This window comes from Cetorhinus maximus, chromosome 13 (genome assembly GCF_964194155.1).
Source record: "Cetorhinus maximus chromosome 13, sCetMax3.hap1.1, whole genome shotgun sequence".
NCBI classification, from domain to species: Eukaryota; Metazoa; Chordata; class Chondrichthyes; order Lamniformes; family Cetorhinidae; genus Cetorhinus; species Cetorhinus maximus.
This window is the reverse complement of record NC_135891.1, coordinates 38,757,724-38,829,812: the sequence shown is the minus strand read 5'-3', so window position 1 is coordinate 38,829,812 and position 72,089 is coordinate 38,757,724. Positions and strand designations below refer to the sequence as shown.

The 72,089-nt window shown below is 41.3% G+C and overlaps 1 protein-coding gene across 1 annotated transcript; it reads right to left on the bottom strand.

The window, feature by feature from the left end:
* Positions 1-34,733: 34,733 nt before the first annotated feature.
* On the bottom strand, positions 34,734-49,893 carry stk35 (serine/threonine kinase 35). The gene is made up of 2 exons (XM_078555302.1): positions 48,362-49,893; positions 34,734-38,773 (listed from the first exon to the last, which is right to left on the bottom strand). The coding sequence occupies exon 1, from the start codon at positions 49,503-49,505 to the stop codon at positions 48,396-48,398; it is 1,110 nt and encodes a 369-aa protein (XP_078411428.1). The 5' UTR covers positions 49,506-49,893; the 3' UTR covers positions 34,734-38,773; positions 48,362-48,395.
* Positions 49,894-72,089: the final 22,196 nt, after the last annotated feature.

Below are 72,089 nucleotides of genomic sequence, written 5' to 3'. Positions count from 1 at the left end.
ACCATTTTTCAAACAGCATGGCAGCATAAATAGCAAATGTGATGCATGATTAGTTAATGATGCTGAGCTCCAAGCGATGGGGCAAGAAGTATGAGTTCAGGTTGGCACCGCCCATTCCGTGCTATCTGGCCACTTCTGGTTGCAGTTAAAGTGAACGCTTAATTTAACTGCAAAAGTCAGATATACAGATTAGCCACTATGGATGTCAAAAATAGTTTTACAGCTCTGGTTTGATGGAAAAGGCATTACATTGAAAAAAGTAAGCAGAGAATAATAGTACACTTAAATGATTAAGTCTCTGCCACAAAACAAGCTTTTAATTATGATTATAAGCAGCGACTGGAATGCGCAGTGTACTACCTTGCCAAACATTTAAAGTTACAATTTTGAGTTTGCAAAATGAATGTCAACATTTTATGAGGTGCACCCACTTCATTCTTGTGTCATGATGATTTCAACATGTGCGGTTTTAGTTCACTGGCAATCATTTTAATCTGGCATCTCTTTTGATCCAAGAACACTAGCAATCCATGAGTTTGTGAGGTCAATAAAGTGTGACATTATTCAGAAACTTTGTCTGATTGCAAAGCAAAATTCAGCAGCAATTTAAAGCTAATATTGACCATTTAATTATGAAAGATAAACAAGTCATATTAGATTTTCCTATCAGATTTACAGAAAGTCCCTATTGGTCATTTTAGCAATTGCATTGGCAAGATACTGACAGAACTATGAGCATATGTCAACACCCAAATATTTCTGTCCTGAGAAAATGACTATTTGAAACACCACACCCATAATTTCAAATGTAATTTCCTCACTTAAATCATTTTGACTTTGCAATTATAGCCTCAACTGGCAAATATATCCTCAGGCTTTTAATCTTCAAGTTTGATGGCTGAGATGAGAAATGTATGATGTTAATTTTGAATCTCATGTCCAAATCATATAAATGAAATGTTTATGAACATTAAAAATAATGCTAGATTAGTTAGGTGTGAATAAGAGCATGGTCAGCTGAAATTATTGACACTTCATTATATTTCAATGTAGGTCTGTATTGTACCAAATGTATTTTAGTGGTAAGGATGGCTGCAACAGAGATTTTATGAACTTGTTTTGATTTTTTTTTTGTTTATTTTATACCCTCCATCTCCTAGCCACTTTCTTTTGATAGAATTCTTCTGTTGGTGAAAACATTACAAAGTTGTGTGGAATGTGGTTAGATGTGATGATTATTCATTAAGACTTGTGCCAAAACCCATTGCGACTGTAAAGAAGTGTAAAGATGTCAGCCAGCTAAGGTCAATGCTATTGCTAGACAGTTTGCTAAAGTTTAGGGAATCTAAACAGATCAGTGATGTGTTAATTGTCTTAGGTAGAGCTACCATCGAATTAATCCATGAGGTCGGCATTGTGACAGGAATGCTCTTGGTCAGTTTGACCTGTACATCAGGGTTTCCTTCAATTTATCCCTTAAAGCCACTGGTACTTGGTGTACCGATTACAACTTTGCCATAATAGCCAGTTATCCTTCGGCATGTATGAGGGGATCAAAAAGGCACCAGGTCCATCAACAAAGAATATGCCTCAGTTAAAAACAAAGGTGGGGGAAGCCATCACTGACTGCATTAAACAGTTGGAGGGATGGGTGTAACGCTATCTTGAATTGTATTCGAGGAAGAACATGGTCACTGAGGAAGCTCTAGACAATTTAGAAAGCCTGCCTATCATGGAAGAGCTGGATATTGAACTCACAAGGGAGGAGATTAGCAAAGCTATTGACTCACTTGCCATGGGCAAGGCTGCAGGTGCTGATTCTATACAGCTTGAACTCATCAAGCATGGGAAATCAGCACGCCTGCAGCATCTGCACAAACTTCTCTCTCTGCTGGAGGGAAAGGGCAGTGTCTCAGGGGGCAGGATTTTCCCCCGTTGAGGGGGAAGTTGAAGGGCGGGCGCGCACAGGCGCTCTTCCAATCGGCGCCCCCAGTCGGGGGCGCGGTGCCATTTTACGTGAGCGGGCCAATTAAGGCCCGCCCAGCGTGATGTCCGCACAAAAGTGCTATGCACTTCCTGTGCGAGCGGGGGGAATCCCAAAATCGAGAATGCGCTCTTTTGCGCCTGCGCACGAAAGAGCGCACTCATCTCCCTGAGGCTAAGTGCAGCCTCAGGGAGATTGGCTCAAAATGTAAAAAACCTAAAAATAGAAAAGTCAAATTTCCCTAACATGTCCCCTCATGTGACAATGAGTTGGGACATGCCCATAATTTTCACGAAAGCTTTATTAAAATTTTTTAAAACCTACATGAAACCTCATCCCACCCGTGGATGAGGTTTCATGCTTTTTCTAATTCGCACCGGGGCTCCTGGCCTGCCCGCCAACCTTACGGTTAGGCAGGCAGGTCCTTTAATTACTTAATTGACTCTGTCAATGGCCTCAATTGGCCGTTGGCAGGTCAGCGGGTGCGCAGCTGATTTCGCTGCGCCCCCGCCTACCTGAAAATTTAAATGGGGTGCGGTGACGTCTGGAGTTCCCCTGATGTTACTGCACGTCATTTTACGTGTCAGCGAGCGGGCCCCACCCCCGCTCGCCGACGCATAAAATCCTGCCCAGGATGTGCGTAATGCAAGGATTGTGACCCTATTCAGGAACAGGGTGACCGCAGTGATTGCAACAACTATTGAGGCATCTGCCTGCTGAGCATCATGGGAAAAGTACTTGACCATGTTGCTCTTGTCAGACTACAGTTCCTGGCTGAACGCATCAAGCCTGCATCCCAGTGTAGTTTCAGAACTGGAAGATGTGCAATTGATATGATCTTCTCAGTCAGGGAGCTACAAGATAAATGCCATGAACAAAGGAGGCCACTATACATTACCTTCACAATCTCACAAATGCATTCGACCATGTGAGCAGAGGCGATCTATTTAAACTGCTGGAGAAGATTGGCTGCTTGCCAAAGCTGCTCAATGTGATCACCTCTTTCCATGACAAAATGATGGGTAACATTAGCTATGACAGGGCAACATTGGAACCCTTTGAAATCCTCAGTGGAGTCAAACAGGCTTGTGTTCTGGCACTGGCACTCTTTGGCAAATTCTTCTCTTTGCTGCTTTGACATGCCTTCAGTTCATCAGAGGATGTCTACTTACTTACCAGAGCTGACAGAAAGCTGTTCAGCCTTACTCACATGAGTTTCAAGGTAAAAGTGTGCCAAGTCCTCATCAGAGAGTTGCTCTATGCTGACTATGCCCATTAGCATTCCATACCAAGGGACACTGTCAGTGGCAAATAGACAGACTCTCTTACGCCTGTAAAGAGCTTGGTTTGACCACCAGCATCAGAAAGACAAATGTCATGGTCCAGGATGTTGCCTTACAGCCAGCTATCGCCATTGACAATGTGATGCTGGAGGTTGTTTATGGCTCCACATATCTAGGTTCCACAATCACCAGCAATCTGTCACTTGATGCTGAAATCAACACGCATTGCAAAAACTGCATCTATTATGTTCAAGCTAAGTAAGAGTGTGAAAAAACAACAGCCGGACTGAGAACACCAAGCTGCATGTCAACAAATCCTGCATCCTCAGCACACTCCTCTACAGTAGTGAGACCTAGATAACATATTCTAGGCAGGAGAAAAGACTGAACAGTTTCCACCTCCTCACATGTCTGTCGCTATCTCTTGGCAGGACAAGGTCACCAACTCAGAAAATCACAGGATTTTTACGGTGTAGAAGGAGGCTATTTGGCCCACCATGTCTGCACCAGCTCTCTGAGCATTTTAACTTTAATCTCTTGCCTTTTCCCTGTAACCCTGCACGTTGTTTCTATTTGAATAATCATCCAATGCCCTCTTGAGTGCCTCAAATTGAACCTGCGTCCACCACACTTTCAGGCAGTGCATTCCAAACCCTAACTACTCGCTGTGTGAAAAAGTTTTTTCTCACCTTACATTTGCTTCTTTTGAAAAACACTTTAAAACTGTGCCCTCTGGTTCTCGATCCGTTTACGAGCAGGAACAGTTTCTCTCTATCTACTCTGTCTAGATCCCTCATGATTTTGAAAACTTCTGTCAAGTTTCCTCTTAGCCTTCTCCTCTCCCAGGAAAACAGTCCCAACTTCTCGAATCTTTGCTCATAATTGAAGTGTCTCATCCTTGGAATCATTCTCATAAACTTCTTCTGCACTCTCTCCAATGCGTTCGCATCCTTCCTATAGTGTGACATCCAGAACTGTACACAATACTCCAACTGAGGTCTAATCAGCATCTTATATAAGTTCATCATAAGCTCCCTGCTCTTGTATTCCATGCCCCTATTAATGAAGCCTAGAATATTGTATGCTTTAGAAACAGCTCTCTGCCTGTCCTACCACCTTTAATGTCTTATGTACATATACAGGTCTCTCTGCTCCTGCACACCCTTTAGAATAGTATCCTTTATTTTATACTGTCTCTCCATGTTCTTTGTACTAAAGTGTATCACCTCACACTTCTCTGCATTGAACTTCATCTGCCATCTATCTGCCCACTCCACACTGTGTCAATGTTCTTTTGAAGCTCTACACTGTCCTTGTCACAGTTTACAATTCTCCCAAGTTTTGTGTCATCTGCAAACTTTGAAATTGTGCCTTGCACACCAAGATCTAGATCATTTATATATATATATCAAGAAAAGCAAGGGTTCCAATACCGACCCCTGTGGAACTCCACTACAAACCTTCTTCCAGCCTGAAAAATACCCATTAGCCATTACTCTCTGTTTCCTATCCCTCAGCTAATTTTGTATCCATGTTGCTATTGTCCCTTTTATCCCATCACTTATAACTTTCTTCTGTTGTGTGGCACTGTATCGAATGCCATTTGGAAGTCCATCAATGGCCTTGCCCTCATCAACCATCTCTGTTACCTCTTCAAAAAACTCCAGCAAGTTAGTTACACACAATTTTCCTTTAACAAATCTATGCTGACTCTTCCGAATCAATCCATATTTTTCCATGTGACTATTAATTCTATCCCGAATAATTGGTTCTAAAAGTTTCCCCACCACCAAAGTTAACTGGCCTATAATTGCAGGACAGATCTTTACAACCTTTTTTGAACAAGGGCATAATGTTTACAATTCTCCAGTCCTCCAGCGCCTCCCCCAAATCCAGGGAATATTGAAAGATTATTGCCAGTGCCTCTGCAATTTCCACTCTCACTTCCTTCAATATTCTTGGATGCATCTCATCCGGTCCTGATGCCTTATCAACTTAAAATACCAACACTTATCCAATACATCCTCCTTATCAATTTTAAAACCTTCTAGTGACTGAGTTTCCTCCTCTGTCATCATGGCCTGGGCAACATCTGCCTCGTAAGTAAAGACAGGTGCAAAGTATTCATTTAACACCTCAGCCATGCCTCTTGCCTCTATGTGCAAATCCCTTTTTTGGTCCCTAATCAGCCCTCTTCCTCCTTTTACCACCCTTTTACTATTGATGTGCTAATAGAATACTTTGGGATTTCCTTTTATGTCAGTCATATTTCATAATCCCTCTTTGCTTCTCATATTTGCTTTTACATATCCCTTCTGAACTTTCTGTATTCAGCTTGGGTCTCAATTGTATTTGCTACCTGACACCTGTCGTAAGCACATTTTTCCTTCTTTAACTTAATTTCTATCTCGAGAGTTCCTGGGACACGCTAATTCCATCACCATATACTCATTGCCAAGCCAATGACGTCTGCGCTGGTTCGGGCATGTTCATCAGAAGGATAATGGCTATACACCCAAAGACCTTCTGAATGGTGAACTGGGCACTGGGTCACAACCTCCTAAATGTCCAGACATCCGCTACAAGGGCACCTGCAAGCAAGATGTGAAGATGGCGGAAATTGATGCTAACAACTGGGAGGCAGCCGCTGACAGCCGTGACCTCTGGAGGCTGGCTGTTTGGAATGGCGTTGGAAAAGGGGAGCAGAAATGAAAAGCCGAGAACAGGACCCAGAGAAAACAGAGGCCAGCGAATCCTGCAACTTCTCAGCCCACTGACTGTCTCTGCAGCAAATGCGGCAGTCACTGCCATGCTAGAGTGGGACTCCTGAGCCAAACCAGGTGATGCTTAATACAGAGTCAATCACCAAGGAGCAAACCATCATCTTACGAGATGGAAGGCTACCACAGAGGACTTGGTGTGGGACAAGTTAAACTGGATCTACTCCCTTTTTGAACCTCCCTTAAATTGTCCTACACCATAATTGAAGATTTGAGGATGTTTCACTTATAAGCATTCCTTGATCATTAGTTTGTTGTTGTTGAGCATGTTTACTGGTGTACCAGTAGAGGGCATTCTTTAATTTCATCATTATCCGTATACTTAATGATGTTCATGCCCATGCAGACCTTCCTACCCAGCAGATGGCGTAATGTCCTGCTATCAATTAGCTCAGTGTCCAGCTGACAGCTAAATCACTATCTTAATCCAGATTTGTACTTGTTCTATAATGGGTAGACTTGAACCACACCATAAGCTACAATTCCAGTCTTAGGTGAAGCGAGCACCTACTTGGAATTTGGAGCAGTTGGCTGATTCCTGTTTAAGTTTAACATACTGTCACTCATCCAAACCAATAGCACTGAGTTCATTGATGACAAAATACCTCTGTTCTTGGTTCACAATGTATTGGTCTTGTTGCATCCCTATGTATAGGCAATTCTTTTCCAGGGGATTTCACTGTGAAATGGCTGGTTTTGGAGTAATTACCACAGTTTTCCCAAAGGCAGGGTGCAGTTCTCTTCCATGAAACTGCATCTTCTCCCACGTTATGTCTTCGGGCTCTCAGAACACACTTTTAGACTCAAAATGTTGGGGCTTCATGGAGAGTAGCAAGAAAGACACTCAATGTGGCTGGTGGACTGATACATTGCTGTTCAGCACCTGACTACAGTGCAGCAGTAAATGTATCACACTGGATGTAAATTCTCGTAACAATTAGTTCCCATAGCTCTTTATGAAATACAACAGTGTATAAAATCCCTCTTTCTTAGAAAAAATAAACCACTAAATTGTTTAATTCATTAACTTTTTTTATATTATCTAAACTAAAGAAGATTAACTATCGATTTTATAATTAAATTGAACACCTTTAGAGTCTGCTATAGTTTGTTTTCTTTTCTCAGTGTTATTCAAGGTATCACTTACGTGGCAGGATGTTGTACCTCCATCTTGTAGATTTGGCATTCATCGTTTTCAGTTGTGAGTTGGCACACTGCACAGGCGATGTCATTGTGATGAACACTTTAGTCAGAGAAAATGGCTCATGTTCAAGGACTAAAAACATTCTGGAAGATTTGTGTTTTAAAAGACATTACTCCCTAAAGAATTAATTCAAGAACTCTGATTGCTTTTCTTGGAAGAGATATCCATTTACAAGAAAAGGTAATTAAGCAGTTGTAAAGAAGCTGGAAACCTCTTGACCCTGGTGGACTGTGTACAAAAGGGGTCACATGGTAGTTTATGACTCTGGGAAAAGACCCCATGCCTGGATTTGTGTTTAAAAGTTGGTTTTCATTTTGTTTGAGAAGAAGAAGGACCAACTGCGTGTGAAGGTGTTATAGATCTTCCAGGCAACTTTTCTTGTAACTTCCCCTAGAGGTTCCCAGCGCTGCTAACTCAATAGTTTATACAGATCATGTGATCTTACAATACAGGATTATTCTTAAAGCTACAGTCCTACATTTAGCAAAACTATAATTACTACATTACTCCCCCTTTAACTTTTCTGTACTTTTTGTATTTACAAGGACATTTATCTTATGACATTACAATATTTACACAGGTCATGAAATTACAAGTTCAGTCTTTCAGGTGGATTCCTGATCCGTGTGAAACATCATAGCTCCACGACTTCTGAATCTTTGGCAGGAACCACATTCTCAAGAATCACATTAACGTCAGGTACCTCATTAGGCACAGGCACTCCAACAGAGACATTGGGCATGTCTATCCTTGGTTGAGCAACTTCAACAGGAACCACAGGTTCAGCAATGGTTACAGATGGAACATCATTTTTGGGGTATCTCCCTTCTTCTTAAATGATCCACATGCTGACTGGTGATCCAGCCCTCCACTTCCACATGGTACGACAATGGTCCAGTCACAGAGCTTACTTTACCAGGTAACTGCTTTGGTCCTCTACCGAAATTCCTTACATATACTGCTTGACCAACAGAAAATTGGTGCTCATGACTATGCAAATCATGAGTCGCTTTTTGGTTCCCTTGACTTTTCTCCACCTTCACCTCCAAATTGGGAAGTATCAGGCTTAGTCTTGTTCGAAGGTGGCACCTCATCAGTAATTCTGCATCCTCATCCTACATGTCTTCTTCTTTCTACCACAGAATTTAGTCTCAGCCTTACTTCCCGTTGGCCAGACTTCTGTCAGGTGAAATCTCAACTTGCCTTAGTTCAGTAGTTGAGCTACCCATGATTTCATTATCTACTCGCATCTTGGAAAGTTCTACGACTTTTGCTTTCAAAGCTCCTTTAGCTTCATTCAGCTGATTCTACAGCTCTCTGTCTCCTTCTTGTATCTGTTGGCTTCCTCCTGGAACCTTGAACATTGCTGCGTCTTCTCTGCCAACTGGTTCTTCAGTTTGTTTAGAGTGACGTTAAATTCTTCCTGTTTCTCTTTGTAATTTTCCAGATGCACAAACTTTGACCTAAGTGACCCAGGTAGTGTGTAAAGGTCTTTCATCAGGTTTTCTTTTTTCTTTGCGGGACTCACTCATTTAATCTTGAATTCAGTCATTCAGCAGAGTCTCCTTGAGCTTTTTCTGCTGTTCTTCCATGTCGTTGTTTAAGACAGTCTTCATTTCTTCAGGTTGCTGAATGGCTACGCATTCCTTTTTCATCCTGTTGCCGTCCTTGGACTCTCCAGGCTCTTTCTGAAGTACCTTGCCTTGTTCCTTTTTCGACTCAGGAACTCTTCCTGCTTCCCTTTGAAATCCCACTGGCCAATCAAGGTTAATTTCCCTCAACCAATTTCGACCTAGACGGCTTGGTCCTCTGCCTTCTAATACTGTCACTGGTAGTTGTGCTGTTTGGTGTCTATAATAAACAGTTACTCTGGTGATACCTTTTACCTGGATTTCTTCACCTGTGTACGTTTTCAACTTGTCAGAGGTGTGTTCCAAATTTAATTGTTGATTTCCTTTACATAAATATCTGAAAATGTGTTCTCCTATTACAGTGGTAGAAGCACCAATGACAACTTCCATTTTTAAGGATTTATTATTCACTTGCAATGTGACAGTAATTGGCTCTGTCTTCCCAACTTTCACGTTGAATAAGGAATAAATGTCAGAATTGGTTGTTTCTGGCTCTTCCACACTATGTACTTCATTGGACTTAGTTTGTTGCCTGGAAGCCTGTTTTAATCTCGCTTTGCAATGTTTCAATATGAGCCCACTTTTGTGGCAAAAATAACCCTCCACCTTTTTAAATTGCCAATTGTTAGGAGTATGATTGTTTCCTCGTTGATAAAAATTAGCTTTCAACTTTGCTGCTAAGCTGTTTCTTCTAAACTTTTGGTTAGTGGGGGCTGTTTCCCACTTTGCAGCAGGGTCTCAGCTTTTCACACCACTTTCGGTTGACCGTTCCCGCCCAACTGGGAAAATGGCACCATTTTGCGTACTTTGAATCGCTTGTAAATCCCTTACAGCATTTTTCATCGCAAGCGCTATTTCTACCGCTTTCTTAAAATCAAGATCCGCTTCAGCCAGCAATCTTCACTGAATAGCATCCTCTTGCATGCCACAGACCAAACTATCCCTGAGCATCCCTTTCAGGTTTTCACTGATATCACAATACCCTATTAGTTGTTTTACTTTCACCACGTGGGTAGCAATGGCCTCCCTCAGGGCTCTATTTCATGAATTAAACCTGAACCTCTGCATTGTGACTGAGGTCTTGAGTTGGAAATGTCCCTGAATGAGGTCTACTAATTCACTGAAGGTCTTCAAATCAGGGGTACTGGGGGCTGTCAAGCTTTGAATTAAATTGTAGGTTTTGCTCCCACAAATACTCAGCAGAAGGAAGACAGCAGTCTTTTTGCAGTCCGGAGCCAGTTCACAGCTGGAAGTGAATATAAGCTCCTTGTAAGTTGCTCTACGTGCTGGAATTGAGTACCTATAGATGTTCCTCTTGTCAGCCTGGAAAGCAGTGCAAGAGTCGTTAATTGTTTTGCAGATCAGCACTGAGAGACCAACTGCATAACCCAGATGGCATTTCAAGGACTCTATAATCTTTCCTTTTCCCTGCAACCATTGACTTTTAACCTTTGACAGAATTCCTCTATTTCTCTATGTTTTTTTTGCTACATGTTTGTGTGTGTGCGTGAATGTATGTGTGTGTGTGTGACTTAGGGTATCTTGAAAGGGTAATTGGTATACTTTGATATCTCATACTGAATGTTAATAAGCTTTGTCTATTTGACAAGACCGGTTTTATAATAAACTAATGAGTTTGTTGTTTATTGAAAGAAGCCTGGTTAAAGTCTCTTTTATTCTGGATAACAGTAGCAAAGGTAAGCAACTGGCCATTTTGGTGAGTAAATCAAACTTTTGAACTAATGGTACGACTTGTGGAGTAGTGGGGCTAGTAGTGGTGCACTCCTCCCATCCCAGCCATAACACTGTGTGTGTTGCTCCTGGTGTTGTAGGAGTCGTGCTTGATGTCACTAATGTTGTGTCCCATGCTGGTAATGTTGTTGATATTACACCACTTGTTGGTCATGCTGGTGATGTTGTCTTGCTAGTTAGTGATGTTGCTGGTGTTGTTAGGGATATTTTCTGCTTTTCCAACTCAGGTTTAGGTCAAATATGAACACTGTCCCTTTCGTATCTGCTTATTGGTTTCAATCTCAATAATGTATGACCTTGGAGTCTCAGCTTCATCATCATTTTGCTGGGTTCCAGACTTTCATGATTGATTCTGTACATGTACAGTTTGTCCTTTCAACAGTTCAAGCAGGGATTTAGCATGCTTGTTGAAATGTTGACCTTCTATCTGTGCACCAGCAAGTTGTTGTCTTACTTACTCCTGGTCACTTGGAGGGAGTATCTTGCTTGGCAGAGCTATCTTATTCTTTCTTCCATTCAACAGCTCCGCAGGCAATTTCATGACGGACTTGAGAGGTGTAAGTTAGAGTGACAATAAAGCAAGGTTTGGGTTTTCTTTTGACTCCCATGTGCAAATTGGCATAGGGCAAATAAGATTAGAGGGAAGAATGCATGGCTCAAAGGATGGTGTGGGAGAAGCAGGTTCCGGTTTGTAGGGCACTGGCACCAGTACTGGGGAAAGTGGGGGCTGTACTGTTGGGATAATCTACACCTGAACTGTGGTGGGATGAGTGTTCTTGCAAATTGCATAACTAGGGAGGTGGAAAGGACTTTAAACTAAACAAAGGGTAGTTTAAGCTTGGGCAGATGTGGCAAATCAAGGAATAGATTCAAGGCAGGAGACCATAATATGGAAATAACGGTTAGAGAATAGCAGGAAGGGGCAGAGAGATAAAACCTAAAAATACACCAATAGTCAAGACTAGAAGTTACAAAGATATGTCAAGAAACTATCATATTTCCCTCATATTATTGTGGGACATTTTAAAGTGGGCATATGTGTGGTCTGTGTATGTGGCTAATTTAATTAAACTAGAGACGATTAGACTGCAAGGTTTAAATTCTCAAAGAAGTGAGGTATAAAACAGGCATTTGAAATGGAGATGAGTAAAGCTAGGGCGAGGTCAAAATATATGGTGTGAATGAAGTTTGCGTTTTTAGATGAGTTGGAAAGGTGTTTGATTTTCAAAGGGACATGATAAGATTTTCACAACTGGCAAGATAAATAAGGTAAGGTTATTACATTGATTTTTCCCAAAAGTGCTGGCCATAATGAGAACATGAAAGATTTTTATATTCTGGGAAAAGTAACTTCTAAAGACAAGTGGAAACAATAGGATGTACAAAACAAAAGGGGATAAAATATATTTAAAGAAGATTAGAAGGCTGTGTGAGGTGCGGCCATGTGAAATCTTGAAAAGTGACTTTCTGAAACAGACTTGGGAAAAAGCCTCTAGCCACCCTACAGATGTTTGCTGTTCCAGTAACCAAAGTTGTGTTAAAAGCCTTTTGAAGCCCATTGTCCTAGTGGATGCTAGACTAGTATTTTAAACTTAAATAAGGGCAACTATGTGGGCATGAAAGCTGAGCTAGCTGAAGTGAACTGGAATACTAGGCCAGGAGATAGATCAATATCTATGTCTGTACTTCTGCCATACATTGTATGTAGACACCATTCTTTTGACATCTTTGTAGCTGCCTAACTAGTACACAGGTGATCTGGCTCACATGTCTTCATTCCCATGTGGCCTGCATATATCTTCTGGAGAAGTTCTTTCTGCATAGTTTTGGCTATGATTTTTCTGGGTCTGGCTAGCAGAACACCATTTTCTATTGAGATGTCATCGCTGGTAGACCAGCACTGCCATATTGCTGGCTGTGTTTGCTGTATCTTAATTCAGGCCATCCTTGGATCACCTGCTGAGAGAGCGTCTGTAATTCTTTATCTTTGCTGGTCTAATCTTTAATTTCCCTCAGTTTTGAATCATGTTACGTTCACTCAGTGATGGATCTTTATACCTAGATCTTTTTTCTCACCTTTCTCCTGTGGCAACAACTAAGATAGGGATCTGCCAGTACAAATTCTCTTCCTGGCTTGTATTTCAGGGTGAAATTGTAACTCTTAAGCCTCAAGAGTAACCTCTGCAGTCTTGCTGGTGCTCTACACAGAGTTTCCTTGTGGATCTGCTCTAGTGGACAATGATCACTTTCCAAGATGAACTTTCTCCCATAGAGATATGGATGGAATTTCTCAGATCCATATACAACTTCCAAAAACTCTCTTTCTATGTTGGTAAATCTGGCCTCACCTGATGTTACAGGTTTGGATATCAATGCTATTGCTTTTCCATCTTGCACCAGGGCTACTTCCAGTCCAGAAGCATCTACTTGTAGAGTGACAGGCTTCTCTCTTTTCATATAACAGACTTCACACTATATCTTAGAGTTTGTTGAAACTCCTCCCATGTGACTCTGACTACTTGTACTTAACATCTCTCATCAGCTCTCGTAGGTTTGCTGTATGTTCTGACATGTGAGGTATGAAAGAATTCATGTACTGGACCAAGCCAAGGAAACTTCTCAACTTGTTTTGTCTCTTGGAACTTCCATCTCAGAAATACCATTAACACTCCCTTTGCCTTTAGTTCGTGACATCTTTGTTAATCCCTCCTTTGTCCCCACCTATCGCTGGCCTTCTATCCAGATCCACCTGCCCCACCCCCTTTAACAGTATAAATTTCAACACATTTCCACTTCTCTTCATCTTTGAAGAAAGGTCAAACAGACTCAAAACATTGGGCTGAATCTTCCGGTCAGTGTGCGAGGGTGGGTCTGACACACTGACGCGTAAAGTAACACGCGATCATTGCTCGCCATCGTGATATTTCATTCGGCGGGCACGTGCCGGAGTCAGCTGCGCACCCGCCAGAATGTCAACAGCCTATTAAGGCCATTAAGAAATCAATTAAAACAGTTAAGAACACTGCCCGTCCAATCTTAAGGTTGGCGGGCAGCCGAAAAGCCCAAGCGGCCTTTGCGTTTTTAAAGAAACCTCATCCATGGGCGGGATGCGGTTTCCTGAAGCTATTATAAAGTCATTAAATTAATTTTTCCACCTTTACACTGTCACATGAGGGGACATGTTTGAATAAATTTTTACTTCATTTATTGAATTGTTTTACTATCTATTTAATCTCCCTGAGGCAGCTCCGTGCCTCAGGGAGATTGCTGCGTTCATTTGCACACATTGCGAAAGAGCACAGGCCCCGACTCTCCCTCCTCCCTGCCCGCACGGGTAGCACTGAGCGCTACCAGCCGCGTGTCACGCTGGGTGGGCCTTAATTGGTGATCAGCTCCTCGCCCACCCCTTCCCACTCACGCTCAACCTGCCTGCCATAGGAAAAATCCAGACCATTAACTCTGTTTCTCTCTCCACAGATGCAGCTGGACATGTTGAGTTTTTCCAGCATTTTCTGTTTTTGTTTGTGACCTATAAGGCAGTGTTGCCTGGAAGGCCTTTACTTGTGGGTCTGACCAAGTGAGAGTCTTTCTGGGGGAATGTTTTGTAAGATTAAGTTTAACTGCGTATGTGTAATCTTGTGTGCTTAAGTTTTTTTTTATTCTTGTTAATAAAATGTTTGCTTTTAATTTTTAAAATCCCAGAAGTGTTACTGGACTTCCTATTGCTGAGAGCAATATGTCCCCTTCTCATTTTCAGAATGCAAAAAAAAATGTATGGCCCGTAAGCCAAGTTTCCCTCTGGGACTTGGTTTGTGCAGCAATTAACACCGGCTGTCGTCATAACAGAAGTAATTCAGATTTGTGTAACTATAACATATATAATCTATATGCAAAACATTCTTGCATCTCACATGCCTGTCACACTTCAAGAATCACACTTGGAAGAGTCATGTCTTGATTCTGATGCAAAACAATCTTAAAAAATAAATTTTAAAAAGTGAATCAAAGCCAGTCGTTTCCTGGTGTTTTATTCTGATTTTGGGATGATGTCAGGGATTTACAACCAGATTTAAATCTACAGAGAACTCATTAATCTTTAATTGATTATGGAGTTTTCTTGACAGAAATGCGCCTCTAATAGGCCTCATGATTTACCTATTTACAGTAAGTAAACGTTGCTGTAGAAATTGTTGCATGCTTCAGCAAAAAAATGAAGTAAACATCATTTGTCTAAGGTTCTTATGGATGTTCTGCCAAAGTTACGGTGATTAGGTGGGAGAAACCCTGTAGAAATTCATTCTCTAGGACTTGGACTCTAGGAATGGACCAAGTTACGCAATCATATAGGCTAGCAGCAGCATTACACATTGTGTTTTACGTGGTGTAATATTACTGTCCTTAAAAAGGTCATGAAAGTCAGCTACAGAAAAGCTGCTGCTACATTCTCTAGACACCCAGCACCTAAGGCAAATTATTTTAATTTTGAAATAGATCAATGAATTCACTATCTGGTGGTAATTTTAATATTGGTTGACAGTGTAAAGTGGATGATGTTGAAGCAGTCACCCACTATATATCCCCTCTCCCCTCCCCTATTTTCATTTCTATCGCAGATACTGAAACTATATCATCATTTCACGCTTTCAGCCAAAGTCAAAATTATCCCAAAAATCTCAAATGATAACTTTCCTCATTTGCCCATGTCCTAGATGGTTGTGCAAATCTGAAGAGAATAAACATACCCACATCATTGCAGTGTTGTACAGCAGCCATGCCAAACTCCCAAAAGACTTCATGTGCTTCTGGGAGCTCTGCATTGTTCACTGTTCATAAATTAGTCAGTCTTCCAAAGATTTGGTTACATCATGTCTGTAATTCTCTGTCCAATAACTAGTTTCCAAGATGAGAATTGCTATTGCTTAGCAACCAAATATTTTAAAAGATCCTGGTAATGAGACATAACTTAGTCCTGAACACCATACTGGAAAAAACCTTCAAAGCATTGATGTAACAGACAGAGTATACACTGCCATTGTAGAAACATAAACTGAAAGTACTGAACACGCTCAGCAGGCCAGGTAGTATATGTGGAGAGAACTGACAGATTAACATTTTGCCAGAACTGCAAGATATAATATATGAACCCTATTTAAAAAGGAGAGAACTGACATATTATATCTTGCAGTTCTGGCAAAATGTTAATCTATGAACCCTATTTAAAAAGGAACAAAACAAGTGGGATGGAGAAACATACACACATAAAAAAAAGTAATATGATCTATAAAATGTTTAAGTAGAAAATAGGGGATGAGATAATGGTAAAAAAGAGATAGGCATGGGAAATCATAAGCATGAAAAATTAATTCATTAGGGTACTGTTATAGTTTAATGAATTAAATTTTAATGTTACTGCACAGAGCAGTCAAACCAATTATTTTATGTTCATATAAACCTGGAAGTGTTTCTCCTGGACTCCAAAAAAGCTCCTGCTTCTGTTGATTCCCCCGAGATCACCTTCCAGACGTCATCTGCCAGCCAACTCTGCATGGGAGCGAGCTCATTGTCTGCCCTCTCACAATCAATGAAATGTTTAGAGCAACTTGTGGCATGTTAGTGAGTGAAATGGGCCTCATGAGCCTTATTGAACAGGCACCACAATCACTGCAACAAATTCACAGCCTTTTTGAGTACTATTTAAGAATTGCCTCCATTGACTCATCCCAGCCCTCTTGAAGCTGGAAGCTAAAGGAGTGCAAGGCTATTTCTTGGGTTTGACCAGTGAGGGTTCTTTAATCTCAAGATCTCTGTAAGTCTAAATCAGAAACTCAGTTAACCTATTTCTCTTGAAGGGATTTGTTTTTTATATATATTCATTCATGGGGTGTGCATCACTGGCTAGGCCAGCATTTATTGCCCATCCCTAATTGCACTTGACAAGGAGGTCTTGAGCTGCCTTCTTGAATCGCTGCAGTCCATGTGATGTAGGTACACCCACAGTGCTGTTAGGGAGGGAGTTCCAGGATTTTGACCTAGTGATAGTGAAGGAACAGCAATATATTTCCAAGTCAGAATGGGTGTGTGTCTTGGAGGGGAACTTCTAGGTGGTGGTGTTCCCATGTGTTTGCTGCCCTTGACCTTCTAGATGGTAGCGGTTGTCGGTTTGGAAGGTGTTGTCTAAGGAGCCATCTTGATGAGTTTATTCACTATACACACAAAAATGACATGCAGGAAAAGGCCTACTGGTTGATTCAGCCTGTCTCACACACTTGTGATGCCTTACACATCATAATGCATATACTCTCCACTCACCCAGGGCCATGTAATCTATAAGATAAAAAAAAGAAAAAAACCCAGGCGACTAGAGAAATAAAAAGGGAAACTCCTCTCTGACCCCAAAAGGAGATCAAAGCCAGTCCAGGAGATCACATTAGCTCTGAGTTACATTAGAGGGCACATATATATCCCTTATATAAGGAGATCTCCACCCCAGCTAAAAACAGGTCCAGCTCGCACTTGAAATCATGCCCTGCACACCACAGTATAGGTTATTAATATATATCAGGAAGAGCAAGGGTCCCAACACTGACCCCTGGGGACCTCCACTACAAACCATCCTCCAATCTGAAAAACAACCAATTATCACTACTCTCTGTTTCCTGTCACTCAGCCAATTTCTTATCCAATTGCCTACTTCCCCTTTTATCCCATGACCTAGAATTTTGCTCACAAGTCTGTTGTGTGGCACTGTATCAAACGCCTTTTGAAAAGCCATATAGACCACATCAACAGCATTGGTCTTATCAACCTTCTCTATTACCTCCTCAAAAAACTCCAGAAAGTTAGTTAAACATGATTTTCCCTTAATGAATCCATGCTGGCTTTCCTTAATTATCCTGCACTTGTTTAAGTGACTATAGATTTTATCCCAAACTACTGTTTCCATAAGTTTCCCTGCCACTGAGGTCAAACTGACCGGTCTGTAGTCGTCGGCTTTATCCTTGCACCCCCTTTTGAACAAAAGTGTAACATTCATAATTCTCCTGTCCTCCCCCGTGTCTAAGGAAGACTGGAAGATTATGACGAGTGCCTCTGAAATTTCCACTCTCACTTCCCTCAGTACCCTTGGATGCATCTCATCCGGTCCTGGTGCCTTATCTATTTTAAGTAAAGATAGCCCTCTAACACCTCCTCCTTCTCAATTGTAAATTTTTCTAGTGTACCAGTTACCTCCTCTCTCACCTCGGCCTGGGTAGCATCTTCTTCCTTTGTAAAGGCAGATGCAAAGTCCTCATACATCACCTCCGCTATTTCTCCAGCCTCCACATGCAAGTCCCCTTTTTTGTCCCTAATAGGCCTTAATCTTTATCTTACCAGCCTTTAATTATTTACATATAAGCAAAATACTGCGGATGCTGGAAATCTGAAACAAAAACAGAAAATGCTGGAAAAACTCAGCAGATCTGACAGAGCTCTGAAGAAGGGTCATACGGACTTGAAACGTTAACTTTGTTTTTCTCTCTGCACAGATGCTGTCAGACCTGCTGAGTTTTTCCAACATTTTCTGTTTTTGTTTTATTATTTACATGTTTATAGAAGACCTTGGAATTCCCTAATCTATCCAGTTGAAATAATTGGTCTACATAAATGCATTATTTTCATTATCAAAGGGATGTGCTGTTTGATACAATCCACCAGTCACTGGGGCGTACGGCCTATGTACCTGGCATCACAGCAGCACTGAAATTCATGTACCACATTACTCATTTGTATAGTAGGCAGAATGTCATTTTGACTTGAGGGCAGCATCCTGGTCATAGAATACACCACTCATGTTGCCACTGCATAGTAGCAGCATGAAATGGCTAGCTTCATCAGTTGATCAAATTTTTAAACTACTTTACCCTTCCAGGGTAATTTGGGCTAGAGTGGGCAGTTTTCAGGTCAGAAAGTGGTGGTCTTAGGCTCATTCATGATTATGTGCAAAACACAGTGAGCAATGACCTGATCAGGGTAGCCATTATCCTGCAGGATAGCTTGATGCGCCCTCTTGTGGCACCAGGGAGCTATTGTCCCCCCATGCTTACCAGGAACTACATACATTCATATGCAGGGACCTGTCCTCTGCAAGCAGAAAGAACTTGTCCAGGCATTGAGCCCTTTTTTGAATAAACAGAAGAATAGAGGACATTAGCTCCCTGGTTCATTTGCCATGACAATGCATCAACCTAAAAACAGGATGTTTGCAGCTCCAATTAAAGGCTCAGGTTAAGTGTCACCTCAATTAATGCTGTGAAGGGCAGACCACCTGCAACAAATAGATTGGTGAGTTCTTCAGGACGTGACCACCTTGATTTGTGGTGGTAAGGCTAAGCCACTCTTGGTGATGGACATTGACATCCTCTGCCTAGACAATTGTCACTACCCTCAGTGCTTCATCCAGTTGGACTCAACGTGGAGGAGTATTGATTCATCTGCTAAGAGGTGTAGGTGGTAATCAGCAGGAGATTTCCTTGCCAACGTTTGACCTAAAATCATGGGGTCCAGAGTCGACTTTGAAGATTCCCAGAGCAATAATTCCTCTCCCCGGCACCCCAAATGTTTACTAGTTACTGGTGGGACAGGACATACTGAAAATGACTGTGGTCTATAATTCAGCACCAGCAATTGGTTTTAGGTGACAATAGTGTTTGTGTGCCTTTGACTCAGTGTAAAATGTTGAATAGCTATTAAAGACAAGCAATTCATCACAGCGATTATATGAAAAACAGGTCAGCCACTAGCTGAGAGATATTGCGTTTTCACATTGAAGAGACAATATTAATAGGCGTTTAATGCTTGGTTGCTTTTTCTAAGTCAATTCAGATTTGAAGCAGAGATATACAGATTTAACCATATAAACCATAATTGTTTAGGTTGGTAATGAAATATTACTAACCCAGGCATACGTACTAATGAAATACAAACATATTAGAACACTTTGCATTTATTCCACTAAATTGCTATATCTCTGAATACTATAAACTGATCTTGAAATAGAAAGACGTTCTGCTGAGACTTTTTTTAGAACACTCCCAGAAACGAGAGCTGTAGCTGAGATTTCTGGTAGTTGAGCATGAAAGCCAATTGTTGTACTGTATCGAGAATCAGATGTACAGATTACATTTGAAATTACAGCACAGAAACACACTGTAGGGCCCAACCAGTCTGCATTAGTATTTATCCTCCACACGAGGGGTAGTCCTAATGCTATATGCCTGCTCTATTCCAACACCCCTTTATCCTCCTTCATTTGTCAACCTTTCTAACATATTCTTAAATGTTGACATGGTCTCTGTTTCACAATCACAAATCTCCTGCTGTCTATCCTACACTCATGCATTTAATCTTATATCTATGTTAACCCCGTCCTAGATTCCCTGAATCACTAGAAATTCAGCTGCACCCAATTTTGGACAGAGCTGCAGAATTTCGATCTGGTGGCTGTGTGATTGAACTGCTCAGTCTGTAGCATGCTGCTTCTGCTGTTTAGCATGCATGCAGTCCTCTGTCAGAGCTTTACCAGATGGTAACTTTATTCTAAAGTGTACCTGTGCTGTTCCTGCCATTCCCTTAGGTACATCATCTGGATTGATGGTGAGGAGGAAGTGAGAGTTATGCTAGGCTTTGAGCTATTATACAAATCTGTTGTTGCTGATAGCCCTCAGTGCCTCATTCATACCTAGTTTTGAGCTGCTCGCTCTGTTCTGACTGCATCACATTTAGCACAATGGTAGTGTCACACTACACAATTGTGGATGCCTTCAGTGTGTATACAGACTTGGTCTCCACAAGGGCTGGTGGCAGTCACTACATGAAGACAGCCAACCAGGACCTTCTCAGGACAACTTTGCCAGACCAACCTTGCCAGTGCCACCTATATCCTGAGAATGAATAAAATAAAAGGTCTGACTACTGATGATGATAATAGATCTGCCATATCCACTGCTGTTAGATCATCCATTCCAGCGTTTGCTAGCTGTGGCTCAGTTGATAGCACTTGTGCCCCTAGGGCCCAAGTTTATGGTTTAAAGTCCCACTCCGGGACTTTACCACAGAATTCAAAACTGACGCTCCAATGCACTACTGGGGGAGTGCTGCCTAGGAGGTGATGCCTTTTGGATGAGACATTAAACTGAGGCCTTGTTTGCCTTCTCAGCTGGATGTAAAAGAACCCATGACATTATTTCGAAGAAAAGCTGTGGAGTTATCCCTGGTGTCCTGGTCAATGTTTATTGCTCAATCAACATCACAAAAGCAGATTATCCAGTCATTATCGCGTTGCTGTTTGTGGGATTTTGCTGTGTGCAAATTGGCTGCTGCGCTTCCTACATTACAACAGTGTCTTTCCTTCATTGGCTGTAGTGTTTTGAGATATCCGGTGGATGTGAAAAGCATTATATAAATGCAAGTCTTTCTTTCTTAAAGGGTCCTTCCTCTCTCTAAACTGGCATTCTTTGTTATGATATGCAGAATGTTCAATGGGATTACCTATTACGCTGAGTCTTTATTCTTCAATGGACGTATATAACTTCACACACCAAAATTTCACCTTACATTGGTCAGATCCTGTTAGTTTTGAGTTTATTTTGTTTTAGGGGTATGCTAAAATAAGTAATTTTTATCAACTGTAGGCAAAATGAATGTATAGAGCTGGAGTTAAAGTTTTATGGAATGTAGGACCAAGGGATTACTCTAGTTTTTGTTAACAACCAATTCACATTTTAAATAGTAATTGAGAATTTATGAAAGCAAGAATGGTAAGAAAGAATGAATTTTCATTTATGAAGGATTATCACAAAAAGTAAACTGATATATTTAATAGATAAACCACAAAACACATTTGTGCACAGTATAAATGGCTGGGATCACTGGCTAATCTCCAACCTCGAAGCGTATTTGAGATGAGTTTTGAGAGATTATGTTTGGTGTCTGCATAAAGCCCAAGCTCCACAAACTCTTTGGCTAACAGGCTATGTCCCATTGTTAGGGTAATAATGCAATCTTTAATGAGTGATTTGCTATGAGTGATCATCCCTTAATTAATTTCATAATTTTAATGGAACCCTACAAAAGGGTTAGTTTAACATAGTTATATATTTACATTTGACAACAAATCCAAATGCTGCAGCGACAATTATAACGCAAATCAAATGTTATTTTGCATAACGTATGAGATTACATAACCTGTTGACATTTGGATCGCTGACTCCATTTATTAGGAATGTACAGTGTAAAGCCTCCTTTTGTGAAATCTGAATAAGGCCGTCAGTTCTCACACAATCCATTTGAGTGAAAAAATTATATTAAATAGTTGTCAGATCATATTTACTGATCCACTTGATATTTCACATACATCTGTCAGAAATAAATTATATCAATTTACTGTTTCAGTGGTTGGAATCACAATGTGTGTTAGCTATGAATCCTGCCTCTGAATCAGAAAGTTGTCAATCAAGTCCTGCTCAAGAGACCTGAGCACAAAATCTGGATTATTCTGTTGTAGTAATGAGGGATTGTTGCACTGTTGGAGATGTCATCTTTAAGATGGAATGTTAAACCTAGGCCTCTGTTTGCCCTCTCAGGTGGATGTAAAAGATCTCGTGGTACTATTTCAAAGAACAGCATGGGTGTTCTCCCTGGTCAATATTTATCTCACAACTAAAACAGATGCAAAAAAATGCTGGGATTAGTCAGATCAGATCAGACAGCATCTGTAGAGAAAAACAGAGTTAAAGGGTGGAATTTCATCCAGGTGATGGGGTTCTTGTCTGCCATCTAGAGAACTGGCAAGAGCCCTTCGTCACCCACTCGGGGAAGACCTGCTATATTAAGCAAATTGGTATCAAGAAATCTGGGGCAAAAATCTTGCCCTTCCCCAATAGTTGCTGGTCAATCAGAGACCAACCACTCCCCATGCCAGGAGGCAGGTGTAGCAGCTAGCAATGCACCCACCTATTATTCATTGCTGGCTAGGCCAGCATTTATTGCCCACATCCCATGTTATAAGGCAATTTAAGAGTCAACCACATTGCTGTGGGTCTGGGGTCACATGTAGGCCAGACCAGTTAAGGACAGATTTCCTTCCCTAAAGGACATTAATGAGCCAGGTGGATTTTTAACGACAATTGGCAATGGTTTCACGGTCACCAGACTTTTTTTTTATTGAATCCAAATTTCACCATCTGCAGTGGTGGGATTTGAATCCAGGCCCCCAGAGCATTACTAGTCACTTGTCCAGTGACAATACCACTGTCACCAGGAGAGAGGTGGTGTCACTAGACTAGTATTCCAGAGACCAGGTAAGGACAGCAGATTTCCTTGCCTAGGTTTTCTTGCCTGCCTGGTGCCAGGGTTAAGAACATCTCATGGCTGGAGAGGAACTTGGAGTGGGAGGTGGAGGATCCAATTGTCGTGATCCATGTGGGAACCAATGACATAGGTAGAACAAAGAATGATGTTCTGCTCAGGAAATTTGAGGAGTGAAGGACCAAATTAAAATGCAGAACATCAAAGGTAATCATCTCTGGATTGTTACCTGAGCTACACGCCAGTTAGCATAGGGACAAGCAGGTTAGAGAATTAAAAACGTGGCTCAGAGTGGTGTGAGATGAAGGGGCTTCAATTCATGGAGCACTGGCATCAGTACTCAGAAGAGTGAGCTATTCTGTTGGGATGGGCTCCACTTGAACCAGGCCAGGACCAGTATCCTGGCCAATCGTATAACTAGGACTGTGGACAGGACTTTAAATTAGCAGGGGGCTGCAGGGAAGGGTTTGGATGAAGGGAAATTTAGAAACCTAAAGAGAAGGGTCAAGGATCAGAATAGTATAGCAACGTGGGTAAAAACAAGCAAAGTGGGACAGGGAGAGACAGAATTTAATATAAATTGTACATCGGCGAATAAGGACATTGCAGGGAAAAGTAGTAAAAAAAAATTAAATTAAAGATTCTTTATCTGAATGCATGAAGCATCTGCAATTAGATAAACTAGTGGCACAAATGAGGTAAATGATTTAGATTTAATCATCATTACAGAGACATGCTTATAAGGTGATCAAGGATGGGAAATAAATGTTCCAGGGTGCACAAGAAAGCAAGGAAAGACAGAAAGCATGGCAAAGGAAGAGGGGTAGCCCTGATAGTAAAAGGCAACATAAAGACATTAGTGAGAAAGGATCTGGCCTCAGAAGATCATGAAGTAGAATCAGTATGGGTAGAAATTAATAGCAAGACTCGGAAAACATTGGTTGTAGTAGTTTATAGGCCCCCTAACAGTAGTTATACCATTGGATAGAGCATTAAATGAGAAATTATTTGGAGCTTGTAACAAAGGAAATGTAATAACTGTGGGGCTTTAATCTTCATATAGACTATGAGAATAAAATTGGCAAGAATGGTCTAGAAGATGAGTGCAGAATATTTTCATGCCAGTTTCTCGGGATATGTGTTGCGGAACCAACTAGGGATAAAGCTATCTTACATCTAGTGTTGTGCAATGAAGCAGGGTTGATTAGTAATGTTGTAGTAAAAGATCCACCGGGTAATAGTGATCCTAATACCATTGAATTCCATGTTAAGTCTGAAAGTGACATCACAAACAAGAATCTTAAACTTAAACAAAACCAATTACATAGGTATGAGGGGAGAACTGGCTAAGGTTAATTGGCTAAATAGGCTAATAGGTATGGAGGTAAGTGAGCAGTGGAAAACATTTAAAAGGATCAATTCAAAATTGTCAACAAAAATATATTCCTTTAAAAAACAAAAACACAGTAAGAAAGACCCATCTGTGGCTCACTTTGGAAGTTAATAATAGTGTGAGATTAAAAGAAGAGGCCTACGATGTTGCAAGAAACAGTGGCAATCTGGGGATTGGGAATGTTTTAGAAACCAGCAGAGGGACACCAAAAAGTTGATTAAAAGGGAAAAATAGAATGAGGTTAAACTAGCCAGAAATATAAAAATAGATTGTAAGAACTTTTATAAGTATATGAAGAGGAGAGAGTAGCCAAAGTAAATGTTGGTCCCTTAGAAGCAGAAACAGGAGAAATTACCATGGGGAATGGGGAAATGGCAGAGACATTGAACAAATATATCGTGTCTGTCTTCACAGTGTAAGACACAAGTTTAATACCAGAAGTAGACAGTAACCTAGAGGCTAGAGAGAGTAAAGAAACTAAGAGCATTAATATCAGCAGAGAAAAAGTATTGGAGAAATTTGAGGGACTAAAATTCGACAAATCCCTGGGACCTATGGCCTATAGCCTAGGGTTCTAAAAGAGATACCTGCAGAGATAGTGGATGTGTTAGCTATGATTTTCAAAAAATTCCTTAGTTTGGGGAATGGTCCCATTAAGTTGGAAGTTGGCAAATCTTACACCGCTTTTCACAAAAGGAGAGAGGAAACAGTGAATTACAGGCCAGTTAGCCTAACATCGGTTGTTGGAAAAATGTTGGAATCTATTATTAAGAAAGTCTTAACAATGCACTTAGAAAAGTATAATATATGATTAGAATAAGTCAACATGGTTTTACTAAAAGAAAATCCTGTTTGTCAAATTTATTAGAGTTTTTTGAAGATGTAACTAGTAGTGTAGGTAAAAGGTAGAACCAGTAGAGGTAGTATACCTGCATTTCCATAAGGCACTCGCTAAGGTACCATACAAAAGGTTATTAGGCAAGATAAAGGTTCTTGGATTTGGGGGTGATATTTTAGCATGATTAGCGGATTGGTTAGAAAGCAGATAGAGGGCATAAACGGAGTTTTTTCAAGTTGACAGGTAGTAAATAATGGAGTGCCACAAGGATCAGTGGAGCCTCAGCTATTTACAATCTATATTAATGACTTAGATGAAGGGACAGAGTAATGTATCAAAGTTTGCTGATGATGCCAAGCGAGGTGGGAAGAGAAGCTGTGGGGAGGACACAGAGGCTGCAAAGAAATATAGACAGGTTAAGTGAGTGGGCAAAAAGATGGCAAATGGACTATAATGTGGGGAAGTGTGAAGTTTTACACTTTGGTTGTAAGAATATAAATGCAGAATATTTTTTTAAAAGTGTGAAATGTGTAAATGTTAATGTTCAAAGAGACATGGGTGTGCTAGTACATAGAATGCAGAAAGTTAGCATGCAAGTGCAGCAAGCAATTAGGAAGGCAAATGGCATGTTGGCCTTCATTACAAAGGGATTGGAGTATAAGAATAAAGAAGTCTTGCTGCAATTGCACAGGATTTTGGTGAAACCACTTCTGGGACAGTGCAGTTTTGGGCTCCACATTTAAGAATATACTTGCATCGGAGGCAGTACAGTAAAGGTTCACTAGATTGGTCCCTGGGATGAGGGGATTGTCTGATGCTGAGAGGGTTGTCTGTTGATAAGAGGATAAGTAAATTGGGTTTATATTCTCTGGATTTAAGAATGAGAGGCAATCTCATTGAAACCTACAAAATTCTGAAAGGGCTTGATAGGGTGGACACAGAGATTATTTCCTCTGGTTAGAGAGTCCAAAACACAGGAAAAGGGACCAATCATTTGGGGAGAAATTACTTCACTCAAAGGGTTGTGAATCTTTGGAATTCTCTAGTCCAGAGAATTGTGGATGCTCCATTGTTGAATACATTTAGGGCTGGGATGAACAGATTTTTGGTCTCTCAGGGAATTAAGGGATATGGGGAGCAGGCAGGAAAATGGTGTTCAAGCCAAAGATCAGCCTTGATCATATTGAATGGTGGAGCGGGCTGACGGGCCATTTCTTGTGGGTTTGGCCGATTGGTTAGATAAAGGAAATGCAGTAGACATGGTACATATTTTAAGGCGGCTTTCAATAGGTATTTCACAGGAGGCTCATTATAAAGATTAAGGCTTTTTGTATCACATTAAGTGCAGCAACACAGATAGGCAGGAAAGAAACAGAGTTAATGGATGTTTCTCAAATTGGATCATGACTTCAGCATAGTTTGTAACAATATCATCCCACATTATTGGCTCTTGTAATTTATCAATGACAATGTGGCTGTGAGGAATGCTGCTCCTCGGGAGAATCTGCCCCTGCTGCTGCTGCTGAGATGGAGGACAAGGCTCCTCCTCCTCAGTGGTCCAGCCCACATCCAAATGTGTGGACTCCAGTGCACTGTGCAATCTCACAGGCAATAAACAAACTTGCCCCTCAAGTTTTGTTCAAAGCACCAAGTTGGTGTCCCTACCCAAAACAACTTGTTAGCCTGAAATAACTGCTCCTGCAAGCCTCTATGGCCGATCTCTGGTTTTCTGATTTTATTTTTTACTGATACCTGTGGAGTATGTGAGACGAAGTCCCATTAAGGGTTAACTGTAAGTCTGTGATGTCATGGAAGGAAGTAACATACACTCAGCTGATCTGGGACTTGAGAACAAGCATGGTCAGAAGCTAGTGTAGGCTGTTCTTATAACTGTAAATATGTTACAATAAAGTTAATGTGTTTTGCAGCCAGCAGGCTTTCAGAATTTATTGAAATTACTGAAAACCCATACCACAATAATATATGGTGACAGGAGTAAAAAAAATGGTACTAGAAAAATCTCTGCCGCTACTTGAACGCTTCAAGACAGTCACAGGCCTAAATCATGCTGAAGCATGGCCAAAGTGGTACAGGAGATTCCCTCAATTTCCCACTACATCGGGTCTTGCAGCAAAGCCAGGCTGTGAGCAGGTCAGTACACTTTTGTACACAATGGGCAACTATGTGGATAACATCCTAGTTACCCTGGGGATCAAAGCCTTCAACAGATGTTGAAGTTATTTTTGCAACGGAGACATATTTCAATCTCCGCAAGAACACCATCATGGAATGTGCAAAGTTAATTAAACGTACCCAGAGACACGGGGAAAGCATTGAAGCATTTATTAGTGATTTGTACTGGTTAACAGAAGACTGCAAGTAGGAAAATCTGAAAGAGGAGCTAATATGCAGCAGAATAGTTGCTGGAGTAATGGATGATGATCAGATAATTTGTAGACCCAAGGTGACTTGACACTGGCGAAGGCGATTCAATTATGTAGACAAGCCGAGATCAAGAGGTAAAACTAATTGAGAGAGAGAGAGAGAGAATCCTAAAGAAACAGATACAGTTGAATTTGTCAGACATTGAAAAAAAAGGGAAATTAGAAAGGAGACACATTTGACAAGAAAAGCAATTAATGTCGGCAGCCCAGACTAGTTGTTGCTTGTGCAGCAGAGAAAGACACGGGCAGGGGAATTGTCCCATCAAAGATGCGCAATGCCATTGGTGTAAAAAGATAGGGCATTTCCAGGCAGCAGTAGAAAAAATGGCAGAACACAAAACAGGACATTTTAAACAAACAGGGTCCATGAAGTAGAAGATTCACAAGGCATTGAGATACCCTTCTTAGGAGAACTTAAAAAATTAAGTGGAAATTATTGGAGTAAAGAGATCCTGGTAGAAGGTCACAGACACACTTTAAACTAGATACTGGGGCAGCAGTTTTGATTCTTCCAGCTGCTGAACCTTGGTTAAATCAGCAAGTTCTGCAACCATTCTGCAAAAAGCTACATAGACCAGGAGGAACTGAGCTGAAGGTTCTAGGAGAACTAACAGCTACTTTAAAGCACAGACAGAAAGTAATTACTGAAGTACGGTATGCAATTCAAGATCAGAGTTGTTCACTTTAAAGTAGAAAGGCATGTATTGAACTGAATCTAATTTGCAGAATAGAAGAAATAAAGAATGGTGAAGGTCAATCAGAAGATTTCAAGAGCAGAATTCCCAAAGTTCTTTTTTACTGGAATGGAAAAGCTCAGCACAGCATATCATAAATACCAAGCCCCAGAAGTGAAACCAATATGGTTATATACACTCAAAGATTCCACACCTATTTCTTCCAAAGGTAAAGAAAGAGATCAACTCAATGGTAAGACAAGGAGTCAGTTCACCCATAAAAGAGCCAACGAATTGGTGCTCAGGGATGGTACTGGTTCCGAAGCCAAACAGCTTCATAAGAATATGTGCTGATCTCACACAATTCAATAAATCCTCGGAAAGAGAAGTCTGTCCAATGGTATCAGTAGATGGGATTTTAGCTAAATTAGGGAAGAGCTCAATATTCTCTGAATTAGACATTAACAGTGGATTCTGGCAAATGCTACTAGGAGTCCAAGCTTCTCATGGTGTTCACAGCACCATTTGCAAGATTCTGTTTTAACAGATTACCCTTTGGAATCACAGCAGCACCAGAGGCCTTTCAAAGAACAATGTCAAATCATTTAGAGGGCTTGCACAGAGTTGCTTGCCACATGGGTCCACTCAAGCTGAGCATTACATGAGAGTGAGAGTAGATCTAAGACGACTATAAAAGGCAGGATTGATACGGTATAGCGAGTGAGAGTTTTCATAGCCAATCAAGTTTCTTGGTCACATAGTGAGTGCATCAGAAATAAAGGTTGATCCGCTGACGACCAGAGCCATAAAAGAGTTTCCAGCTCCAGGAAACATTACGGAGTTACAAAGATTCATGGGAATAGTGAATCAAGTCGCAAAATTGCTAAAAAATTTAACAGAGCTCAACAAGCCACTATGCCAGCTCTTACACCAAGACAATAAATGGTGTTTGGAAGAGGCAAATCAGAAATCATTCCAAAAAAAAAAAATCAAGGCAAGGTTGATGTCATCAGACATATTAGCACATTACGTTCTGGAATTACCTACATTATCGCAACGGAAGCATCCTCTACAGGATATGAGGCAGTACTTTTCAGACCAGTCTATCATGCACCACATTATACAGATACAGGGAACAGAAAAGCAGTAATCAAAAAGGAAACATTAGCAGCCTCATGGGCATGCAAGAAATTTGTTGACTATGTCTTAGGTCTTCACAATACAATAGAAACTGGTCACAAATCTTTAGTCACACTACTGACTTCAAAAGAGCTTGCAAGAATGCCAATGTTCAAGAATTCAAGATTTGGGGTTTGTTACTCATTTGGCATACGTTTAAGGAAAACAACAGCACAGCAGATGGGTTATCATGCATTGAAACAAAGAATCCAGAAAGACATGATATTGAATTTGTGGAAGAAGTCAAGGAGTTGGCTTCAATGACAGTCCATCCGTTAACAGCAGCTGCACAAAGATTGCATGAAATCAGAGAGGCTCAGAAATCAGACGGAGTGTAAGCAGATCAGGGAATTTTGTATTAGAGGATCGCCAACATATATACCACATAGTCCTATCTTGAGACCGTATTTCAAGCAGTGAACACATCCGACAGTGATCGATAATAGGTTGGTAATCCCAAGAGTATTGTAACTTCAGATCTTGCAACACCCACATCAAGGTTATTTAGATAAAAACAAAAAGCTAAAAGCTACTGCGGATGCTGGAAATCCAAAACAAAATAAAAACAGAATTACCTGGAAAAACTCAGCAAGTCTGGCAGCATCGGCGGAGAAGAAATCAGTCAACGTTTCGAGCCCTCATGGCCCTTCAGCAGAACTGAAGCATAGTTTCAACAAGGGAGAAATATAAATTGGTTTAAGGTGGGTGGGGGGGAAGAGACACATTGAGGGTGTGGTGTGAGCAGATAATCAAAAGATGTCAGAGACAAAAGGGTCAAAGAGGTGTTGAAGGTGGTGGTCTTTGTCTGAGAAAAGTGCTAATTAAGAATGCAAGACAGGATATTCAAAGTACAGCTCTAGTGGGGGTGGGGTGGAAAGACTAAAGGTTTTAGTTTTAGATTTAAAAATAATGGAAATAGGTGGGGAAAGAAGAATCTATATAAATTATTGAAAAAAAGGCGGGTGGGGGGGGGGAAAAGAAAGGGGGTGGGGATGGGGGGAGGGGGAGTTTAAGATCTAAAGTTGTTGAATTCAATATTCAGCCCAGAAGGCTGTAAAGTGCCTAGTCGGAAGATGAGGTGCTGTTCCTCCAGTTTGCGTTGGGCTTCACTGGAACAATGCAGCAAGCCAAGGACAGACATGTGGGCAAGAGAACAGGGTGGAGTGTTAAAATGGCAAGCGACAGGGAGGTTTGGGTCTTTCTTGCGGTCTGTCCGCAAGAAAGACCCAAACCTCCCTGTCGCTTGCCATTTTAACACTCCACCCTGTTCTCTTGCCCACATGTCTGTCCTTGGCTTGCTGCATTGTTCCAGTGAAGCCCAACGCAAACTGGAGGAACAGCACCTCATCTTCCGACTAGGCACTTTACAGCCTTCTGGCCTGAATATTGAATTCAACAACTTTAGATCTTAAACTCCCCCTCCCCCCATCCCCACCCCCTTTCTTTTCCCCCCCCACCCGCCTTTTTTTCAATAATTTATATAGATTCTTCTTTCCCCACCTATTTCCATTATTTTTAAATCTAAAACTAAAACCTTTAGTCTTTCCACCCCACCCCCACTAGAGCTGTACTTTGAATATCCTGTCTTGCATTCTTAATTAGCACTTTTCTCAGACAAAGACCACCACCTTCAACACCTCTTTGACCCTTTTGTCTCTGACATCTTTTGATTATCTGCTCACACCACACCCTCAATGTGTCTCTTCCCCCCCACCCACCTTAAACCAATTTATATTTCTCCCTTGTTGAAACTATGCTTCAGTTCTGCTGAAGGGCCATGAGGGCTCGAAACGTTGACTGATTTCTTCTCCGCCGATGCTGCCAGACTTGCTGAGTTTTTCAAGGTTATTTAGATACTATCAAGCGCAGAACAAAGCACGACATTCGATTTGTGCCAGGTCTCTCAAACTCATTGGAAAAAATTATATCCCAATGTACCACATGTTCAATCACAAACAAGAATCAAAAGATATCATCTTTTCCCACAAGGCCACGAGAATGCATAGGAATTGATTGATTTTACTATAGAGGGAAAATGTTTATAATAATAGATTACTACTCGAGGTGGATTGAAGTGAAACGGTTACATGATCACACATCAGAAGCAATGATAACGTAATTGAAACAAATTTCCGCAGTCTATGGGATTCCTAATATTGTTATATCAGATAGCAGTCCACAATTTGCAAATATAGAATTAAGAATTTACAGAATAATTTGGAATGGTTCACAAATTCACAGCGGTTTCCACAGGATAATGGAAAACTAGAGAAAGAGGTGTCCAAGCTGTAACGACATTGCTGAAAAAGAACAAGGATTTTTAACTAGTGGTCTTGAGTTACAGATCCTCACCCTTGCAGAATGAATTATCTCCATGCGAGTTACTCATTGCAAGTTGCGGACACAGGTTCCTACCCTCCCACATACATTGGTGCCACAGGTCAAAAAATCGACTTAGAGAAAGTACAAGATGAAGGGGAAACCTACCAAAGTAAACAGGTGAAACACTATGATAGTCGTTACAGAATAAGATATTACTGGAGCTTCAACCAGGCAAACAAATTTGATCAGATGTCAATCAAGATATGGAGAAATAGTGGAGAAACCACCAAGCCCAAGATCTTACATTGCCCAGATGGAACTGGGTGCAGTAAGAAGAAACCAAAGAGCTTTGATTACTTTGCACACTGTTGCTCAATTGTAGAGACCAAAAAATTCAGTCGTCACAAATGAAAGACATGTTATAAAGCAGGTGTTCCCGAACCATCTGTTAGATCGAATTCTGTTCAACAGCGTCCAGCAGACCGACGTCAGAATAAGAATGCCTTAATTCTACAGATGAGAGAACTAGGTATGGTAGACTTGTGAAGGCACCACAAAGCTTATCAATGTAAGAGAACATGGAGGAGAGGGGAGAACATGGAGAAAGAATAACGACATTTACTTAAGACAGCAAAAAGAGACATTTCCCATAAGATCCAGAACATTTCTGTGTTTTGTAATGACTAGCAGTCTGAAGCATTGGGTTTCCTGGAATGTCAGAATGTTGAAGCCCAGACAGAGACTTGGTGGGGGGGGGGGGGGGGGGGGGGCGATGGGGGGATGTAGTATAATGGAGTACGTCAGACTAAGTCCTATTGAGGGTTAACTGTAACAGTCTGTGATGTCATGGAAGGAAGTGACATGCTCTCAAGTCTCAGATCAGATGAGTGTAAGCATGGTCAGAAGCGAATGTAGGATGTTCTTATAACTGTAAATGTGTTACAAAGTTTATGTTTTGCAGCAGCAGGCTGAGAATTTATTAAAACTACTCCGACACAAGTCCATTTCAATCTGCAATAACTTTGCACTGTGCTTGCCTTCTTCAAGCTGCCGAATTGCACAGTGTGTGACCCATGTGCTACTGGGAAAGAGACATTGCATGCTTAAGATGGCTTTCAATTGCCTTAAGTGTCCCAGTTAGCCTGGTGCTACAGCCACAGAGGCTTCCTTCTGTGCTCTCAAACCTAACCCAGCAAAGTCAGAAGGGGGCAGGATTACTTCAGGATCTCGACTAGATGTCACTTTGTGTTTTCCCACATCGGCTGCCCTAATCCCACCTCCAAATGCCTGGGAAAACAGCCTCCACTGGAACAGTATACAAAGGCAAGGACAGCATGAGACTGGGGTGGATAATTAAAATGACAAATGGCCTAAAGCTTAGGGTTCCACTTGCAGACTGATACGTTTGGCAACCAAGTGCACATCATGAGTAGCGAATAGAATATACCAATTTGAAAGCAGATGTAAATTGCTGTTTACCTGGTAGGAGTGTTTGTGCTCTTTGCACTGGGGAGAGAGGAATGGGCAGGCACTGCATCATCTGAGTTTATATAGGAAGTAGCACAAGTTTTGATCTTGATGGACGAATAAACCAGAGTGCCACAGAGGGAATGACCCTTTGGAATTCTGAAAGGAGAGAGAAGGGGTGAAGTATTTAATAGTGACATTATACTGGAGCTGGCAGAAATTCTCTGTTGAATGGAAAGTTTAGTGCGGTAGAAGGTCAGGACAAGGGGAATGGCTGAGGGTAAAAGTACAGGAAATAAGACAAGACATTGTTGAGGGCCCCATAAACCACAGTGTAGGGGAACCCTTAGTTGATGAAAAAGACCTATCATGAGCACTAGTGTGGAGGGTTGCATCTGTTCTGATGATGCCAAGGAGAAACTGGGAGAATGAAATAGAGTCATTAAAGGAAGCAAGGTGGGAGTCGGTGGCCTTCTATTAAATATTGGTTGACAGCCTCCAATAATTGGAGAAGCCAAAGGGAAGAGAGAGAAATGGATCACATGGTTGAAATTCAAAGTTGAAGAAATTTTCCAGTTCAGAGCAAGAACAGGAAGGAGCACTGATAGTCACCAATGTACCTGTACCAGAAAGGCATGACAGAAGGTACACAAGTAGGATGGAACAAAAGAATGTTCCATGTATCCCACAAAAAGGCAGGCATAGCCAGGACCAATATGGGTTTCCAAAACACCTTTTATTTGGAAGAGAGAGAAGTCGAATGTAAAAACAGTTCAGCTAGACAGGGTGGTGATGAGTGGGAATTGGTTCAAGCCTTTCAAGGATGAAATGGAGGACCTGTAGACCCTCCTGCTGGGGAATGGAGATGTAGAGGGACTGGTCATAGTGAAAAGGAGACAGTTTCTACTAGGAAACTGAAAGTGCAGGACATCGGAATAGCTGTGGATAGAAGCGAGATACTGGCAGATTTCTTGCCTATTCAAGACTTTGAACCCAAACATGTAGAAACTGTAGAAACATTTTTGGTACAATTGAGACTTTATATTATCTTAGACCAATGACTCTGCCCTCTGAACCGCCATTTTTTTTTATATGGGAGTTAACTTCTACAAGATGTCAAACAGTGACTTTAAGCGTCAAGTGGACTGCTATAAAAGGTTTTACAATGATTTAGACATTCACAACACAGCCTCCATGTGAGGCAGCGTGTGAGGTAGTAATCCAACAATCATTTTGTCTGCAAATCTGTAGATCAAAAATCATGCGCAACACTATCAGTCATATTGATTGAGAACTGGCTAAAAGTGCTTACTTAGATTTAAATAAATTGACAATACTTTCCTGAAGTTGCAGAATTTTTCATTTAAATTCTGTGGAAGGAATTAATTTAAACATTTTACCAAAAATAAACAAAAAATCAAATTCTCAAATCAGAAGACATTTTAAATTCTTTATTGCTGAAATAACAAATGCAATGAATGTCAAATATTCTTCCTAAGACAAATTATTTGAATATTCAAATGGCACCTGTCCAAACTACAAATCAATGTTAAATACAAAAATCAAAAAATGTTCAAATATTGGTCCACAACAATGTTTATGTTCGATGCAGAGGGACCAACATAAAGAGAGATTGTGGTACCATTACAGTGTTTCAAATCTGAATACATAAAAATTGCATAGAAGTGTAAAGGTTCTTGGAGACAATCTAATGAAATAAATTTGCAGTAAGAGGACAAACCAACCGTAGAGAGAACAAGCAGTGTTACATCATCCAGCATGACTTGGGTGACACCCTGAATACGAGGTAGAAACAAACGAGGATTCTCTTGAAGCAAATCCTTCTGTAAACCACATAGCGACGCTTCAGTAAACATGTCCCAAATGTTCAGTCACATCTAGCATTCTGCCCCAGTACAAAATGCTCCTAGAATCTGTTCCCTCTTTTTCGCCCCATCCCACCCCATTATTTCCACATAGAATAACATTCCCAAGTAACTTTGTAAAGCAGCTCATCTACAAAACAGACATTTTTTCCTGCATTTTCAACTTCTGAGACTGCAAAAGATTGGTAGGGGACAGCACACTAAACAATGACAATCCACATTCATGGATCAACAAGCACTGCAATTTTAACTGAAGATCTTCAGTCTGAATTTGGTCTCAATACACAAGTGCCTCCTTCTTTGAATGTAACAACTTTCCTTTGCTTTTATTGTGCAATTTTAAAAACCTTTTGCTAAAGCTCCAGGAAGGACATTAACTTTGTAGGTCAAAAAGTAAAGCACTACATTTTCATGACTGTAGATCAATTACCCTGTATTTATAGCACATTAGGCAAAAACATTAGCAAAAGATTGGCTCTTCTAATTGAACAGCACAAAAAGGGAGCCTCAATAGCTGTTTTACTGCATGTTTCACATCGTGTTTTTCCAACTCAGCCTCTGATTATACAAGTTTGAAATTTGGCTTATTTCCAGACAATTTCTAATAGTCACATTGAACCTGCTAACACGACCAATGTCATAACAAAAGGCCATTAATTTCACAATATTAAGTCACCATAAGGTCAAAGTATTGGAGCATTCTTGGGTTTAGCAAACCAATTACCTTTTTCCTGAGACTTTTGGTAGTCTAATTTTTAAGAAAGCAATGTAATATGCCTTGAACTCTATCCATGTACTCAAAGAACAATATTTTACCCTAGAATTATTGGCACATTTACTTTAAGATTTAACTTTCCAAGATCAAACATTAAATGTACACCAGAATTTCAATATTGAATTGTTACTTATAGTACTAAATGTCTTCAGGAGGTAGGGCGGGTCGGTGGGTAAGGGCAAAGAGAGAGATCTACTGTTGATCATAGGGTCATTTTCCCCTCACTAGCATTAGAAAAAAAAGAGATCCATTGCAGATCAGTGTCTCAGCCCTGTGCTACTAATCAGTTACTTACATAAGGCTATAGGAGAAGTACACAGGTTAATGATCCCATCCAGATGAGCAGTAAGATGTGAATTGGCCTGCAATTTGTCAGTGGGTCAGCTCTTTTCCAATTGTTAAATGCAAAATGAAGCCCTTAAAAAGCTAAGAAATACCTAGCAGTCCAACTGCATAGGGCTAAGTAGATTTTCATACAGGAGGAGCACTTTCAGTAGAATGTTAATTAAATAGTATAATTTTAAAGCTAATACTTTTCCACAAATACAGTAATGTCTCATCTAACATTTTTGTACCCATGACTAACTTGTAGTGAGCAAAGTTAAATCCAGGCTCATCAACTCAGCAGTATACCTCAATTTATCAATATAAAAATGAAGATAACAATCTTGCAATTTCTCCATTTCATTAGTTACAATAAAAAAGCTGTGGTGAATAATTTGGTTTAGATCAATGTTTTGCTTGATCAATGCAACATGGTGAACTCCTGTATTGGCAATTTGTTATTAAAAACTTCTTCACAACTAATGGCCAACAGCACTTTTTTTGCTGCAATACACCTCAAGGATTGCTGTGGTAACTGATATATTGCACTGGTTTGACTACACGCTTAAGGAAAATAAGGTGCAGTCAAATGCAAACTATATACCTACTCTACAGCTATATGATTTTCGCCAGCTACGGAATAAAATGATTACTTTCTCAGAAAAAGCAAATGTAAAGATCACTTATGGACAAGAGACAGAAGTGGGATAAATGACTTTACAATTGAGCTTGGAAAGTTTTCAAAAAATTATTCAGTATTGCATGCTGAAAAATGAATGTCACCCAAGACCATATTTATATAAACCTGAAGTGGAAAGATTCCCCAATTTTCTTTTGTTTGCATCACCCCATCAAGAATCCAATACTCAAACCTTGAATGATTTTTAGAAATGTTGTTCTGGTATTAAATTAAAACAGCTCAGCCTTTAAAAAAATTATCCTGATTTTGCAGTTTTGAAAACTAACTATTGAATATTTGACATTACAGAGGGAGACTAAGCAATTAAAATGAGATCAAACTTCAATGGAAATATGCCTAAATTGGTTCATCTCTCACCAGATTTCAAACAGCTGGAGTCTATTGCATCTGTATGTCCTGGTTGATCAAGTCACAGCTTAGTCGCAACTTTAGTGCCGAGAGCTGTTCAGAATGATTTGGAGAGCCAGCCTCCATAATATCAGTGTTTAAGCTAGTGGCAAAAAAACAGGAGAACTTTTATGCTAGAATTGCCAGTAACACAAGAATATCATGTTTGTGCTGAAGAACGACGCTACTCTAATTTGTTACACAGTATCAGCATCAAGAACTCCTAGGTCAGTTATTGCACAGCAGTAAATAGAACTAAAATTTAGACTCCGTACCTGATGCAGGGGCCAGCACACCTGATTCACAGTACTGTGTTTTCCGAGCACATAGGTGGAAAATTTTGACTGCTGCAAACAGGGACACTGACCGTGAATCTCAGATTTTCACTCCAGTGGAGCGAGATTCCATGCCATACAGTCTCTCAATTAGTGGAGTTAAAACTCTTTAAGTACACCATTTTCAAAGAATGTGAATTTTCTGCTTCCCACACCTATCATCCTGATAAGCTGTAACAGTGACTGTGGCAGTTTCTCTTTACTGTGGTCAGAATACATGCACAGATAGGATAAGTTTATTCGAACTTCATGCATTCAAGATCCTTTAAGTGAGAGAGAGGCGGCTATTTATTTTAGCCTTGTCTCAAAGTCCAGGTTCCAAATACCAAACCCTGCTTGACCCAAAGTTCCAGCTGCCATTTACCAAATACCACTAAGGGTAGGGTGGGGGAAGGAGGAAGAATGACCACAAGTGTTTAGCTTCAGTTTCCAAATGGCCAAGTTCTTTATTTAGCATTTCATTTCAATGGAGCTACTGATTTTATGGTTGAACTAACTCTCCTCAGTTTTCAGCCTACCAGAAACACGTCAACCAAGGCCATATCAGAGAAACTGGCTCCCCAGTAAGTTACCTTAGGACAAAAAATTTAAAACGTTTTGAAATTTAAAGTTCCTCGAATTCTGTTTAGCATCAATGAATATGACAAAATAATTTAAGGCACTCTGGTCACTCATGCTGATCATTTTAAAATAAATCATACTGGTATATAATAAGTGCAGCTGCTCAAATTCTTGCCAATAACATCTAATGCTTTACATAAAACAAAATTAACCAACACAGGGTCACAGTTTTAAGAATTCAATCCACCCAATTAAATCTTCAAGGACACACCATTTAATCAGATAAAGTGAAGGTACAATCAAATAGTGTAAATACAAGTTTATTGCATGGCAAACACCCCCCTCCCAAAAAATTCCTAGCAATTTAATTGCATAGCTTTCCTCGTCTTGACATCAGCTAATGCTGAAGCTCTAAATGCAGCAAAGACTCCAAACTCTGTACATTCTAAGGAAGCTGTTCAGTTTATTTTCCATTCGTGACAGCAAGCTCATGTTCCAATTTATCCAGCCTGAAAAGAAGAAAGAAGTTGTTTACAAAATGAGACTATTTTAAAGCACAACAGACAATCACACAAGAAAATCTGTTAAATCGTTGGACACTATAGCTGGAAAGAAAATGGAAAACGGCAGAAACAACAGGTCTGACAGCATCTGTGGAGGGAGAACAGAGTTAAGTTTCAGGGTGTGACCTTTTATCAGAACAGCTAGTCAGGCCATAATTTTAAAAATATATAGTCAAGGGAACCTTTCACAAGTCTTCAAGTAACAAAACAAGAGGTATACTAAAATAGTTTTTTGGTAGTACAGAACTTGAGTATTGCTGAAAAAAGACATGGTCAAAGCTTTTTGTCTTGCACTTCTCAGGACAATCGCAAGAATACCAAATTGTAAAGGCAACAATGGGGTTATACGACATGAGAAGATGGTTCTGATTAGTCGGCAAGTAGACTATGCTATGAATACTCCACGATCAACACCCTGGGAGTTACCATTGATCAAAAACTGAACTGGACTAGTCATACAAGTACTATGGCTACAAGAGCAGGTCAGAGGCTAGGAATCCTGCAACGAGTAACTTGCTTACTGACCCCCCAAAGCCTGTCCACTATCTACAAGGCACAAGTCAGGAGTGTGATGGAATATTCCCCAGTTGCCTGAATGAGTGCAGCTCCAGTAACACTCAAGAAACTCAACACTATCTAGGGCAAAGCAGCCCACTTGATTGGCACCACATCCACAAACATTCACTCCTTCCACCACCAATGCACAGTGACAGCAATGTGCATCATTTACAAGATGCACTGCAGAAATTCACCAAGGCTCCTTAGACAGCACCTTCCAAACTGCTACCATCTAGAAGAACAAGGGCAGCAGACACATGGAAACTCCCCTCCAAGCGACACATGATTCCTGACTTGGAAATATGTCGCCGTTCCTTTGCTTCTGCCAGGTCAAAATCCCTAACAGCACTGTGGGTGCACCTACACCTAATGGACTGCAGCAGCTCAAGAAGGCAGCTCACCACCAAATTCGAGAGCAATTAGGGGTGGGCAATAAATGCTGATGGCCACATCCCATGAATGAAAAACAAACTTCCTGGGGAAGTTCAGTTGCAATACATGACAAAAAAAAACTTTGCGCTGTTAATTTTGCATTATACTGAGAAATTATAGTTCATCATTCGAATACATTGGTACCAATTTGTTTTCAATCCTTAAGAACTTCGAAAGTTTTTAATCAAAATAGGAAACAGGCCATTTCCTTTTATTTATTTTGGTAAACATTTCATGGTTGTGAATGAAAGCAGACTGCTGGCATGTGAAACAGTTAAAAAAAAGTTTGAGTGTGTTTCACTATTGCTCCATTTGTTCCCACAATTCCGTAGTACTAGGTTGAAGCTTAGTTCTTGTATGTGGATTGTTCTCATTGAATGCCAAAGATGACTCAAGATTATGATTGGAACATTAAAACTGTCCACAACCACCACTTCCAAAAGTTGATGACTGGTTGCTTTATCCTGGACCATTTGTCGCTAGTTGAAGGAATAATGCTAAGGACTAGCAAACTGCAATTCTATATACACACATCCATAACAAATCAGTGAAGCTTGATATAACAAAATGGGAACATGAATCCCAGTGAGTCTGACATTATTTGGAGCATCACAAACCAACATTCCCTAAACAAAAGGTAGCTGGATTTTCCTGGGTGTATTTCCAAGCACACTGGATAAGCTGGATGCCGAAAATATTGGAAAACTAGTCAAGCCAGAGCACATAATACCCGTCAGGGAGCTTCCTTTACAGGCATATTGACTCAATTTTTTGTTATTCACTGATGATCCAATGAACCTGGACACACCCAGGAAGATCTCCCCTATTATGTTTAGCCCATTAACAAAGACACCCCCACCACGAGGCTTTAAAACACTAATTCTGACAATACTGCCTGTAAAAGATATGCGCAAAACATCTCTGCATTGTTTGTGGGGAGGATGCAACAATAATTGATAAATGAACAACTGGAAAGCTGCAAGCATTTCCTATTATACAAACATACATGTATCTGTAATGAATGCCAGAATGATGACTGTTGCCATATCAAGGTGAGTTACATGATCAGCGTGGAAACTGCTAGGTGATAACTGGGTCATGACCCAGGGGCAGTGAGGGGCAACAATATGGTCAAGTAGAGAAATACTGCTGCATAGAAATTTTCAAAGTGCAGAGGTGCGGTTCTACCAGGAGTTGGCAGGTGGAGAAGAACTGAATTGGTTGGGCTTATGGAGGGAGCAGTATCAATGTGGAAAGAAGATGGGGCAATTTACTTCATGAATTCCCCCATGGTTGAAGAAAAGCGCATAAGTGCAAAGTGAAACACCTGAAGCAGTGAGCACATGCCCAACCAATAGCTATAGCCTCACGTATTTGACAATTTTATGCATATTCCATCTATCAACTTTCTTGGTCTCAGGTAGTTCTCTCTTATAACCTCTCCTTCTTTCAGCTTCTAAACATTTTATTTGAGGTCGCCACAATACTGGTTGATCACCCTTCTCCATCTCCTCCTGTCAGTCACCCATTCATCTTGCAATCCGTGTTTAAATCTCTCACCACCACATCTTTCCATCTGGTCTTATGCCCTCCTTCTCCCTGGCAGTCCTATCTCCATCACTTGCCATGCCACATTTCCTCTCTCTCTCTGCAACAGGTGGCCATAGCATTTCAATATCTTCTCAGCTACTTTCAATGCTCCAACAATCTTCACTGACCTCGATGTGCTGGTTCCTGATTTTGTCCTCTTTCGTTACTCCACACATCCATCACAGCATCTGCATCTCATTAGTATCCAGTCGTTTCTATCTTCTTGCTATTGCCCAAGTTTTTACAAAAAAATAAGGCCAGTCTCAAATGTCTTGTAGATTCTTCCTTTCAGTTTCACTGATGCTTTTCTATTACACAACACTCCATTGCACTTCTTCCAATTACTCCAACTAGAGCTTTCTTGGACTCCTGTGGTAGTCTCTTATCACCTCTTTTACGTAATTTGCCTCCATGTTTCAGACCAAAATATTTCCTTTCAAGATCTGAAAAATCTAACACTTCAAGGTTTTAATAGTCCATATTTTGCAGGGGCAAATGGATGGCAAACTGCCAGCGTCCTACAACAGTAACTACACTTCAGGAGTACTTAATTGGTTGTCAAGTGCTCAAGATGTTCGGTAGTCACGAAAAGCGCTATATAAATGCAAGGCTTTTTTTCACTATCCCATTGAAACTGACCACAACTGCAGGGTGTTGGGCATGCACAGATTAGTGCAGAAATCCTGAAGTTGCGATCTGTCACCTAGTGCTGTCACAAGCTGTGTTGTGGACACAACCTTCCCACCAATCCTGAAATCCAGGAGAACATTATTTTTTCCACTCCCATATTGCTGTTACAAACCCCATTAAAAGTTACACCTTGTGCAATCTGATGTAACTGGTTTTTAAATAGTGATGCAATTAATATTAGCTCTGAAAAAAATTCTACATTTATACAGTACTAAATTAGATTTTTGAACATTTAAGCTTCTACCTTCACTCCATTTGTACGTCCTAATCTTTAATTTGATCTACATATTTTTTAAAGTAATTTTATTTCACTACTTTTTGCTTTCTGGTTAGGCGTCTGTGAAAATCCTTTAATGTGATTGGCTTGGACAGCTTCACACTTGCAATGCCTAGTAAAGAATGCTGCAATTGAGGTGTAGGTCTCAAAACGATCACTAGATCTCTCTGTAAGGCTTACTTTAAGGTCAATGGCAGTGAACTCGGGGCCATAAATTTACCCTGTATCTAGACAGATATTTTAAACACACAACAGAATACAAGGCGATGATCAATAGGCAACTTTCCTATCACCTCAAGCCTCAACTTTTCACATCATTATGAAACATCTTTGCAAATCATGGATTAGGCCAGAACTTTCAACTGTTGGATAACCTGAGATAATAACTTCACTAATTTTAACAGATGCAAAAATCAGCCATGATCTTACTCAATGGTGGAATAGAATCAAGGGGCCATATTGACTTCTCCTGCCATTTACGTTAAATACGATAGTGCCAAAGCTTAGAATTGCCCTCCATAGTTGATAAGTTTTGGCTTTGCCTGAGAATAGGGAAGCTCTAGGGAATTAAAGGTTACAGCAACAAATCATTAGGGGAGAAGATTTTAAAGGACATGAGATCAAAATGAGGTAATTCAAAAAATCAAATGCAAACATAGACATCAGAACACAATGATTAGTTATATACCCTAAACACCTGGAACAGAGTTGAACTAAAGAGATTTTAAAATATGAAACTGGTTCCAATAAGAAACAATGACAAAGGCTCAAGACGAACAAAAGAAAAAAAGATGCCTGATGTTAGAAAAGATTTAAGAGGGAAGACAAAAAAATTGGATGTGGGAGGTTTATTTGGGGTGTCAGCAGTACAATGGAAGCAATGACTCATTAGATTTTCCTTGTTTATTATAAATTTGAAAGCAGAAAGAGGGGCAATTGTTAGATCCTACTGCGTGACCTATCCATATCATAAACGCACGGTAAAATATTTTCACATTCCTAATGCCAGTGCAGCTATCACAGGAATTTCCCCTGATGGACCAACTAGCTATTGAGATTGGCTTCTAATGCACCACTGTATTTCACATTTTATTAATAGCTTGAGAAAGGTTGTCATCCAGTTTTGTTCCGAACCTAAGGGCTCAAACTGCTGGGAATAGAGAGATAATGGAAAGAACGATCATTCTTGTGGAATTTACACAGGTACACAAATACTTTGTAAAACTGTCTTTGAAGATACGATATGAAGGGGGAAATGGGGAGAGGGAAAGGAGGAAATGAAAATACTGCTACATTTTGGACACTTTAGAAGCTACAAAATCACAGCCTTTTTAAAGTAATTAAAACAATGCTGAAAATTTTATAGATTTCAAACAGGATTTTGAAAGCTTGATAAATGCATCTTTAATGCCCATAGTGCACCCGTCAACTGTGCACCATCCTGCTGAAAGCATATATGAAGAACATCGAACTTTGGATAGTGTACATCAACTTTTCTTGGATTCCAAGAGCAACCAGAGACATAAGTCAATAGAATGAATATGACAACCAAAGACTGCAATATCAACTGGCTGACAATGACAAATGTACTACTTTCAAGACAGTAAGTTGCCACCTTGATAATGTAGAGCGATAGCCATGGCACAATAGCATCTCATACAAGCATCTCAGGAAAAGCTTTAAATTAGCATCAGGTATGTAACACGCACCACAAATTCTAGGGTCCCATTAAGACAGTGCCACACTGCAAATCTCCCTGTCAACACTGACAAAGTTATCTGAAATTAGACCCCAAATACAGGCAAAAGTGTCCAAGCTGCATTCTTCATCTTTACCAAATGCCTCATGAAAACCTACATGGAATCTCAATGAATTGATTAAATCTCAACCCACCCTGAAGAGGGTTTTTCTGGTCTTTATGTGGAAGTGAGAATAAAATGATGCAATTAGTTAAGATTATCACTGATAAGAATGCAGGACTGAAAAGTATTGGTGGTACACAAAGTGGAAAAGCACTACGCCTAGGATGAGAATGGAAGTTAGAAAAAAACCAGTAGAGTTTCATGCCTCTGACCACAATCTTTCAAACCCAACTGCGCCAAGAGACTGGAGGCTGGCTAAATGTAACTTTTCTATTTAATGAAATGATAAACCAGTTAACTATAGCAAGCTGATGACAGTAGTGAAAAAGCTTCCAAGGGAAATAAAATTAAATCACTTAAAGCAGAGGGTAATTACACACAGCCAAAATGGATTTATAAAAAGCAGGTAGTGTCTAATAATTATCATCTGAGGAACTAACTATTGATAAAAAATACACTGAGTATTGTCTGTACTGATTTTCAAAATCTTTGAAAGTATCCACAATTTGATAAAATGCATGTACAATCCTAACTTTAACAACAGAGTATGGAGTACAAACACAAGAATTAGTAATGCTAAAGCTCAGCAAATTAGAACGGTGTCCAGGTTTTACTTTAGCGAAGTTGTTGAGATTATGGGGATGCTGCAGGAGATTCACCAAGATAATCAGAAACTTTGGGAAAGAACCTGCCAGTTTGCCAAACATGACAAAACTCACCTTGGGGTCAAGTGCCCATGTAACACTTGCAATCCAAACAATGGATTCAAATGAGATGCACTTGCATGAATGCACTTTGCAGAGGAAATGAATACCCAACAGCAGCTTGCAGGATTCTTGAAAAAATACAGGTTTCAGATCCTGTAAGGTCAGCAAATGTCCCCTGCTTTACACCAAAGTGCTATCAATAGCAAAACAACACATCCGCTAGAACTACACCTGCCATTGACAAAACTGCTTTTAGTTTTATTTGGGTGGTAAGCTGATGGCACCTAATATATAAACAAAGAGTTAAATTTAATTTCTCTTAAAAAAAGTAACATTTTGACCAAGTGTTCTTCTGGCTCAGCATCAAACTCTGTCTCATAACACTCTTGTGAAATTAGATAAATACAAATTGTTGTGATTGCCCTACTCAGTAGATCGACTTTCTGTCAGGTATGTAATTGTAGAAGTGAATGCTGATGGCATGCCTGCCTTAAGTGCAAGGACGCAAAGCTTACAACAAAACAAGATCAAATGGCTGAGATATTAATTTGCTCCAAAATTATCTGAGACAACAGCAACTGGTACTTCATTACTGCTTAATGGAACAATTACTTTTTGAAATATTATTTTAGCTTTGCTCAGAACTTTGAAGTTCTCCCATGATTAATCTCAATTTGACTTCACATGGCAGAGATATGCCAAGTGACATGCTGAATTCCTGGTCCACAAGACAGAAGTGGATAGGAAAAGACTACTTTCATCCGTGCTATGCTTATCCAGTACCTGGTAGTCTAGATTATGGGTTTTGCTCCCAAAGTTTCCCACCACTTGCAGTGCAAAATCAATCTAAAGTTTGCAACTGTAGTTTATGAAACGTGCCCACTGCAGCAAGCAGGATCAACAATGTCCAGTTTGGGGAACTAGCTCCAATTACCTCAAGTATATCACAAATATTATACAAGTCAATTTTGAGCTTTTGTCTTAATGAGTAATCAAATTGCTTTAGCAAAATGACCTGCATAATATTATCGATCCATAATTAAGTGCAAGAACTATATTAGAAACTACAGAATTCAATTCTGTGCAAGAAAAATCTCTTCAAAAATTAAAAACTGAAACTGAAAGTTAAAATTAGATTTCCCCATTTGAGAAAAAATTTTCTACATACCCAGAGGAAATACTGTAGAATAAATTTAGCAACGGCAGACAAAGAAAGTGATTCATAAGCCTAAAAGTTCATAAATATATTCAGAGATTTCCAGAACGTCCGCTCCTAAAAGTAGAGCATTTTTATGGTTTGTTCATCATCTTGTTTGCATGGACAAAAAGTAGTTTCGCTCAACAAATTTTGTAACACACACTCACTGTGCAGAAAGATTTTTGCATGCAAGTAAATATTTAACAAGCCAGCAGGCCTACTCCTGTAAAAATATTCCTAAACTACATACTAATTTAGTTGGAACAGGTACATAAGCTTACCTACAGTTTCACTCCAGACTGCAAAGTATTTACCATTTGCTGTGTGAGCACTAATTGGGTTTTAAACTAGCAATTTCACTAATTAACAAATCTGAAAATAAAGAATGAGTTTTTAAGAACATCAAGATTTGGTTCATGAAATCTGCATTTTCCTCTCCCAAATCAATAGTCTACATGAGATATGAAATAACAGAGTCAAACAGGAGTTTATATATATTAAAAAACTTACATTCAGCAATTGTTTTGTCAATGTACATTTTTGTTCTGAATAAAAAGATAATCCTCCTCACCATAACATGTTTAACACTGTTGGATCAGCAATATACCCTAACTTCCTTTTCTTGGTTAAAACATTAATTTTCATAAGGAACTCCAGTAACCTATTTTGTGGCATCAGATTTCACGTGATAAATTTATAGTAGAACTTAACTATATTGCCTGAAATCAATATTGCTGGCAATACTCGCTTTGCTTCTGCCACCTTACTTTCCCTTTCCACCTGTAAACTAAAATCCAATTCAATAGAAAATGCACACTAAATTCACAAATATACTTCAGAATAATATGGGCCAAACAAAACTCTATAATTCATCTGGAAAATAGGGCTTAATGTATGTCAAGTGATACTATCAATTTAGTAGTATTTTTACATCTTCTCAAATGCTGTGGGTCACGTTCTTAATTAAAAGGATAAATGCCATCACAAAGCAACTGAAATGTCATATTTTGTTTTGTTGGGAGATAGAGGCGGCGGCGGTTGAAATTAAGGGTCAATGACAATAGAAATATCATAGTTTCTTATCCACAAAGATCTTTGGCCAGGGAAGAACAATTTCATTTTCCAAATTTTGAAATTAGTTAAATATAGAATAAAAAATAGTTGCATAATTATCTATTTGATAAGTGTTATATTAAGATAAGTTATAAAATATATAGTTATTTATCTGGGCTATTATGAGATATGTCAGAGACAAAGATTTCAGTAGTTTTTCCCTGATACTGAGTTAAAAAAAAAGCATGGACTTCAAAAAAGCTATTAGCATAATCTTTGCTAATAAGATAAGATGGATCAAAACAAGTAAATCCCATATCAGCTTATACTGGCAACAGCTACAAGCAAAACAATCGTCCTCAACAATTCTAATGGACCATCAACCTGAAACATTAACTCTCTCCACAGTCACTGCCTAACCTGCCAAGTGTTAGCCAGCATTTTCTATTTCTATTCTTAACTGAAGGTTTGATTCACAACATACCAATCCTACACACAAATTTTAATCGTTTGCCTGTAAAACACCTATAGTAGTCTAAATGATAATACTAGATTTGTGCCTCTTCGGACATAATAGAATTTTAACACAATGCCCAGAGCTGGATGTTCAAGTAAGGCTGGGAACTTAATCCAAGTGTTGAAAGTCAGGGGTTGTCTTGAGTGGGTCACTGGCAAACAGTACTGCAACTCTCTCTCTTGGGAACAAACTCAGTTGCTCCTGTTATCTCTATTCTTGACTTTCCAGCATTATTCCTCAGTGCCCCCGGTAGACACTAATGGCAGAATACAGGACAAGAGAATCAAAATTCTCTTGTCTTGGGTTCTTATACACATGCTAAGTTTGGTTTTGGCTGCAAGAGGAGATCATCCCACACATGGGCTTGCTTTATAGGAAAAGCACCGACCTCCCTCGTCCCAAAAAAGGAGCAAGAAATTTTAGGTTGTTTTCTTAATTCAGGTCCTTAAATTGGAGCAGTCAGAATTAAAAATGGGACCTAATTTGAGTTACAAGTGTTAAAGACACCCCATTTTCAAAAGATGCAAGTTATGCAAAAGTACATTTTACAATGGGGGAAACTATATACACTAGATAAGGCATGTGTGGTACATACAATTACATATAACTAAGAGCCTGCACAATCAGTATTGTGCTTATTGTATGTATACCTTTTACAAGAGTATCCACTTTATAATAGATAATTTATGCAGCACAAGTGACCTGGTCCATCCTAGTTTCTAACTCAAAGGCGTCGGGACGATCCTGTGGATTAGCAGCCAACATGTCTTTAATAAGTTGCTTGATCCCTTCAGACATGAAAGTTCTCCTTTTCTGTGGGATGTGTAGTTCCATCTTTGGGTTTTCTAGCAATGCTTCCCCTACAGGTACAATCTCACTGCCCTGCCTAACATAGGTCCCAAGCAGCTCTTTCTTAGTCTCAGCATCAATAAAGGTTATTCGTTCAATCATGGCCCATATGATGATCCCGAGGGCGAAAATATCAGCCTTGGCCGTGTAGTGTCCTTCCCAAACCTCTGGAGCCATGTAGAAATCAGAGCCACAAGCAGAAGACAGCCAGCACTTGTTCACATTCAGGTTTTTGTTAGTCGCCGCTCCTCCGCCCACCACGCAGACTTTGCTGAGGCCGAAATCGGCCACTTTGAGAATGGGGACCCCCGACTTCTCGGAGATGAGGATGTTGTCGGGTTTCAGATCCCGGTGGACGATGTGGTTCTTGTGCAAGAAGGCGATGGCGCTGGTCAGCTGCAGCATGAAGCTGGTGTTGACGGCCGAGTCGGGCCTCCGGGACAGGACGTACTGGTTCAGGTCGCCGCCGTTGCAGAACTCCATGACGAACCAGAGGTAACAGGGCTCGCCGGCGCCCAGGATCCGCTCGCCCTTCAGCGAGGTCTCGACCAGGCGCAGGTAGAACTCGGAGCGCTTGTTGCCGTGGCTCATCTTCTGGGCCATGCCGTTCCTCTGCAGCACACACTCCTCAAACTGGATCACATTCTCATGCTGCCGCTTGAGGCTGGTCAGAGCCCAGAACTCGGACAGAGCCAGCTCCACGTTCTCCGGGGCGTCGCAGCGGATCTTCTTGATGGCCACCCGGGCCCCGCTCTTCCTCACCACCGCCTCGTACACCACACCGTAACTGCCGCGGCCCACCTCCTGCACCAGGCTGTATTTGGGCTCCCACAGGAGGCCCGGGAGCCTCGGGCTGGTGGTACTGGCGGTGCCGCCGCCGCCGTTGGCACTCAGCGCCGGGCGCTCCTCACCGTTTGTCCCTCTCGGGACGTCCTGAGTTTCCATGCTGGGCGGGTGGCTGAGGGGAGATGCTCGCACTCCACATCACTGTGGGAGAGAGGCCGGGCCCAGGCTCCCTCTCCCTGTCCCTTCCTCCCCCCAGCCGGGCCTCGGCCTCGCGGCCCCCGCTTCACTCGGCTCGAGCTCCAGCTCCCGCTCCCCCGGAGCCCCCTCCCCGGGGGGGGTGGGGACACTCACTCACTCGCTGCTGCTGCTACTGCTCCTCCTCCTCCCGCCGCCGGAACCAGTGCAGCATTCAGCCCACAACTCCAGGATTACACCAGTCAGTCACTCGCTCACGCTCCAGCTGAACCCCAGGCGGCTGCTAAAAGCAGGCCTGCGCCCGGCCGCGCACTCATTCATTGCTGGAGCTGTGGCCTCGCCCACCTGCATCACCCCCTCCCCCCCCCGGCTCCTTCGACCAGTCCAGAGCTGGCCTCGCGCTCACGTGCCGCTGCTCAGCGGATGCGCAGCCGCGGAACTGGAGCGTTCTCTCTCTGCTCCGCTCGGCTCTGGGTCGTTATGTAATGCAATGCAGGCTGTATACCTTGTAATGCAATGGAGGGTATGTGCAGGCTGTGTACCTTGGAATGCAATGCAGAGTCTGCAGACTGTGTACCTTGGAATGCAATGCAGAGTCTGTGCAGGCTGTGTACCTTGGAATGCAATGCAGAGTCTGTGCAGGCTGTGTACCTTGGAATGCAATGCAGAGCCTGTGCAGGCTGTGCACCTTGGAATGCAATGCAGAGTCTGTGCAGGCTATGCACCTTGGAATGCAATGCAGAGTCCATACAGCCAATACACCTTGTGATACAATGCAGTCTATACAGGCTGCACACTTTATATGTATGTAAAGCAGAGTGTAAATACTACCCTACAATGCAATGCAGAGTCTACAGGCTGTACACCTTGCAATGCAGTGCAGATTCTGTACAGACTATACACCTTGTTATCTAATGCAGGTTCTGTACAGGCTGTGTACCTTGCAATGCAATGCACAGTCTGTACAGATGATCCTGTAACACAATGCAAGGTCTGTACAGACTACCACGTAAAGTGAAAATAGAAGCTGTAAAGTTAAGGCTCGATCAACATTGTATTAAAAATTGTCAATGGAATTTTTAAGCATTATAATATGTCCAATTTACTTCCCTGTTTTTCAGGTTAAAATCTACAAAAGTGGTTGCCTTGAGTCAGTCTGAATATTTCAATTCTTAAAAAAAAAGTACCCCGCACTTCAGAATTTAAGCAAAATCAATTCAACCTGCCTTTGATCTCTAAACCAAAAACTTTGGCGTAAGTAATTCCAAAGTGCATAAAATCTGGGAATGGTTAAGAATTTTGCAAAAACATGGGAGATAGGGGATTGCTAAATAACTTTTTTTTATTTATCGCGTGCCTTTTACATCAGGTGCCTCAAGGCACTTCATAGCCAGTGAATTAGTTTTGAAGCATACTTGCTTTTTTGTAGGCGCACGCAACAGCCAATTTGCACACAGCAAAAGCCCACAGAAAGAATGGGATTGGTGACCGTTTAACCTGTTTAGGTGGCGTTGCTTACAACATGAATATTGACCATATCATCATGAAAACTCCTTGCACTTTTTTTTAAAAATTGCAATAGGTTCTATTACGTTCATCTGACAAGGCTGTGATTTAATACCATTTCCAAAAGATAGCACCTCCAACAATATGGTACTCCTTTGACATTGAATTTCAGCCTAGATTATATGCTTCCCTCCTAGTGTAGAGCTTAGATCTACAAGTATTTGGCTTATTAGCGTAGTAATGTTGGGGTAGGGAGATGCACTGAGTGCAGCGTCCTAAGAACCCAATGTTGGGATCCTTGCTTTACATTAATAATGATATCTGATGCTCGCTTAGGTTGCAAAAGATACTAAATTGGAATGGATGTGGGTGGTAGTCAAGTTGAACAGGCTGCTAAAGATCTACAAAAAAATGAGCTAGATGAAGTCAGCAAGCAGGCTGATTCGTGGTAAATGTTATTCAATACATTATGGATAAAGAGTCTGACATTGAAAGAAAAAGAATGAGTAATACACATAAGTCAAAAATGGTGCAGAAATAGCTACAGATGAAGTTGAAGGGGTGTTACCTATTCTGTCCTTTATGTCCAGTCTCTGCTGAACATCAATCAAAATAAACCAGAATATTGATTATATATCCATTATTAGTAAAGTACATGCTGGATTTACCTCATTATCCTTCCCCAACTCAGGGACGATAGCAACAGAAAAAGCACAGAGAGGTCTAGTTCAGATTTGGATACTCGTCTTGCTCACCCCCATTCAGAACACCGCTGGACATACTTCCCTGCCTGCCACATGTAAATACTAAACAAGGAGATACAGCCTTGACCTCGCGGATTTTACTTCTAACCGCCCCTCCCCAGAATCATCTGGTGGAGGCCCCAGGGTAGTGATGGTGCTAGCCCCGGGCTCCTGAAGGAGGGAAAGAGCCACATAACAGCTTTTTAAAAATATTCTTTCACAGGGTGTGAGTAGCTAGGCCAGCATTTGTTGCCCTTCCCTAACTGCCCTTGAAAATGTGGTGGTGAGTCACCTTCTTGAACCACTGCGTGTGGTGTAAGTACACGCACAGTACTGTTAGCGAGGGAGTTCCAGGATTTTGACCCACCAGCAATATAGTTCCAAGTCAGGATGGTGTGCGGCTTGAAGGGGAACTTGCTGGTGGTGGTGTACCTAGGCATTTACTGCCATTTTCCTTCTACGCGGTAGAGATTGTGAGTTTGGAAGGTGCTGTCGCAGGACTCTTGCTGAGTTGCTGCACTGCATCTTGTAGTCGGGGGTGTGAAGGGAGTGAATGTTTATGGATGGGGTGCCAATCAAGCAGGCTGTTTTGTCCTGGATGGTATCGAGCTTCTTGAGTGTTGTTGGAGCTACACTTTTCAGGCAAGTGGAGAATATTCCATCACACTCCTAATTTGTGCCTTGTAGATGGTGGGCAGACTGGGGCGTCAGGAGATGAGTTACTCATTGCAGAATTTCCAGCCTCTGACCTGCTCTTGTGGCAACAGTATTGATGTGGCCGGTCCAGTTAAGTTTCTGGTTAATTGGTGACACCCAGGATGTTGATGGTGGACAATTTGGCAACAGTAAAGCCATTGATTGTCAAAGGGAGGTGCTTAGAATATCTCTTGTTGGAGCTGGTCATTGCCTGGCACTTATGTGACATGAATGTCACTTGCCACTTATCAGTCCAAGCTGAAGTGGTCAGGGTCTTGCTGTATATGAACACTGACTGCTTCAATATCTGAGGAGCCGTGAATGGTACTGAACATTGTGCAATCATCATCAAATATCGCCATTTTTGAAGGAGGGAAGGCCATTGATGAATCAGCTGAAGATGGTTAGGCCTAGGACACCACCCTGAGGAACTCCTATAGTGATGTCCTGGGACTGAGATGACTGACTTCCAACAACCACAACCATCTTCCCTTGTGCTAGGTATGGCTCTGATGTAGGGGTGGCCAAGTTGCTACTTTTGTTGATAGAGTTGATCTGCAGACACTAATTGGGTGGAAACATAAAGTTTATTGACAATATACACAGCAGCAACTACATGTGTACTTTCAACTCCAACTCTATCTCTACACTGACTGCTGAGGTAGCCCACGCTACTCTCCTATTGGTTTCTACAGATCATGTGATCTTCCTTAACAAGTATTATTCTTAAAGGTACATCACACACTAAACAAAACCATAATTACTACATTCCTCCCCATTTAACTCGGCTATACATATATTTATAAGTACATATTTTTCAAGACAACATAATATTTCCATTGGGTAAGGAATTTACAAGTTCAGTCTTTCAGGTGGTTTCCTGGTACATGCGAAACATTGCAGCTCCACAACTTCAGATTCTTTGTCAGAGACATCCTTTTCCTGAGTTACCTGAACATCAAGTGCTTCAGTGGGCACTTGCAGTTCTGTATCCTCAACTCTTATAGGAACATCGGACAAGTCTGTCCTGGGTTGAGTATCCTCAATAGAAAATGCAGACCTCGTCATAATCACTGGTGGAAACAAATCTTGGTGATTTGTCTCTCTCTTCCTTAAATGGTCCACACGATTCCAGATGATCCGGCCTTCCACCTCCACATGGTAAGATAGAGGTTCATTCACCGCACTTATTTCACCCGGTAACCACTTTAGTCCTTCCCCGAAGTTTTTCACGTATACCAGCTCTCCCACGGTAAATTTCCTCTCGCAATTATGGCAGTCAAGTCTAGTTTTCTGGTTTCCCCTCTAAATTCGGCATTATTAAACTCAATCTCATCCTGAGATGGTGTTTCAACAATAACCCCGCAGGTGTGACACCTGTTGTTGTGTGAGGGGTAGTCCTGTAATGAAAAAGAAAGCATGTTAGCTTGGTTGCCAAGGAATCGCCAGTCAGCTTTTTCATGCCTGCCTTGAATGTTTGAACCACCCTTTCAGCCAGTCCATTTGAGGAAGGGTGGTACGGTGCAGTTTTGACATGAGTGATACCATCGAGGCTGATAAACCGTTGAAACTCAGCACTCGTAAATGCCATGACGTTATTGGAAATGACTACTTTTGGTAGTCCGTGAGTGGCAAAACTCTGACGAAGTTTCTCAATTGTAGCAGCTAACGTTGGTGACTTCACCTCATATATATCCAAGCATCGAATGGGCATCAACAATGAGTAGAAACATTGTTCCCAGGAAAGGTCCAATGTAGTCAATGTGTAACCGCACCCAGGGTCTACCTGGCCACTCCCATGAGTGTAATGGAGCTGTTGTTAGCAACTTTTGCAGTTGCTGACATTGCACAGTTCTTTACTAAACTCTCCATTTCTCCATCCATTCCAGGCTTCCATAGATAGCTGCAAGCTATGGTCTCCATTCAGGAAATTCCTGGAATGGTCACTCTGTAGTTCAATTAAAAGTGGCTCCCTTCCCTTTGGAGGAACTATCACTTGTGCTCCCCACAATAAGATGCCGTCCTGGCTGGTTATTTCATGTCTTCTGTTGAAGTACAGTTTCATTTAATCAGATATGGGTTCCTGTGACCAACCATGCAGCACTTATTCTTGTACTTGAGATAGGACTGGGTCCTGACTTGTCCAGTCTCTGATCTGTCGAGCACATACAGGCGAGGAATCTAAGAAATTTAACAGTAAAACAAGTACCTGTGGAACTGGGATTTTCTTGTAAAGGTAAACAACTAAGGACATCGGCGTTTACAATTTGATTGCCAGGCCTATGGACAAAAGTGTATTCGTATGCTGCCAGAAATAAAGCCCATCATTGTATTCTTGCTGAGGCTATGGGTGGTATAGAGTTGTCCTCACTAAACAATCCTAGCAATGGTTTGTGGTCTGAAATGACTGTAAAGTGCTGTCCATGTACATACTGGTGAAATTTCTTGACATCAAAGATGATGGACAGGCCTTATTTTTCTGTCTGCGAGTATCCCTTTTTCGCTGTGGTGAGCATTTTGATAAGTAACCTATTGGCTGTTCCGTGCCGTCACCCATCCAGTGTGAGAGCACTGCTCCCACTCCGTAGGGAGATGCATCGCATGTCAGCACTAATTGTTTCGTCTGGTCATAGATTTGACGAGTGCAACAATTGTTTCACCTTTATGAAAGCTTCTTTCTGGGGAGCCTCCGAAGACCAACATTGGTTCTTTTTGAGTAGAGCATGCAGGGGGACCAGCTCTGTAGATAAACTGGGTAAGAACCGTCCATAATAGTTGATCATTCCTAGGAATGATTTGAGCTCTGAGGCGTTCTTTGGCGCAGGTGCCTCTCTTATGGCTCTCAATTTCTCCTCAACCGGGTGGAAGCCCTGTGAATCTACCCGGTGACCCAAATAGATTACCTCCCTTGCTTGGAACGTGCACTTTTCTTTTTTTAGGTGTACTCTAGCTTGCAAGAAACGTTTTAAGACTTCTAAGTTTGCCAAATTCTCTTTATCAGTGAACCAACACATCATCTAAATAGACTACAACCTGGGGCAGTCCCTGCAGTAAGCTTTCCATTGTTCTGGCTCAAGATGGCTCAAGCTGAGGAGACACCAAAAGGCAATCGTGTATATTGGTACAACCCCCTTTGTGAGTATTAATTGTGACAAATTCCCGGCAGGCATTATCTCACTTTAGTTGTTGATAAGCATGACTCATGTCAAGCTTTGTGTAGACAGTTCCTCCTGCCAGCTTGGCATACAGGTCTTTGATTTTTGGTATGGGGTGCCTGTCCAGCTTAGCTACTCTATTAACCATCAGTTTGCAGTCTCCACAAATTCGGACGCTTTGGTCAGGTTTAAGGACGGGACTATGGATGCTGCCCATTCTGAGAACTGCACAGGTTGTATAACGCCCAGTTTCTCTAGTCTGTTCAGTTCAGTGTCGACTTTTTATCGTAGTGCATATGGCACCAGTCTCATCTTCATGAAGCGAGGGGTTGCTCCCAGATCCACATGAATCTTTGCCTGCAGGCCCTGGATTTTCCCAAGTTCACCCTTGAAGACGGTGGCGTACTTTCTAAGTAGCTCAGGTAGCCCACTAGCTCTCAACTAGAAAATTTCAGCCCATTCTAACTTCATCTCCTTTAACCAATTTCGCCCCAAGAGGCTTGGCCCTTCACCTACTACCACCATCAAGGGTAACTTTGCTGACTGGCTTCCATAATGGACAGTTACTCTGCTAATGCCTTTTACTTGAATGTCTTCACCCCGTATATGTTTTGAGCTTGGCAGTTGTTTCTTCTAAACTTAATTGATGTTCACCATTATTTAGATAGTTAAAGGTATGTTCCCCAATTACTGTAGTGGAAGCTCCTGTGTCCATTTCCATTCTAACAGGTTTGCCATTTACTTTCACTGTGACAAATATTGGTTCTGTCTTTCCAACCTTCAAATTAAACAATGAGTAAATGTCTGAATTTGTTGTTTGAGGCTCTTCTACATTGTAGATTTCATTGGACTTCTTCTCTTGTTTACAAGCCTGCTTGAATCTTCCTTGCACTGCCTCATCATATGTCCATTTCTGTGACAATAGTAGCATTCAATTTTTTTAAACTGCCAATCGCTAAAAGACTACTTGTTTACACTTCTATTAAAATTATTCTTTGATTTCACTGCAAAGTTAGTTTTCTTTGTCCTTCAGCTATTGGGAGTTTCCCACCCAATGTGGAGGACCGTGTATTGCTTTTGAATCTCTTACTGCGCTTTCCATGGCCAGCACTATCTCTAGTGCCTTCTTGAAATCCAGATTCACTTTGGACAATAATCTTTTCTGATTAGTGTCCTCATTCACACCACACACTAAATGATCTCTGAGCATGCTGCTTAGAGTCATACTGAACTCACAATGCTCCATTAGCTGCTTCAAATTTGCCACGTATCATGCAATTGTCTCACCCAGCCTCTATTTCGTGAATGAAACCTAAACCGCTGCATCGTGACTGAGGGCTTTGGTTGAAAATGACCCTTCACGAAGTCCACTAGTTCATCGAAATTCTTTGAATCTGGGGCACTGGGTGCCGTCAAACCTTGAATCAGACTGTAGGTTTTGCTCCCACAAGTACTCAAAAGGATCGTTCACCTCTTCTCTTCCCCTGTAATCTCATTCACTTGAAAAAAGATGGCGAGGCGTTCTATGTAATGAGACCAATCAACTGTGGCTGGTTCAAAAGAATCAATTTTCCCTAATTGTGGCATTTTGAGAGGCGATTATTTCTTCAATTCTAACAGAGCTTGCTACATATAATCACTGGGCAAGGTACAGTGCCGATTTCTTTCTAACCTGATTTCTTCTGTTCAGTCCTGTTTTATCCTCATCGCCATGGGTGGCTGAGCTGCTACTATTGTTGATAGAGTTGAGCAGCAGACGCTTCTTGGGTGGAAACATAAAGTTTATTTCCAATACACTCAGCAGCAACTACACACGTGCTTTCAAATCCAACTCTATTTCTATACTGACTGCTGAGGTAGGCCGCACTACTCTCCTATTGGTTACTACAAATCATGTGATCGTCCTTAACAAGTATTTTCTTAAAGGTACATTACACACTAAACAAATCCATAATCACTACAGACTCCAACCAGTGGAGAGCTTTCCCCCGAATCCTCTCCCTCCACATAGGCCCAAGCATCATCTTTGCACATGTCTGTCTCAGTTAAGACATATGAAAATAATGTCCATTTCTATTTTCAACCTGTTCTGTCCCTTCAAATGCACTGACAGAACTCTTCTGGTGTTAGTAACATCCCCATTGTTGCTGCAGTATCTTTGTTACAGTGATGGGATACCTACTGACCTAATGCGAATCCCACCCAAAGCCTGCACTCCATGCCTGAGCATCACTTATCCAGGAAAATGGGTCAGAGTTACGGTGATGCTGAATGACATTTCACCCCACTGCAACTCCATCTTAAAGAGGGAAATCCTGCCCTAAAATTCCAGGGATGTCAAGCTAATACTGTACAGTGAACTGATCGTGCTGCATCTAGGCTTTGTTATCCAGCTTATGTCATGAGATACAAGGGAGGGAATTCAAGAACAGGAAGTGGTTCAAAGAACCAAAAGGCTCCTTTTAAATTTCAGTACTATTTTTGCTTGTTGCTATTGCTCAAATGCTGAGGAATCTCTCTCTAGTACCCAATGGTTCTTCCCTGACTCTTTCATAATTCTAGGCAGAGCCTCACATTTTCCTCCCTCATCTCCTTTAGAACTTTAGGGCAAATGTAACATTACACAGGAAAAAGGATATTGGCAAGATTATAGAAAAATAAAACTACAATGAGTATCAGATGGAATGTACAAAATATGCTATATGCCCACAATATTAATCAAATGAAGAAATCTATGTTCATGGTCAAGAGCTGAGAGTTAGTAGGAGTGGTACTCTGCATTTAATTTTATGAAGGCAATTTTGAAAAGTTACAACTGTTTGTCAATAGTAATTTACTTCAAAGTAATAGATGCCTATATTGGCAACAACTTGTATTTATATAGCACCTTTAATGTAGTTTAAAGCAAGTTCCAAAACTTCACAGATGTATTGGCAAGGAAAATTTGACAATCTACCACAGAAGAAGATACTAGGACAAGTGACCAAAAACTTGGTCAAAGGCCACTTTAAGGTGTGTCTGAGAGAGAGAGAGACAGAGAGGTTTAGAGAAACAAAAACAAAAATTGCTGGAAAAACTCAGCAGGTCTGACAGCATCTGTGGAGAGAAAGACAGAGTTAACGTTTCGAGTCCATATGACTCTTCTTCAGAGCTACTGAAGAAGAGTCATACGGACTCGAAATGTTAACTCTGTCTTTCTCTCCACAGATGCTGTCAGATCTGCTGAGTTTTTCCAACATTTTTTGTTTCATATTTCCAGCATCTGCAGCATTTTATCTTTATCTGAGGTTTAGGGAAAGACTTCCAAAGCTTAGACAGCTAGCAGTACAGCCAATATGGTGGAGTGACGAACATCAGGGATATGCAAGAGCCAGAACTGGGGCAACTTCTCTGAGGGTTTAAGACTGTAAGAGATTACATACATAAGAAGAGGAAATAGAGGAATTTGAAAACAAGGATAAGAATTTTAAAATCAAGGCACTGCTGAACCAGGAACCAGTTTAAGCCATGCATTAAGCACATGCATCATGGCAGCGGAGTTTTGAATTAGCTCAAATTTACAGAGGATGCAAGATGGGAGGCAGGCTAGGAGAGCATTGGAATAATTGAGTCTCGAGGAAAAAAGGGATGGATGAGGATTTCAGTAGCAGATGAGCTGAGGCAGGAATAAAGATGGGCGATGCGATGAAGGTGGCAGTTGGCAGTCTTGGTGATGGAGGGCATACGATATCAGGAAATTAAATATTATAGTATTGGATACTCTGACATGGTCTCACTTTTCAAAACCCATTTTCGTTTTGATCAACTCTGATAACTTTGGGATTATTTATTTCTGATTATTTTCTGAAAAGGTTTGTGTAACCAATATGTACTGCTGAAATTGTTATTTGGAGGAGTGAGTGTAAGAACTTGATCAGTCTCAAATATAGTAGTTGAAATTTTAAGGTCATTTAAGCATGACCAAGAAGGAATTTCTTAGTCAGCCGTTTGCTTGCTGATGTTTTTTTTGGATAGCTATGATAGCTGCACCTAGTTGGAATCCAATTCACCATTTTCAGACATTTTCTCATAGGAGCAGTGACCACTCTTATAAGTGAAGGGTGACGGCAGTGGTAAATGCCATCCACTCAATTTTCTAAAACTAGCACTGAACAGGTAGTTAGAGCAATACAAATATTATATAAACATTAAATACCTACTTAATGGTTTTGGCCTTAATCACAACTTCAGTTCAGCAGCTTTTATTTTCCAAATTGGGCAAGGATTTTCTTTAATTTAAAAACATCCTTTACTTGCCGTCTGAGCCAAATGTTTGAGGTGGCTGTTAACACAAATCTTGTACTGATCTCTCCTATCCTAGAACTTAATATTGGGAAAAGCATGAAAAATAGAGTTTGCTTTTTCATAATACTAAACAGGCCAACACTTATAAACTGTTCAAGGTATCAAACAGATGCTTGGGCATTTGTAAACTCTGACTTAAACAGCACTGGAGTTATACTCCACATTCTGCCCCCTCAAAGGGGGAAGGGTCTTGCACTACTTGAATATATACTGGTGTGGCATTGGGTCATGATTGTGAAGTCATACTGCCACTGTGGTATCAATACATACCTGAAGCCACTTCAATATAAATTGGCAATACAAATGCAGCCAAAGACTCTTTCTTTTTTCTGCTTCCTTCCAGTTCTAGCTTACTGTGGACATAAGTCGTACTTGAGTACCCTGATGCACCAATGTTATGATCATGAATGACATAACTCAAAAGATACCCAAATGAAAGAATTCTATTCTGAAGTTTCAATTCAGATATTTGAAATCAAGATCAGAATCAGATGTTCATATTCATTTGATGATGCTCACGCCATGTAACAGACCAATCATATTATTTTCCTTGTGTGATGAATAATCTTAATTGACCAAGTTTAAATAATTTGGACAAGTCAAAGCTTTTTAAAAAAAAAAACTGCGATGAGTGCTATATTGAGTTAACAGTGTCACATTATTGAAGAATTTTTTATTTGATTAAATATTCAATATTTAATCTGTATTAATTAATGTGTAATTTGGAACATTATAAACTTCAGAGCGATAAATGGATAACATATATGATTTAATTTTCTATTTCAAATACGGCTTTCTGAAAAATATGGCATTGACTTTAGAGTCAGTTTATAATGTGCGTTTAATAATCTAGGCTCTAATGAATGTCAATTTTTAATCCTGCAAGCTACTGTTTGTAGCAGTCAACTACAAAACTGAAAGTCACTCTTATGTTTCAGATGTTATACATCGTAATCAATGTCTATCCCCACTGACAAAATACCTGTTGTAATGTTTGCTCCATTGACATTTCTCAAAGATAGATAATAGAAATGAAAAATCAAGAAAACTGGAAGGTCAAATTGTACTGTCAAGGCAAATCAAGTTATGGTAAAACTGTTTAGGCATGTTTTGAAATGACAAGCTGCATTTTTGCAGCAACAGTATTTTTGCCCCAGGGTAAGATTACCCTGTCAGTTCAAATGCATTAAGCTATGTATTTGGTTCTAAAATAAAGCAGAATTCATGCACTTAAGCAATGTTAAAGATCATGAATTATGTGATATGGCATATGAAAACACTACACATACTTAAATCGGTTTTGTGCATGCACAAGTGTTGGTGGTACAAATCAAGGAGGACAATCGGGCCACCCACCTGGTATTTTGAGAGGCCTGAATGATTTTGATGGTAGGACCTCATTTTGAATATCATAAGCAAGCAATATATGCATTTTCTTCCTTCATTCACAGCTCATTGACTTGCAGGGTGCATTTCCATAGGGTATGATACCTATTTAAAGTACGCTTGTGCCTCTCAAAGCAATGCCCTTTAAATCTGTTCAAATTATTTTGTGCAGTTTCACAATTTGAACCAAAAGATGCCTCATGGTAGAGCACCGTGGTTCAGTGATGCAGTGATGAAGGTTTTGGTGGAGTAGGGGAGAGCCCAGAGACAGGTTCTCTCCCCCTGCAATGATGGGAGGTTACCAAGGTAGACACTGCGGCAGGCCTGGAAGGGAGTGGCTGAAAATATCAAGAAATATCATTCCCAGGATATGGGTGCATGTCGTGTAAAGTTCAATAACCATATTCAGATAGGAAAGGTGATAATGATGTCCTGCTATCACTTTTTCTCTGTATCAGAGCTTGCTTCAACATCCTCCCTCCAATCATAAGGGCACACTGCGCTTACCCCCTTTTCCCAGTCAAATCACACTCAGCTCCTGCTGCTACCCTCACAACAGCTGCAAGAAGCTTGCTGCTTTTACCTGGTAACAACTGGAAAGCATTTCTTTCCTCCGCTAACTGCTTTCACATTTCATACTGAAGCCATTTCCTTACACATTACCACTTCCCCATCCTGCTCGCAACTTGCCTACTCCCCCCCTCTCAGAATGCACACAATAGGAAGCAACCTCATGCATCCGCACAAATCTTTACAGAAATCACACAGTAACTTACTCCCACTCTACTCGCAGGACCAACTGTCTCAATACCTAGGAGAGGACAAAAGGTAGTTGAGGCCCAGCCTTCATTCAAGTTCTCACCTCATGGAGGAAGGTGCTCTGGTTATCATTGGGGCAGCTAGCAGGACATGCTTTGGGGATGGGAAGATAGGAAGTTAATTACAGCAGAGTATGTAGTCGTCTTCTGACCTACATCTGTCACTCATCAACCAATTTGATAGTTCTCAGTTTTCTGGTTCTAATCACCACATTTTCACTATAATATGTGTTTAGTACCTCTACACCTCTATCCCTCACCAAAAGGGCTCTCCTCTTCTTCCTTGAATGGAGGCCTAACAAGACCCTATGCACCCTCCTCCTCCTGACTGAACTTCTTTTCTCATTGAATGACTTCCCCTTTGACTCCTCTCACTTCTTCCAAAAAATGGCTATGGGAACCTTTATGAGTCTTAGCCATACCTGCCTTTTTGTAAAATACATGGAAAATTTTTTGTTCCAGTCCTACTCAGGTCTCCTCTCTCACCTCTTTTTCCAATGTATCAATGACTTTATCAGTGCCTCCTGCTGCTCTCGGCCCAAACTAGAAAATTTAATCAATTTTCCAGCAAATTTCTGCCCTTCCTTGCCTTTGCAGGTCCATCTCTAACTCTTCCATTACCTGAAGAGGGAAGAAGGCTCTGAAGAAGGATCATACGGACTCAAAACGTTAAGTCTGTTTCTTTCTCCACAGATGCTGCTAGACCTGCTGAGTTTTTCCAGCATTTTCTGTTTCTGTTTCTTCCATTCCCTTCCTTGACTTCTCTAACTCCATATCTAGGAACAGCCTGTCAACTGCTATCTACTATAAGTGCACTGACTCCTACAGTTACTTTGGTTACACTTCTTCCCAGCCCACCTCTTGTAAAGTCTCAATTCCATCTTCCCTATTTCTTTGGCTCCGTTGCATCTGTTCTAATGATGCCCTTGCACACCAGTGCCTCTGATACACCTTATTTTGTCCTCAACTGAGAATTCCCCTCCACTGTTGTTGACCGGTCCTTCAACTATGTCTGGCCTATTTTCTGTACCTCTGCTTTCACCCTTTCCCCTCCCTCTCAGAACCATGATATAATTCATCTTGTCCTCGCTTTCCACCACACCTGCCTTCACATTCAACAGATTGTGATTCTGCCATTTCTACTACCTCCAGTGTGACGTCATCAACAAGCACATTTTCCCCTTCCCTCCCTTTACAGCATTCTGAAGGGACTGCTCTCTCCACAAAACTCTGGTCCTCTCTTCCAATGTCAGTTCCCCTTCCCACAATAATTACCATACAAACTCAGCATGTGCAACCCCTGTCCTTTCCCCTCTTACCTTCTCACTGTTTTAGGCCTCAATTGCTCCTTCCAAGTGAAACAACCATTTACTTACACTTCTTTGAATTTAATATATTGTATTCACTGCTCACAATGTAGTCTCCTCTATATGGGGAATACCAAAGACGAGGAGAGTGGCAGCACAGGATAAAAGAGCGTGAAGAGAGCGGCAGAGACACAGGATAAAAGAGTGTGGGGAGAACGGACTTGTGTGAGAAGGGCAGCGGCGGTGGGAGATAAACCCGATGGCAGAGAGCCCCTTCAACCTGTTTCTACCTGTCAGAACCAAAGTGTGACATCACAGGAAAACAGGTAGGTGATTAGTGGGTATCTCTTCAGTGCCTATTTTGATTGACCAAGTGGTCTAACTCAGTAGACATTATTGCAGCTGAGGAGTACTGTTAAGAAACTCATGTTTAAAATATTTAAGTACAAAGAACGGGAGCAGAGCGGCTGCATAAAGAGCGGAGCAGAGTTTACCTGTGAGGGAGCCAGTGCTCACCCAAACACTCAGTGGCACTGGAATTCGAAAGGATTGACGTCAGGATAAGGAAGAGAGCTGATTGGCAAGTAGTGGGTAAGTTTTTTTTTCCACTTTAAAGCAGCATTACAGAAGGTAAGAGTCTCAGCATTTGATTTTTTTTTAAAAAAACGAAATAGTTTTCTACTTGGCATAAATTTAAGGAAATTGTGTTTTAATTAAAAACAAACAAAAAGTATGTCAAGGGAGCTCAGTCCCTTGTGTTGTGCGGCCTGCAGCATGTGGGGATTCTTAAACACCCCTTGCAGTCTGGATGACCACATGTGCAGGAAGTGCCACCAGCTTGACCAGCTTGAGCAACAGATTTCGGAGTTTGAGCATCAGCTGGAGACACATCAGGGCATCTGCGAGGCTGAGGGTTACGTGGATAGCACATTTTTAGATGTGGGCACTCCACAGCTTAAGGAAGTGCAGGTAGAGAGGGAGTGGGTGACCGCCAGTCAGAAGAAGGGAGGCAAGCAGGTAGTCAGGAAAGCCCAAGAGTGCATCTCACTCAAGAACCATTTTTCTGTGTTGGAAAACGGTGAGGGTGAAGGTTCCTCTGGAGAGTGCAGCCAGAGCCAAGTTCATGGCACTGTGGCTGGCTCAGCTGCACAATGGGGGAGGAGTAAGGTGCAAGAGCAATTGTGGTAGGAGACTCACTAATGAGGGGTACAGACAGGCGCTTCTGCGGCCGTAGACGTGACTCCAGGATAGTGTGTTGCCTCCCTGGTGCCAGGGTCAAGGATGTCAGCAACGGTTTTAGGGCATTCTGCAGGGGGAGGGCAAACAGTCAGAACAGTCACATTGATACCAATGATATAGGTAGAAAGAGGGATGAAGTCCTGCAACAAGAATTTAGGGAGCTAGGTAGCAGATTGAATAGCAGGAGCTCAAAGGTTGTAACCTCTGGATTACTCGCCGTGCCACGTGCTCCTGAGTATTAGAATAGGAGGATAAAGAGGATGAATGTGTTTTTTTTATATTCATTCATGTGATGTGGGCTTCACTGGCTGGCCAGCATTTATTGCCCATCCCTAATTGCCCTTGAGAAGGTGACGATGAGCTAGCTCCTTGAACCACTGCAGTCCATGTGGTGTAGGTACACCCACAGTGCTGTTAGGGAGGGAGTTCCAGGATTTTGACCCAGCAACAGTGAAGGAACGCCAATATATTTCCGAGTCAGGATGGTGAGTGACTTGGAGGGGAACTTCCAGGTGGTGGTGTTCCCATCTATCTGCTGCCCTTGTCCTTCTAGGTGGTAGTGGTCGTGGGTTTGGCAGGTGCTGTTTAAGGAGCCTTGGTGAATTCCTGCAGTGCATCTTGTAGATGGTACACACTGCTGCTACTGTGCGTCAGTGGTGGAGGGAGTGAAGGTTTGTGGATGTGGTGCCAATCAAGCGGACTGCTTTGTCCTGGACGATGTCCAGTTTCTTCAGTGTTGTGGGAGCTGCACTCATCCAGGCAAGTGGGGAGTATTCCATCACATTCTTGACTTGTGCCTTGTAGATGGTGGACAGGCTTTGGGGAGCCAGGAGGTGAGTTACTCGTCGCACACTTCCTAGCCTCAGACCTGCTCATGTAGGTACAGTATTTATATGGCTAGTCCAGTACAGTTTCTGGTCAATGGTAACCCCCAGGATGTTGATAGTAGGGGATTCAGTGATGGTAATGCCATTGAACATCAAGGGGCGATGGTTGGATTTTCTCTTGTTGGAGATGGTCATTGCCTGACACTTGTGCGGCGTGAATGTCACTTACCACTTGTCAGCCCAAGCCTGGATATTCTCCAGGTCTTGCTGGATTTGGACATGGACTGCTTCAGTATCTGAGGAGTTGTGAATGGTGCTGAAGGAAGAGTTGGTGCACGAGGGAGGGCTTTAGTTTCCTGGATCGCTGGGTCTCTTTCTGGTGAAGGTGGGGCCTGTGCAAGTCGGATTGGTTGCAACTGAACTGGAATGGGACCAACATCCTTGTGGGAAGGTTTGCTAATGCTGTTGGGGGGAGGGGACGGGGCATTAAACTAATTTGGTAGGGGGATGGGATACAGAGTGGAGGTGCAGTAGGGGGTGATGCACAGCCAAATATTGAAGAGAAACCAAGTCAGCGTGGAAGGCAGAATAAATATAGACCTGTTAAGGCACAAGGGAATAATGCAAGGCTGGATTGCATCTATTTTAACACAAGGAGTCTTACAAATAAGGCAGATGAATTGAGGGTGTTGATTAACACATGGGAATATTATATTGTTGCTATCACGGAGACATGGTTGAGGGAAGGGCAGGACTGGCAGCTCAATTTTCCAGAGTATAGAATCTTCCTGTGTGACAGTGGGGGGGTAAAAGAGGAGGTGGCATTGCACTATTGATCAAAGAGTCAATTACTGCAGTAAAGAGGGATGGTATCTTGGAAGGTTGCTCAAATGAGGCCATATGGGTAGAACTTAAAAACAAAATGGGGGCAATCATTTCCTGGAGTGTACTATAGGCCTCCAAGCAGCCAGGGGCAGATAGAGGAGCAGATATATAGACAAATCTCAGTAAAATGTAAAAATAATAGGGTATTAATAGTAGGGGATTTCAACTTCCCCAATACTAACTGGGATAGTCTTAGTGTGAAAGGCTTAGAGGGGGCGGAATTCTTAAAGTGCATCCAGTAGAGCTTTTTGAGCCAGCACATAGAAAGTCCTACAAGAGAAGGGGCAGTACTGGACCTAATCTTCGGGAATGAAGCCGGGCAAGTGGTAAAAATGTCAGTGGGAGAGCATTTCAGGGATAGTGACCATAACTCTGTAAGATTTAAGATTTAAGGTAGTTATGGAAAAGACAAATATGGACTGGAAATAAAGATCCTGAATTGGGGGAAGGCCGATTTCAGTATGATAAGACAGGATCTGGCCAAAGTGGATTGGGAGCAGCTACTTGTAGGGAAGTCTACATCAGACCAGTGGGAGTCATTCAAAAAGGAAATAGTGAGAGTTCAGGGCCAACATGTTCCTGTAAAGGTGAAGGGTAGGACCAACAAGTCCAGGGAATCCTGGATATCAAGGGATATAGAAGATTGGAGAAGGAAAGAAAAGGAGACTTATGGCAGATACAGAGGGCTGAAAACAGTGGAAGCCCTAGAGGAGTATATAAAGTGTAGGGGGGTACTTAAAAAAGTAATTAGGAGAGCAAAGAGAGGGCATAATGAAAGAAAATCCCAAGGCATTTTATAAATATATTAAGAGGATAATCAGGGAATGAGTAGGGCCCATTAGGGCCCAAAGTGGCAATCTGTGTGTGAAGCCAGAGGATGTAGGTGAGGTTTTAAATGATTACTTTTCACCTGTGTTCACTATGGAGAAGGACGATGTAAGTATAGAAATCAGGGAGGGGGACTGTGATACACTTGAACAAATTAGCATTGAGAGGGAAGAGGTTTTAGTGAGTGTAGAAGTGGATAAATCCCCAGCCCAGATGAGATGTATCCTAAACTGTTATGTGAGGCAAGGGAGGAAATTGCAGGGGCTCTGACACTAATTTTCAAATCCTCTCTGGCCATAGGGGAAGTGCCAGAGGACTGGAGGACAGAGAATGCTGTAGCATTATTCAAGAAGGGTAGTAGGGATAAATCAGGTAATTACAAGCCAGTGAGTCTAACATCAGTGGTAGGGAAACTATTGGAAAAAATTCTGATGAACAAGACTAATCTCCACTTGGAGAGGCAGGAATTAATCGGGGATAGTCAGCATGGCTTTGCCACGGGGAGATCATGCCTAACAAATTTGATTGAATTTTTCGAGGCGGTGACTAGTTGTGTAGGTGAGGGTAGTGCAGTTGATGTAGTCTACATGGACTTTAGTAAGGCTTTTGACAAGGTCCCACATGGGAGAGTGATCAAGAAGGTAAGAGCCCATGGGATCCAGGGCAATTTGGCAAATTGGATCCAAAATTGGCTTAGTGGCAGGAGGCAGAGGGTGATGGTCGAAGGTTGTTTTCGTGATTGGAAGCCTGTGATGACTGGTGTACCGCAGGGATCAGTGCTGGAACTCTTGCTGTTTGTGGTGTACATTAATGATTTAGCAGTGAATACAGGAAGTATGATCAGTACATTCACAGATGACACGAAAATTGGTGGTGTGGTAAATAGTGAGGAGAAAAGCCTTAGATTACAGGATGATATAGCTGGGCTGGTGAGATGGGCAGAGCAGTGGCAAATGGAATTTAATCCTGAGAAGTGTGAGGTGATGCATTTAGGAGGACTAACATGACAAGGGAATACACAATGAATGGTCGGACCCTAGGAAGTACAAGGGATCAGAGGGACCTTGGTATACATGTCCATAGGTCCCTGAAGGCACCAGCACAGGTAGAAAAGGTGGTTAAGAAGGCATATGGGATACTTGCCTTTATTAGCTGAAACATAGAATATAGAGCAGGGAGGTTATGTTGGAGTTGTATAAAATGCTAGTTAGGCCACAGCTAGAGCACTGTGTGCAGTTTTGGTTGCCACACTATAGGAAGGATGTGATAGCACTGGAGAGGATGCAGAGGAGATTCACCAGGATGTTGCCTGGGCTGCAGCATTTCAGCTTTGAAGAGAGACTGGATAGGCTAGGGTTGTTTTCCTTAGAGCAGAGAAGGCTGAAGGGGTACCTGATAGAGATATACAAAATTATGCGGGGCATAGATAGGGTAAATAGGAAGAAACTTTTTCCCTCAGCAGAGGCATCAATAACCAGGTTTAAGGTAAGGGGTAGGAGGTTTAGAGGGGATTTGAGGAAAAAGTTTTTCACCCAGAGGGTGGTTGGAATCTGGAGGCAGGAACCCTTACAACATTTAAGAAGTATTTAGATGAGCGCTTGAAATGCCATAGCATACAAGGATATGGGCCAAGTGCTGGAAAATGGAATTAGAATAGATAGGTGCTTGATGGCTGGCATGGACACAATGGGCCGAAGGGCCTGTTTCTGTGCTGTGTAACTCTATGACTCAAATGTAGATTGAAGTATTCGGTTTCCAAGCATAACCCTGAGTTGCCATTCGCTTGCCACTTTAATTCTCCAACCCACTTCCACTCTAACCTCTCTGTTTTCAGCTTCCTTCACTGTTCTGATGATTCACAGCCAAAGCTTGAGCAACAGCCCTCATTAATCAGGTAAGCACGTTAAAGCCTTCCAGACTCAACAAATCGAGATCTTGCTCCATCACCAGCCCTTTTTTGCCTTGCACCATCATCCCTTCTGTCATTAATCTCTCCTACCTTCCACCCTACCACAGATCTTCCCTTTTGTTCTTTCCTCCCTTTTCCCCTAGCTCTGCATTTGCTTAAAAACTTAAAATATTCTTAATGTTTTCCAATTCCGATGAAAGGTTAGCAATCTAAAACTATAACCCTGTTTCTCTTTTCACAGATGCTACCTGGCCCACTGCGTATTTCCAGCACTTTTTGTTTTTATTTCAGATTTCCAGCATCTGCGATATTTTGCTATTATGTTAGTTACAGCAGAGTGCTATTTCTCTTCGCATTTCTCTCATCTCAAGCAATCACATGTACAGCTGGTCTGATCACCTGGTGCTGCATTGCCATTACCTGTTACTATGTAACCTTTGTATTGCTTGCTGACCCTTGTTCCTCCCTCCTTTTTAATCTCTATTCACCTATGACAAGGGGGCAAACTCAGCTTCTAGCTCTGCTGAAAAGTACCCTTTGAAAGATCCTATGGGAATCCTCCTGTCGTTTTATTGAATATATAGTCTAGGTGTTACTATTTTTTTTTAACAATGCAATATACTTTCTTTCCTCACAGGGACTTGGGTGTCTTTGTTCATGAGTCACTGAAAGCTAATATGTAGGTAGAGCAAGCAATTAAGAAGGCAAATGGTATGTTGGCCTTTTTTACAAGAGGTTTTGAGTATGGGAGTAAAGATGTCTTACTGCAATTATATAGAACCTTAGTGTGACCGCACCTGGAGTATTGTGTGCAGTTTTGGTCTGCTTACCTAAGGAAAGATACACTTGCCATAGAAGGAGTGCAATGAAGGATCACAAAATTAATTCCTGGGATGGAGGGATTGTCCTATGAGGAAAGATTAAATGGACTGGGCCTTAATCTCTGCAGTTTAGATGAACGAGAGGTGATCTCATTCAAACATGCAAAATTCTTACAGGGCTCGACAGAGTAGATGCAGGAAGGATGTTTCCCTTGGCTGGTGGGGTGGGGGGTGGGTGGGGCCTAGAACCAGGGGACACACGCTCAGAATAAGGGGCAGGTCATTTAGGACTGAGATGGGGAGGAATTTCTTCACTCAGAGATTGGTGAATCTTTGGAATTTTCTGCCCCAGAGGGCTGTGGAGGCTCAGCCGTTGAATATGTTCAAGACTGAGATCGAGAGAATTCTACATATTAAAAACATCAAGGGATACGGTTGTTGAAGTAGAAGATTACCTATGATCTAATTGAATTGCAGAGCGGGTTTGAAGGGCTGAATGACCTACTCCTGCTCCTATATCTTATGTTCTTAAGTGTAATACCCTTAAGTAGCTTCAATTTTTGTCCTGTTCTGTTTTTAAGTACTATTTCCAAATTAAATTTCCCCTAGATTCGGTTCACTTCTGAAATCTGATTTTCTGAAGTCTTTCCAAAGTATTGTCTTTGGCCTTAACATTGACAACAATATCAAATATAACAAAACAGTGAACACTGGACCCTGGTGGTCCTTACATCCCAGGCCGCTGTCCTTGCATGGTTCCACTCTTGATGTATCTGGCCACAACCATCACACCTCCAACATGGCTTATTTTGCCTTCCCTGCACATTCAGCATCCAAATGGATCTGTCCTTAGTCCTCATCTACTATTCTACACCTCCTATGTGTTGTTTTCCAACTGAGATGAGTTGAGTGTTAGGTCCCTGGGATGGTTCCTCGCAGAGGCCGAGGTGACCCATTTCAGAGAAGCAGTTGTAACAGATTCTTAATGCATTCAGGGTAAACCTGTTTCTGGTTTGGGGTCTATAACAGGCATTAGGCTCTTCATTAGCATATTCAAAGGACCTAATGCCCATTTTGCACCACTCTTTCATGGGGTTTCCTGGCCTCAGTGTCCAGCAGTCTCCTCGTTCTGGCCCCATCTTCTGCTAGAATCACGTGCCGAGCTGAAGCTGAGCTTCTGGGAACTTTTGGAGCTGCTGATATTGACAGGCTGCACCACATCTGAACTTGCCTCTCTGAAACAGTGGTAATTCTATTGGGAACAGCAACAGCATTCCATATAGACTATTTGAATTAAATGGGTTAACGATACCCAAGAGACGCATGTGAAATTTATGCAAGCAAAGAACTAGGTTAAATGTCAGGAGGTTCCTCTTTTCACAAGGAGTAATTAATCTAACCTTCAGGCATGGGGAGGGATTGTCTAGGACTTATTTATTTCTCTGATGGCCTGAAATATTTTAGTATCTGTTTTATTACATCTTCCCAGGTTTCACAATTCTGCTGGTGTTTGGGGTACAAGACCCCAAGAGATAGGAGCAGGAGAAGACCATATGGCCCATCCTGCCATTCAATGTGATCTTGGGCTTCAACTCCAATTTTCCATCCACTCCCCATATTCCTTGATTCCCTGAGAGACCAAAAATCTGTATATCCCAGCTTTAAATATATTCAATGATGGAGCATCCACAACCTTATGGGGTAGAAAATTGCAAAGGTTCATAACCCTTTGAGTGAAGAAATTTCTCTTCATTTCAGTCCTAAATGATCATCCCCTTATCCTGAGATTGTGTCTCCATGTTTTAGATTCCCCAACCAGTGGAAACTACCTCTCACTATCTACCCTGTCAAGCCCCTTCAGAACATTGTATGTTTCAATGAGATCACCTCTCATTCTTCTAAACTCCAGAGAATATAGGCCCAGTTTTTTCAGCCTCTCATCATAGGCCTCTCATCCCAGAGACCAATCTAATGAACCTTTGCTGTCCGTGTCCAATGCAAATGTTACGGACAGGGGAGAGAGATAGACTGAAACTCCAATTCTCCTTCCCTTCTGCTTGTAATCAGTGTAATGTAATTTTTTT

Excerpts from the sequence above, each read along its gene's own strand:
- stk35 (XM_078555302.1), bottom strand. The coding sequence starts at position 49,505 with ATGGAAACTCAGGACGTCCCGAGAGGGACAAACGGTGAGGAGCGCCCG.